Source organism: Zingiber officinale, chromosome 4B (genome assembly GCF_018446385.1).
Source record: "Zingiber officinale cultivar Zhangliang chromosome 4B, Zo_v1.1, whole genome shotgun sequence".
NCBI classification, from domain to species: Eukaryota; Viridiplantae; Streptophyta; class Magnoliopsida; order Zingiberales; family Zingiberaceae; genus Zingiber; species Zingiber officinale.
Window position 1 is genome coordinate 115,107,370 of NC_055993.1, and position 72,089 is coordinate 115,179,458.

Consider the following 72,089-nt stretch of genomic DNA (forward strand, 5'->3'; position numbering starts at 1 on the left):
AGGCAAGAGGCAATGAGAAAGTTAATGATAGCCACCATGTCAGGGGGGACATCCGTAAGGGATCATATCCTCAAGATGATGGCTTATCTGTACGAAATACAGATCCTTGGAGGTGAAATCGATGGGGAAACCCAGGTCGATATTATTCTCCAAACACTACCCAGAAATTTTGAGTAGTTCCGCCTGAACTATAACATGAACAAAAGGGAGTATACGTTGGCAGAACTTCTGACAGAACTACAGGCAGCAGAAAGTATATTTTGTCACAGTTCTCAGATTCACTATGCTGAAAATGGTTCTACTTCTAAGTTGAAAGGCAAGAAGAAGAAGAAACAAGCTATCTCAGCAAAGAAGGTGAATAAACCTCTAGGTACAAGACCAAAAACTGGAATGAAGAAGCCGAAGGGCAAGTGCTTCATCTGCAAGCAGTCAGGACATTGGAAGGCGAACTATCCTCGTAGGAAAGAGAACAATAAAGGTATATCTCATTCTCTAGTAGTTGAAACATGTTTAGCGGTGTTATCTACCAGCACCTGGTGTGTAGATACGGGAGCCACTGATCATGTCTGCAATACTTTGCAGAGGTTCCAAGAAACTCGTCGACTATATGAAGGAGAGATAACCATCTACATGGGCAATGCTACAAAGGTGCCGGTTGTTGCAGTGGGAGATGCCTACTTATTTTTTGATTTGAATAGAAGTTTGATTTTAAGAAATTGTCTTTATGTACCCAATTTCAGAAAGAATTTAATTTTAGTTTCTAAACTGTATTTGGATGGATATTCTGTTTCTCTTAATAACAATGTGGTTATAAAGAGAAATAGGGTTATTATCTGTTCTGGTGCATTGGTTGGTAATTTACATACCTTAAATCTAATTTCTCCCACAAAAAAAACAAATGGAAATTAATAACACATCTTTTAATTCCAATAAGAGAAAGGAACCTTCAGAGATGAACCAAATATATCTTTGGCATCTAAGGCTTGGTCATATTAACTTAAGTATGATTCAAAGGCTTATAGCTGATGGACTCTTGGGTTCATTAGTGTTGGAAAATTTTCTAACATGTGAATCCTGCTTGGAAGGTAAAATGACCAAGAGACCTTTTAAGGTCAAGGGGTATAGAGCCAAAGATGTGTTAGAACTGGTTCATTCTGATTTATGTGGTCCTATGTCTATCCAGGCAAGAGGTGGTTATGAATATTTTATCTCTTTCATAGACGATTATTCAAGATACGGATACATTTACTTGATGCGCCGCAAGTCTGAATGCTTTGATAAGTTCAAAGAATATAGGGCTGATGTGGAGAAACGTCTTGGTAAAAGTATCAAGACACTACGGTCTGACCGTGGTGGCGAATACCTCTTTGGAGAGTTTAGGAATTACTTATCAGAAGTCGGGATCCAATCCTAATTGTCTGCACCTGGTACACCCCAACAGAATGGTGTGGCAGAAAGAAGGAATAGGACTCTTATGGAAATGGTTAGATCAATGATGAGTTATTCAGAATTACCAAATTCGTTTTGGGGATATACTTTGGAAACAGCAGTATACATTCTGAATATGGTACCTTCTAAAACAGTTCCTTCTACTCCTATGGAATTATGGAATGGGCGTAAGCCTATTCTGAGTCATATCTGGATATAGGGTAGTCCATCACATGTGATGAAGGGAGATACTGACAAGTTGGATCACGTATAGAAGTTTGTCTGTTTGTGGGATATCCTAAGGGAATGAAAGGTGGTTTGTTTTATAATCCTAAAAATCAGAAAATCATTGTTAGCACCAATGCTCGATTTCTAGAAGAAGATTATGTAATGAACCATAAGCCCATAAGTGAAATTGTTCTAGAAGAAATTAGAGAGGACGCGTCTACTTTAGTACTAACAATACAAGATGAAGTACCACAAGAAACTGCAACATGTGTCACAAATGATGTACAATTACAAACAGTGCCTCGTCGTAGTGGGAGGGTTGTAAAGCAACCTGAGAGATTCATGTTTTTGGGAGAGTCTTCGGACTTAATCCCGGGTAAACATGAACCTGATCCCCGGACATATGACGAAGCAGTCCAAGATAAAGATGCAGTATCTTGACAAAAGACGATGAATTCTGAAATAGAATCTATGTATTCTAATAAGGTCTGGGAGCTTGTAGAACCACCAAATGGTGTAAAAGCCGTTGGATGCAAATGGATCTACAAAAGGAAAAGAGGGATAGACGGGAAGGTAGAAACCTTTAAAGCAAGGCTTGTTGAGAAAGGGTATACTCAGAAAGAGGGAATCGATTATGAGGAGATTTTTTCGCCGGTAGCTATGTTTAAGTCTATCCGAATACTCTTATCCATTGTCGCTTATATGGATTATGAGGTTTGACAAATGGATGTTAAAACAGCTTTCCTTAACGGAAGTCTTGAAGAAAACATTCATATGAAACAACCAGAGGGGTTCATTGAAAAAAGCAAAGAGCATCTAGTGTGCAAGCTCAATTGGTCCATTTATAGACTAAAGCAAGCTTCAAGATCTTGGAACATCTGGTTTAATGAAGTAATCCAGTCATATGGATTTATTTAGTGTCCGGATGAGTCTTGTGTATACAAGAAGTGTAACGGAAACGTGGTGGTATTTCTTGTACTATACATAGATGACATTTTGTTAATTGGCAACAATGTCAAGGTATTATCGGACGTAAGGGTATGGTTGTCCAAACAATTCGATATGAAGGACTTAGGAGAATGTGCACACATTCTTGGGATCAAAGTCATAAGGATCGCAAGAAAAGGATGTTGTGTCTATCTCAAGCTTCATATATAGATACAATCTTTGCTTGTTTTAGCATGCAAAACTCTAAGAAAGGTTTCTTACCTTTTAGGCATGGAGTAGATTTATCTAAAGAGATGTCTCTGAAGACATCAAAGGAGATAGAGGACATGAAGGCAATTCCTTATGCTTCGGCTGTGGGAAGCCTAATGTATGCAATGTTGTGCATGAGACCGGATATCTGTTTTGCCGTGGACATGGTTAGCAGATATCAAAGTAACCCTGGACAAGGACATTGGACTGCTGTAAAGCATATATTGAAGTACCTGAGAAGGACTAGAGATTATATGCTAGTTTACCAAGCAGATGATATGCTCCCTGTGTAACACCCCACCCTCCTCACTACTGGTCTGTGAGGGCGGAGCGCTACTGGACTACTAACTTTACTTAACTATCCTTGTTCACATGTTGATAATAATTCCTAAAACTCTCGGAGAACTCAAAACATACAATTAACTAGCAGCGGAAGACTAAATGGCTCATCTAATACATTCTTAATAAATGACACTCTTAATAAATTCTTATGCTAAATCCCAAGGCTTCTATAGTCCAGGCATCACACATCCATCCGCACCTCCTTGTCGCCTTCCTTTGCTATAGCTTTTCCTTTCCTTTATCTGCAGTAAGAGGAAAATGCATCTATAAGCAAAATTGCTTAGTAAGCGCTATCTAAGTCACAAAACTCGAATATGCATGTGAATAAAATAAATCTAAAACTAAATGCTTTAAAGGAAATACTACACATGCTCATCTAATAGCAAAAGAAACAAGACATGTTGAAATGCTAAACATGTAAATCTTATTTCACTTGTTCAAAACTTATACTTTTATACCTCAGAATAATAAGTTTAAGTGAACTGATACATAAGTTGAGCTAAACTGATGCTAGGCTAATGCTGAATCTGAACTGTATTCACGTAACTGATTTGTGAAGTTTTGAAAACTATTTTCATAATAGATAAAAATAATAATCAATCTACTGATGGGCCCGGCAACTGCACTTGCTATGCGCGCATCCCTAACTAGACCCGAGGTAGCTAGTCCCGAATCTAGTAGGGTTTACTAGGTTATCTAAACCTAGGGACGACTATGGGAGCCCAACCCAAGGACAACTAAGAGTCGAGTACAGTGCCACTGATAAAAGTAAAATACTGATTCATAAGCTGATTTATCTTAATTACTTCTTCTTTAAATGCCTTGGCATTTTAACAAACACCTTGTGTGCCAAAATCCCTAAAGTCTTGACTTTGAGATCTACTTAAGGCCTTGGCCTTTTTCTTTTTTTTTTTCTTTTATCTTTCTTATACTTGTTAATACCTCTAATAAAAGAATGCTTCTTTAAAAATTGAAATGTTTAAACAAATTCTAACTTTGAAATGCATAAACAAAAATCTACATACTATACTAATCAAAATTCTGCATACTATACTAATCAAGATTCTGCATTCTATGCTACACTATTTCTCTATACTATGCAAATATAAATTTTGCACTATAATACTTAACCAACTGCACTATAATCTTTTTTTTAAAAAAAACTGCACTATAAGTTCCACCAAAAATCTGCACTACAAGTTCCACAAAAAATCTGCATTATAAACTTAATTAAAATCTGCACTATAAGCTTAATTAAAATCTGCACTGTAAGCTTACATCAAAATCTGCACTATAAGCTTAATTAAAATCTGCACTATAGGCTTAATTTTTAATAAACCTTAAATAAACTATAAATAAATAACGCACTCTTAAAATTAGTAGTAGTAGTAAGAAGGTGTCGTTACAATTAAAATCTACACTATAGGCTTAATTAAAATCTGCACTATAAATTCCACCAAAAATCTGCACTACAAGTTCCACCAAAAATTTGCACTATAAACTTAATCAAAATCTGCACTATAAGCTTAATTAAAATCTGCACTATAAGCTTACATAAAAATCTGCACTATAAGCTTAATTAAAATCTGCACTACAAGCTTAATTAAAATCTGCACTATAAGCTTACATAAAAATCTACATTATAAGCTTAATTAAAATCTGCACTATAAGCTTAATTAAAATCTGCACTATAAGCCTACATAAAAATATGCAATATAAGCTTAATTAAAATCTGCACTATAGGCTTAATTAAAAATCTGTACTATAAGCTCACATAAAAATCCGAATTTCTAATTACAAGGGAAAAACAAATCTTAGATCTACTCTAAATTCCCAAGCAACCACAATCCTTTACAGCATATTCCGAAAACTAAAAGAAACACTAAATCAAAGCTCGAAACTACCCTTACCGCAGGTGAGTAGCACTTACCTTGGTTTCTTGGTCTTACAATCCGAATTAGGCTTCTAGGGTTTTCGGAGAGCTTGAGATTTTGGCTCTTCTTCGTGCCCACGGTTCTCTTCAACGAGAGGATCTTAAGGAGGTGAAGAACTCTCGGGATTTGCCCTTTGCCGGCCGCCGGAGAGAAGCCTAGCTCCGGCTTGTTTCCGCCCGAGAAATCGTCGTCGCCGCGCACAGAAGAAAGGAGAGGAGGAAGGTTTCTAGGTCACGGGAAATAAAACCCTCTCCTAACTTATCCCTTTTATAATCTCCAATATTCTATTAACTTCTTAAATAAATTTTGCTACCTTTTCTAAACAGAACCGCTCGCTTGGGCACTTGGTCAGCCGGATTCGCTTAAGGTTCGGTTCGGATCGGAGGTCGCGGGTTCGAATCTCGGCCGCAACCCTTTTATTCCAATTTATTTTCTGTTTATTAACTACCACTTAAATAATTTTCACTCCTCCTTTAATCAACAACGCCCGCTTGAACACTTGGCTAGCCGCGTTTCGCCGAAACCTCTGACCGGGTCAGAGGCCGTGGGTTCGATTCCTCATCCGAACCTTTTATTCCCATTTATTTTCTATTTCCTAACTACTGCTTAAATAAATTTTATTCTCCTTTTAATCAACAATGCCCGCTTGGGCACTTGGTCAGCCGGATTCGCTTAAGAGTTGGCTCGGCCGGAGGTCTCCGGTTCGAATCTCGGCTTGGACATTATTTTTGTCTAAGCTTCTTTCGTTTAGTAAAAATACCAAACGAACTCCAAAAATTGCATAAAAATACTCTAAAAATCTCTAGAATATTTCTAAAGCATTTCTAAATATTTTTAAATGCTATTAGGACTTGGAATGAGGAAATTTGGATTTTTTCTTGATGTAAACAGACTAAAGTAGCAAACACTGAATCATGACATCAAGAAAAAGTCGAAAGTTATAAGGGCACAAGAAATCCCACCTAGAGGATTTTAGATCTCACACAGTGAGACTCGGGAATATAAAGTTATTATCTCTTATAATATGGCTCCCACTATCTCAGTCGTCATATCACACGTGATATAAAACACGTGCCACAATGTTAATCCTCCATCTCTTAAAAGGGCATATGTCAGTTTTCTCTAACATTATGCAAGTATGGGACTTAGTCTACACATAAGACTCTACCCATAGATCTCTGAAAGAGTACCTCAAAGACATCACAATTTGCATGTGATATCTAAAATCTCAAACTTGGCTTCTTACAGGCAATATGGATGTGACTACGCCCATATCAGTCATGTCACAAATAACCTCATCCTGAACACATATCAGGGTGATTTAAGTTCTAGCAGGACTACTCTCAAAACCTCTTATAGCTAGAAATTGTCTTATCCCCACTCTTGGAGGTAGTTACTCGTGTGATAGAGTCGACCTAGCCTGCCTAACATATCTATTATATCATAGAACATATATATAACAAGTGCATTACAAAAACAGTATATATATAAGTGTGACCAATCAATGCACAAGAAGTTATATATACCATTAAGCATCATTATAGTCAAGTTAATACAAACTAAGACATGTTATAAAGAACACAAACTCAATGACTCTCTATGTCCCATAAAAGAATCTCTACTAATAGGTTTGGTTAAAGGGTCAGCAACCATACTATGTGTTGAAATGTACTCGATAGTCACTTGTTTGGTTCTACTACGAAACTTAGGGTCTCGTGTGTAAGCGATAGCATCCTGATTATCACAATAAATCATTACTAGCCTCCCACTATTCACTACAATCCCCAAGTCATTTAATAGTCTTCGAAGCCAAACACTCTCTTCAACTACTAATGAGCAAGCCACGAGGAACTACTAATGAGCAAGCCACGAACTCAGCCTCCATCATAGATAGAGCAACACATGTTTGCTTCTTACTACTCCAACAAATGGCTCCGCCATTGAGCAAGAAAGCAAAACTTGATGTAGATTTGCGTTTATCCAAATCGCCTCCCCAATCGGCATCTGAGTATCCCATAAGTCGCAAATCACCTCCTCCATAACATAGAGAGTAGTTTGCAATTCCTTTTAGATATCAAAAAAATCCTTTTCACTGCTCTCCAGTGAGCCCTTCCAGGATTTGCTTGATATTTACATACTAAACCGGCTATATAATATATATCCGATCGTGTACATTGCGTACATTAGACTTCCTACTTCACTGGAATAAGGTACTTTACTCATTTCCCTTATGTCTACTTGAGTTTTAGGACACATATCCAAGCTCAAGCCTTTACCTTTAGCGATTGGAGTATCAATGGGATTACTATCACTCATTCCAAAGCGCTTAAGAATTTTCTTAATGTAGATCTCTTGTGAAAGAGCCAATACTCTTCTCGAGCGATCCCTCTGAATCTTTACTCCAAGGATGAATTCAGCTTCACCCATGTCTTTCATGTCAAAGCTAGATGACAACTATGTTTTAATAGTTATAAGATACTCAATGTTGTTCCCAACCAATATTATATCATCCACACATAATAACAGAATCACAAATCATCTAGCCTTTTTAAATAGACACAATGATCCTTCTCGACCATTGTAAAACTATAAGATATTACCTCCTCATGAAATCTTAGGTACCACTGCCTGGATGATTACTTTAGGCCATATATCAACTTTTGAAGTCGACAAACCTTATCTTCTTGACCTATTAAAACGAACCCAAAGGGTTGTTCCATGTAAATCCCCTTATCCAAACTTTCATTAAGGAAAGCGGTCTTAACGTACATCTGGTATAACTCTAGATCTAAACTGGCGACAATCACAAAAAGTAAACAGATTGATGTAAACTTGACTACTGGGGAGAAAGTCTCCTCGTAGTCAATGCCCTTTATTTGTGTGTAGCCCTTGGCTACTAGACGAGCTTTATATCTCTCAATCGATCCATCGGTCTTCCTCTTGATTTTGAGAACCCACTTATTCCCAATGGTCTTTCTACCCTCAGGTAAGTCAACTACGTCCCAAACCTTGTTGACTTTCATTGATTCTATTTCTTCCTGCATAGCCATTAACCATTAGACTTTTTCAGAACCCTCGAGAGTCTCTCCAAAGGTCCTTGGTTCATCATCATCCTCTGGAGTCATAATGAGAATCTCATTTTCAATCAGGAAATGACAACGAGGTATATTTTCCCGACCACTCCTACAAGGAGAGAGAGCCTCCCCATCTTCAGATGGACCACTCCCATTAGAACCAAGATCCTTAACTAGGTCTTGAATCTCGCTACTGGGCTCGACTGTACCACTGGGCTCGACTGTACCACTAGGCTCATCCATTTCATAGAAGGTGTAGTCTTGGTAGATTTCTCCTCTCTTAGGAAATCATTCTCAAGAAGTACATGACATCACGAGATTCAATTTCAATTATTATGTCATCTATATGTTCTCCTAGAAACACATATCCTTTGGCGTGTTATAGAAGGTGTAGTCTTGATAGATTTCTCCTCTCTTAGGAAAATCATTCTCAAGAAACATGGTATCACGAGATTCAATTTCAATTATTATGTCGTCCATATGTTCTCCTAGAAACACTTATCCTTTGGCGTGTTCAGAGTATCTGATGAAGCTACACTTCTTTCCTCATGAGCCTAACTTGTCGTACTTGTGCGAGGAATATCTAACATACGCAGCACAACCCCGTGGCCTAAGATAGCTAAGAACAGGCTACCTCCCTGCCCAAAGTTTGTATGGGGTGCTAACCATGGACTTTGTTGGAACACAATTAAGGACATAGACTGCAGTCAATAACGCATCCCCCCAATGAAAGATTGGTAAATTGGCCTGTGCCATCATGGACCTCACCATTTCCAATTGAGTCTTATTCCTTTTCTCAGTAACTCCATTCTGTTGAGGAGTAGCAGGAATAGTCAGTTGTCTTGTAATGTCTTTTTCAAAACAGAGCTCTCTAAACTGTTCAAACAGATACTCGTGCCCCCCCCCCCGATCGGTTCTGAGAGTTTTCACTCTCATGTCTAGCTGATTTTCTACCCTGCTAATAAACCTTCTGAAGCACTCTAGTGCCTCAGACTTGTGTGAGATTAGGTAGACATAACCAAAACACGTGAAATCGTCTATAAAGATAATAAAGTATGTGGCTCCATTTCGAGCTCTCACATTCATGAGTTCACAAATGTTAGAATAAACTAACTGCAATGGAGTCCTAGCCCTTATTGCTTTTCCAAATGATTTTCTTGTACTTTTGCCTTCTAGACAAAACTCACATAAGGGTAACTCGACCTTGGTTAGCTGGCCTAACACGTCATATACTGCTAACTGACCCATCCTCTCTTGCCCTATACGACCAAACATTAACATCATCCACTACACTATCAAATGTAAAGGCAATGGTAGATGTAGGATAAAACTCATGAAAAGAAATCAATTTTAATGCATATAGTCTCTCATGTACTAAATTGGAACATATCAAAGTATTGCCACACTAGATGGAAACCTTAGAGTTTTCAATTACAACACAATATCCTAACTGGTCTAGACTACGAACAGAAACTAGATTCCTCTTTGTTTCTGGAGCATATAACATGTCATGGAGATTTAGGATTTGATTATTTTGAAGCAACAACTTGCAAGTGTCAATCCCTCTCACCTCCACAAATACCTCATTTCCCACATATAGTCTTCTTGCATGTAGGCTTAAATGGTGAAATTCCACATATGCACTCCTATCACGAGCTACATGGTTTGTGGTTCTTGAGTCTACAATCCATAAAGGAGATGAGTTAGCGAACATCGCACTAGATGACACATAACTCATATCATGTAAAGAAGAAGAATATACATTTCGCTCGCTACACTCACGTGTGAAATGCTCAGGCTTACCACATACGTAGCATCGGACATTGCTCTTTACAAGCTCCTTTTTCTTGCCTTTCTGTCTCTGTCCTTTTTCATCAATCTTTACAAATGACTTCTTCTTGCCATGACCTTTGGTCTTCCTCTCATGTTTGCGCCACTTGCGCTTTGTATCTCGGAACCCCTTACTTGACTCCGCAAAGTGAGCATAACCTGAAGCAGACTTGGTCACCTCCTGGTGCTCTTCCTCGAGTTCATAATGCCTACTCACATCCATGAAAGTATGAATACTTTCAGTGTGTGTGAGATAGGTCTTAACAGTATCCCAGAAGTCAGGCAAGGACTGTATCACTCCTAATACTTGAAGCTCATTTGATATAGGCTCCCCCATATTCTTTAGAGAGGCAATCATGCTTGACATATGCATTAAATGCTGCTTCATAGTATGAACAGACTGCTTCTTATAATTTATGAATTTATAGGTCAGCATCCTCAACTTAGGAGCTGACGGGGTGCCATAATACTCTTTATGAGCATTCCAGACCGACACAGCTATAGTATACTGCTCATAAATTGAGATTAGTTCATCATGCATGCTACTAAGAAGAATTACCCTACCTTGGTCATCCTTCTTTTTCCAAGCACGATATACCTCCTGAGCCCATCTTGTCTGTGTTGTGGTACCTTCCCCGGGGTCCTGTTGGTTGCTACTCGGAAAACCTAGAGGTTCCACTGTACAAAAATTTTGTACAAAGGTCTGAACCTTTTCCTAGCTACCATGTGTTCTTTTAAATTAAATTTTGGATCGCCTGTGGAACTTAACACGTTTGATCCAAAACTTAATCTATTCGTTCTTTTAGGTTTTGACTTGGGTCTCCTGCGGAACTTAACACGTTCGACCCAAATCACCTTAAGTTATTAATTCCATTAAATATTAATTTCCATAATTGGTTCCCAGTACTGACGTGGCGAGGCACACGACCTTCTTGGATATGAGAGCAACCACCACCGACTAGACAAAACCTTTTATGGAAAGCTAATATTTAATTTCCTAAAATAACTTTAGGTTAACCGAAAAGAACAATCAAATCACAAGGATAAATAAAACAAAAGAACATAACATCGAAAAACATATTCGAAATACTAGAATTGTAAGCCTCTTGTATTTGGTATTATTTCCATAAATAACTAGTATGATGCGGAAAGGAAAAATTACTAGTTATACCTTCAAGAAAGACCTCTTGATCTTCTACCGTATTCCTCTTCTAACCTCGGACGTTGTGTGGGCAACGATCTTCCGAGATGAGAAAACACCAACCACCTTCTTCTCCTCCTAGCTAGGTTCGGCCACAATAAGGAAGCTTTACCAAGGATGAAGAACAAAACACCAACCAAGCTCCAAGAGATACAAGCTTTCTCTCCTTCTTCTTCTTCTTCTCCAAGTAGTATCTAGCCACCACAAGAGCTCCAAGGGAGATGAAGGATTCGGCCACCACAAGAGGAAGAGAGGGAGAGGATGATGGCCGGCCACAACACCAAGGAAAAGAGGAAGAGAACAATAGAAGTTGTAACCCATGAAGGCACCCCTACCCCTTCTTTTATATTCCTTGGCTTTGGCAAATAAGGAAATTTATTTATAATAAAATTTCCTTAACTTTCCTTGACAACAATTAATTAAGAAAAAATTAAATAAATTTTCCTAATTAATTGTATGTGGCCGGCCACCTCATGTAGAGCAAATAGGATAATTTTAATCAACAATTAAAACTTCCTTATTTGTCTTTGGAAATTTTTTAAAAAATAAAATTTCCTTTTAAAATCCCTTCATGGTTGATAAAAAGAAATTTTTATAATTTTAATTTTCAACATGTGAATAATTTTTCAAAGAGAAAAAATAAAATATCTTTCCAATCTATAAATAAGGAAAGAGATAATCTCTTTCTTTTAATCTTTTGTAGATCTTTTAAAGAGAGATATTTTAATTTTAATTCTCTGTAATAAATTATATCTTCCACATAATAAAAATTAAAATTAAAATTCTTTTTAATTTAATGGGGGCCGGCCACCTAAGCTTGGGTTCAAGCTAGGGCCGGCCACCCACTTGGCCGGCCCTAGCTTGAACCACAAGCTAGCTTGGCCGGCCCCCTTCTCATGGGTATGAAGGTGGGTATAAGTGGGTATAATACTCTATAAATAAGAGGCTACGATAGGGACCGAGAGGAGGAATTGGTTTTGGTCTCCCGATAAAATTAAGCATCCCGTGTTCGCCTCCGAACACACAACTTAATTTTATCAATAATAATTCATTCCACTAGAGAACTATTATTGAACTACCGCACCAATCCCAAATTATATTTTTGGGCTCCTTCTTATTATGAGTGTATTAGTCTCCCTGTGTTTAAGATGTCGAATGTCCACTAATTAAGTGAGTTACTGACAACTCATTTAATCAATATCTTAATCCAAGAATAGTACCACTCAACCTTATCGTCATGTCGGACTAAGTCCACCTGCAGGGTTTAACATGACAATCTTTATGAGCTCATCTTGAGGACATTATCAACCTAGATTACTAGGACACAATTTCCTTCTATAATCAACAACACACACTATAAGTAATATCATTTCCCAACTTATCGAGCTTATTGATTTATCGAACTAAATCTCACCCATTGATAAATTAAAGAAATAAATATCAAATATATGTGCTTGTTATTATATTAGGATTAAGAGCATACACTTCCATAATAACTGAGGTCTTTGTTCCTTTATAAAGCCAGTATAAAAGAAACGACCTCTAATGGTCCTACTCAATACACTCTAAGTGTAATAGTGTAATTATATAGTTAAGATAAACTAATACCTAATTACACTACGACCTTCCAATGGTTTGTTCCTTTCCATCTTGGTCGTGAGCTACTGTTTATAATTTATAAGGTACTGATAACAAGATCTTCTGTGTGTGACACCACACACCATGTTATCTACAATATAAATTAATTGAACAACTACATTTATCATAAATGTAGACATTTGACCAATGTGATTCTTATTTCTAAATAAATGTTTATACCAAAAGCTAGGCTTTTAGTATACATCCTAACAATCTCCCACTTATACTAAAAGACTAAGCTGCCACATCTGTTGCCATACACCTGATTCCCAACCCTTCAACATGCCTATCAAAAGCTCTTGCCTTAAGGGCCTTAGTGAAAAGATCTATAGGTCATCATCTGATGTAATCTAGGTAGCAACAACTTCTCCTCGTTTATAGGATTTCTCGTATTGGGTGGTACTTGCGCTCTATTATGTTTACTTGCCTTATAGACTCATGGTTTCTTCAAGTTTGCTACTGCACCACTATTATTACAATAAATTGTAATAATCTTTGGACAAACCAGAAATCATATCTAAGTCTATCTTGAGGTTATTGAGTCATTCAGCTTTTATGGCTACCTCAGAGGCTTGTCATATACTCAGCTTCTATGGAGGAGTCCAGATAAACACCTATGTTTATCACTCTTCCATAGTTATGACTTTACCTCCTAAAGTAAACACAAAACCCCGAGGTTGACTTACTATTGTCCCTATCCGATTGGAAATCAAAATCCGTGCAACCCACAGGGACCAAATTAACTGACTTGTAAGCTAGCATATAATCTTATGTGCCTCTAAGGTACTTCAATATATGCTTTACTGCAGTCCAATGTCCTTGTCCAGGGTTACTTTGATATCTGCTAACTATGCCCTTAGCAAAACAGATTTATGATCTCGTGCATAGCATACATTAGGCTTCCGATAGCCGAAGTATAAAGATCTGCCTTCATTTCCTCTATCTCCTTTGATGTCTTCGAAGACATCTCTTTAGATAAAGCTACTCTAAGCCCAAAAGGTAAGAAACCTTTCTTTGGAGTTCTGCATGCTTAAAACGAGCAAGGATTTTTTTTCAATATATGAAGCTTGGGATAATTAAAATATTCTTTTCTTGCGATCTCTTATTACTTTGATCTCAAGAATATATTCATTCTCCCAAGTCCTTCATATCGAATTGCTTGGACAACTATACCCTTACTTCTGACAACATTTTGATATTGTTTCCAACTACCAAAAATGTTATCTACGTATAGTACAAGAAATACCACCACGTTTCCATCACACTTTTTTTATACACAAGACTTATCCGGTTACTAAATAAATCCATAGGTCTGGATTCCTTTGATAAACCGGATGTTCCAAGACCTTGAAGCTTTGCCTCAGTCCATAGACTGATTGAGCTTGCACACGAAATGCTCTTTGCCCTTTGCAATGAACCCTTCTGGTTGCTTTGTATGGATGCTTTTTTCAAGACTTCCATTAAGGAATGCTGTCTTGACATCCACTTGCTAAATAGATAAAAGAATCCGGATAGACTTAATCATGACTACCAGTGAAAAAGTTTCCTTTTTCATCAAGCCTTGCTTTGAAAGTTTCCACCTTCCTGTCTATTCATCTTTTCCTATCGTAGACATATTTTCACCCAATGGCTTTTACACCATCTGGTGGTTCTACAAGCTTCCAGATTTGATTAGAATACATATATTCTAATTCTGTATTCATTGCTCTTTGCCAAGATGTTGCATCTTTATTTTGGAGTGTTTCATCATATTTCCGGGATCAGATTCATGTTCATTTGGGATCAAGTCCAAAAACTCTCCCAAAACATGAATCCTTTTGGTTGTTTGACAACCCTCCCACTACGATGATATACTGTCTATAATTGTGTATCAATTGTGATACGTGTTGCAGTTTCTTGTGATATTTTATCTTGTACAGTTGGTACTAGATTAGACATGTCCTTTATAATTTCTTTAAGAACAAATTTACTTATGGGCTTGTGGTTTATTACATAGTCCTTTTCTAAAAATCGATCATTGATGCTAACAATGACCTTCTGATTTTTAAGACTATAAACCTACTTTCATTTCTCTAGGATAACTTACAAACAAGTGAATTCCTGTCCAACTTATCATTGTCTCTCTTCAGCATATGTGCTGGACTACCCGAATCCGAATATGCTTCAAAATAGGCTCCAAAATAGGATTGTATCACTCCTAATACTTGAAGCTCATTTGATATGGGCTCCCCCATATTCTTTAGAGAGGCAATCATGCTTGACATATGCATTAAATGCTGCTTCATAGTATGAACAGACTGCTTCTTATAATTTATGAATTTATAGGTCAGCATCCTCAACTTAGGAGCTGACGGGGTGTCATAATACTCTTTATGAGCATTCCAGACCGACACAGCTGTAGTATACTGCTCATAAATTGAGATTAGTTCATCATGCATGCTACTAAGAAGAATTACCCTAGCTTGGTCATCCTTCTTTTTCCAAGCACGATATACCTCTTGAGAGTTGAGCCCATCTTGTCTGTGTTGTGGTACCTTCCCCGGGGTCCACCATCTCATGCTTAAGAACCTCCTCGAGTTCTTGTTCCTTGAAAATAAACTGAACCTTTCGATGCCATATTTTATAGTTATCACCATTCATCTTGTCTCCCTTCACGAGATCCAGTATGACATTCTTTGTTGCAGCCATATCTTTGTTACATAGAATAGAGAGACTTTAGTGACATTTGATGCTTAATATATTAACTTTGTGTACCCTACAAATCATCTTAATTCAAATGACTCGAATACAAATTTCAAGACGAGAGTATGAGTCAACAGACGCCATACACCACAATCTGAAATTGCCTCTCACCATTCGGGTTAAGATGTTGTACACAAGTAGTCACTTTATACTCTCAAGATAAACCTACTTGCCGTTGTGAGACCACACACCGCCAAATTCCAACAGCGTTATGTTACACTTCTCAGAGTTGAACCTCTTCATCTTACCCTGTGATATTTGGTTCAAGACAAGGTTAAGTGGTTGTCTCCCACTCTAAGTTATAAACTGAGTGTAATTTGGACAAGTGTCAAGCAATGCGTATGCTGCATAGCACTTTGTGCTGAGTACCTCTACATGCCGAGCACTACGGACCTCTGTTCCTAAGAACCGCACTTGTGTGTCGAGAACCATAGCACCACAGTTCTACCCGAGTTCTTCCCGAGCACCATGGCTCAGTCGCGTTCTCGAGCACCTGTGTTGAGAGCGCGGATGAGAAGTTTTGTGTGTGGCTGAACACACATGCCGATCATTTCTTCTCGGGCTTCCTGAACATCTCTGTGTGCCCGAACATCCTGAGAAAACTCTGCGTGCGCGATATTCAACCGGGTTCACGAATTTCTCACTCGTAGATTTGTTGATCAGTTGATGAACGAAGTGCATCAAACCAACCTGGCTCTGATACCAATGTTGGATGTGTATAAAAGTAAAACATATAATTTACTTCTACTTTACAGTAATTAAATCTTATACCTTGGTTGGTGATGCACCAATTGCCAACACTGCAAATCTTTGAAATTGTTGTGAACTCTAGCGACGGACTGCTCAAACTCGAGATGATAGTCACATATCTCGAACTATCAACGTTATGTCACAACACTTCAACCCTTAACCTAATGATGTGTGATGACACCCTTCTTTTGTTCTTCTCAACAAGATAGACTACCACTCTCTTCTTGCTTAGACTCCTCTCCTTTTCTTTCTTTTTTTTTCTCACTCACCTACTTCACACAAGAAGTATGTATTTATAGGATAAGATAAGAATAGGGGTTACTAACATTAGGGAGTTACTAACCTTCATGTAGTAATGCCTCTTAGTGGACATAGGTTACATATAGTAATGCTCCTTAGTGGACATAGGTTACATGTAGTAATGTCCCTTACTAGGTATAGGTTACTTACATGTAGTAATGCTCCTTACTGGACATAGGTTGCATGTATTAATGCCTCTTAGTGGGCATAGGTTACTAACATATAGTAATGTCCCTTAGTGGATATAGGTTACATGTAGTAATGTCCCTTAGTGGGCATAGGTTACTAACATGTAGTAATGCCCCTTAATGGACATAGGTTACATATATTAATGTCCCTTAGTGGGCATAAGTTACTTACACATAAAAAAAGGAGTCCCATATTTAATAAGTGTTTAATGGGTACCTCTTTTTTAAAAATCATCAAATGAGTACTCGGTATATTTTTTATCCCAATAATACTTTTACTTTCAACATTATTCTAACTGTTACAATGTATAACAATTACAATTAGCTACTACAACATATAACAATTATTCTGTAGTTATTATAACTTGATAAAATATAACGTTTCACTCTAATTACTATATATAAAATATTATTATATCAAAATAATTTTTATCAACTTATTTACAATTACTTAAACTATATTAAAATCATTTTAACTTGATCAAATTCACTTTAAAATTTATATACCAGCTACTTAATAGCTACTATAACAATTAATATAATGTTATAGCAGATATCTAGCTAGTCACTACAATTATGTAGCAACTAAAGTAGATGATACAACTGCTATAATAGTTAATACAACTATCAAATAGCTGAAGATGCTTTAATAATTTTATTGGGTCAACACTTCAAATTTTCATTTATTATTATTTTAAATTGATGATGCTTTGATAAATTTATATATCTTTATTTCTTTAACTATTAAATGACTATTGATTTTTTTAAAAAAATTATAGAGTTTTTAAGTAGGGTATTTAGTGAATCTAATTTTTAATAATAAATAGATGGCTTTTTTCTTAGTTCGCCTCTTCTTAATTAATCAATTTAGAATATTTGCATACTCTAAATCTTTGGAATATTTATTTTTAATAAAATTTGAATCTTAATTTTTTTTAAAAATTGTTATTATTTGAATATTTTACTCAATGAATGTTTTGCTAAGTCTTGTAATTGTCAGACTGTTGATAAATCAATGTCAGTTCAAATCTATAAGAATTAAGGGATTAGTGAATCTCGGATTGCGTAATTGTTATCCATAGAAATATTTATTTTAAGAGTATCCTTATCTATTTTTTATTTAAAAATTTTATTTTAAATTTTAGATAGAGTAGTTAAAATTTTTTTACATCAGCTATCTTATTTATTTCTTAAATTATGTATATATATTTTATTCATTTCTTAAATTATGTATGTATGAACAGTACTTCAAAACTTAAGAAGCGAATTTCATTCTCTAAATATTATAGAAGAGAGAGAAGAATAGGAAAATTGATATATGGTATATTGAAAAATAAATATTTAAATATAATAAAATAAATTTTTTATTTTAAATTATATATTTTAGACTGAGAAATTGATATGATATTTTTATATTTTAAAATTAATTTTATAAAATATCACGTCAAATATCTAATTTTGTCCGTAATAAAGATAAGATAAAACACTAATCGTGATTTATTATCGTGGGATGGATAACCGCTTGAGATGATATCATCTTTACTTAAAAAGGATTAGTGGGCCACCACGCAAAAAGGCTAGCAGGGCAGTCGGCAGATATCGACCCTCTGGCGACGCATACGGTCAACCATCGCCTACATATTGCCACGCATCAACGGAATCATTAATAACACGAAAGAGAAGCCGTGGAGAAAATAAGAGAAGCGGTGCAGGATACCTCAGGTGACGGGATCCGATCCTGTGAATCGGTGGAGCCCAGGCGAGGAGCTCTTCTGTAATAAATCTCGCTCTCTTCTCTTCCCTCTCTGTATCTGTGGCGGTGAGGTAGACGGCGACATGGCGGAGTACGGCGAGGACAAGGAGAGATCCAACGGCGTTATCGATGGCGACGAGGAAGGCGTGCGAGGCTCGATCGAGATCGAGCTCGACCCTGTCACCCCTGGCGGAGGCGAGACGCTCTACTCCGTCCTCCGCGACTTCTTTGCCGGCGTCGTTTCGCCGCCGCCGCCCGGCATCCTTCATCGGATCAAGTCATCCGCCTCTGAATCCGCACCCCGCCTTCAGGAAGCTTCTCGAAACTCGGCGAGGAACCTCTGCCTATGGACCCGCCGCGGCGGCCCAATCCGCGCCCTCTTCGTCATCTCGGTATGTCGCGCTTGTAGAGTTTGGATGCCATTAGATGGTTCACTTCGCTTTTCTTTCAGTTCTACTCTATAGAAATTTGGACGGTGTTATCTTTGATGCTTTGATAAAGCCAGAGTATTTGGTGAAAGATGAATGCTACTAAAATTCTTTGAGATTCCTTAAGCCTTTTTTCAGTAAGTATCCGAATCAAGTGTGATTATGCTTTTCAACTTTGTTCCTTCTGCATCCATGAGCAAAGGTTATGTCTAGGATGATTGCACGGAATTTAAAAATTACGCAATCTCGCTTACACCATTAGAATCCCTCTTTCTTGCAAAAATTCATTTATAAAATAAATAATTCTATAAATTTTACTTTAAAAAAGTGCTTCCATATTTGGAGTTCATTTTAACTTTTGCTGTCTGACAGTTCTCAATATACCGGGGATAAATCAACTATGGCTTTTTAGTGAAATGATGTGGCACGACATAGAAACCCTTGACATGCATAAAGCTGAACAAATAGTATACTAAAAACATTGAATTTGATCAAATCTAGTCTGCTCTCTTTGGTAAAATTGATTGAGATACAAATTTTGCACTTGATTAGCTTACTTCCAAGTATTGTACCAATGATTGACATCACCTAAATATTAGATAATCGCAGAAAGATAGACTGATATAGGAACATAAGTTTAGTATCATGAAATGTTAGGTAGCCAAAGAAAACTTCATGCTGACATTGGAAAAGTGAGGTAACAGAACATTTTCAGCTAGATTCAATTTCTAACATTAGTCAAGTATCATGAAGCTTAAAGCAATTGAAGAAAGCTTCATCCGGATATTTGAAAAAGTAAAATTAACAAATCATTTTCAGTAAGATTCAATTTCTAAACAATGAATGGGCATGCTATGCATAAAATTTAGTGAACTATAGATTATAAAGTGATGCTATGGTAACAGATCTTGTTTTACTCATAAATATTCTTTTCATCCTCTGAACAATGTTATAAATTTTGGGCATCTAGGTCAGATAATTCCTCTATGAATTAAAAAATGCTTCCTTAAATGTGTCTACAAGTGCTTCAAGAAAAATGGTTATCATGCTGTGCTTTTGAGTCATGTAAGGCACAGAAATCCTGCCAGTTGTGCAATTTCATATTCTCACTGAACTCAATCTATATCTAATTGTGAGTTCAGAGCAGCAATGCTTAAATAAACGTTGCAACAAGTTTGAAGGCTGATCTGTACCTGGTGTTAAGCTTCAGTTGGCAGAAACTAGGTTTGATGTTTAGCTGTTTTGTGAACTGTTTTTCAATTAGATTCTGGTATGTGCCCTTGTGTAAATGATGTGAAATTGGAACTTATCCAATATCCTTTCTGGTTGGGAGGTTTCTGCAATTAGCTGCAGAAATGGAGCTTGATACTGTAGCTGATATCTGCTTGAGCTAATACTTACCTGATACATGATATCTGATACTTAACTGAGCTGGAATGTTCGGCTGAATCTGTATACCTGCCATGCGAGCCATGCTTGGTCTTTTTCTTACTTCTCTTTGGCTTTTTGCTCGGCCCGAAGGCTTATTGTTGTCTTCTTGATAGATGGAGAGGTTTTATCTTGCTATGTTAAAAAAAAACTCCATAACAAATGTGCTTCCTCACATGGTTCATTACTATTTCATGGATTAAAATGTACTTTTGATTGTCAAGGGAGAACCACACCTCCACTTCTTTCAGCCCGTCATGGATGCTGCATTTATCACTTCAAACAGTACACCTAGGACCTCAAAAAGGTGTACCAGAATTTTTTTTGTCATGTCCTAGTATTCAAAATCAATTTTGTATACATCTTCATCTTGCCATGAACGATTCCATAATTTGAATTTCTACCAGTTTCTTCCATCTGTGAACCACCATCCTACTCATTCATGTTCTGCAGTTTGATAATTGTGGGCATTCAGGATGCTACCGTAGAGAAGGAAGCATAAAGTTAAAGCCTATTATTAGTTTTTGTTGTGAATTATGATATATAATGTATAAATTAAAAAAATGAAATCAAAATCAAAACCTGATTTATAAATTCAATTTCTAAGTAATGTAAATTGAAGTTTTTCTATAGATCATATACTTAATGGTTATGCATGCAAGTTACATGAAAATGTTCTCTTCTGAATTTCTAAGTTTTCATATCTTCTTATTCTAGTATTTACAACCCTTAATCTGCAATCTATGAAGTACTATAGTGATTACAATTACAATAATGCAACACCAGAAGTATCTGGTTTATGCAAATTAAAGATTTTTCATGCTTCACTCCCTTATGACAATCTTGATACTTGAGTTTCTCTATCTCTTACATAAGCAGTTTCTAATGGAAAATTGTTTTAATTGTTTTTCGTTACTCCAACCGTTTCAATAATTTTCAAATTTGCTTTGTTGATTCATTTTGTTTTGATACTCAGGACCATAAGTGAAATATACTTAATTCTGTCACATTGGTGATCTGATTATCTGAGTCTGTCGCCATAACAATTAATATGCTTAGTTCTCACATTTGCACATTGAAAACCACTTACCAACTCTTTTGTGTATGGCAGGTTGGAACAATCACTCTTTTGGCTTTAACAGGGTTGTTGATATTTTTTTGTTTCTTGGTCACTGCAACACTAAATGCTATTATTATCTCGTTACTGCTGTCCTTGGCGGCTGCTGGTGGTTTTTTGGCTATCTTCTTTGCATGCTTAACAGCGATATATATTGGAGCATTATCCTTTGCAGTTTTCATAATCTCCACAACAACCATCTCAGCCATCATAGCAGTCTTTGTAGCTACTGGTATGCAATAAATTCCTCTTAGCCTTGACTGTAAGTGTAATTTTAAAATCCTATAGGATAAACCAAACTCTTTCCACCATCACCAAATAATGTGAATTGAATAGCAAGAAAAATAGTACTGATAATTATGGAGGTTTACTTAAATGTTTTATAAATATTCTGAGGTAACTCATGCAGGAATGCTTAATAATTTTTAACTTAATTTTTTTATTCTGCAAGTCTTGGAATATTTTATAAAAAAAATAAAGTGAGGAGGGTAATGATGAGAAATTTAACAAGGGTTTTTTGAGAGTTGTTCTCCTTCTAAAGAGGACTAGACTAACCATAAAAATTCATTGATTGTAAGTTTTAAGCCACATTTTGGATTTTGATATTGTAGTGTGACACTAGTTATTGACTTTTTTTTATTGTTATATTATATTATAATATGTTATTTTGCAATGAATGTCATGTGTTTATTTACATCTTAATGTGTTTATTTACATCTTACTTCGATGGACATATATTGTTATTTACTAATGTGTTTTATTGTATTATGTATTTTCTTGAAATACGAAATTTTGTCTTGTTATTTGGTTACTTATGAGTTATCACTTATTTACTTGTGATTGTAAACTTATTAGTATTCATTAATCTATTTTATTATATTATGTTAGTCATTTTGGATGTCAATATTGACCTATTTTATTATAATATTATTTTCAAGTCTACTGCCTATGTGCTATGTAGTGGACCTACCATCTCAAATCTCTTTTAAGATATTGCATCATCAATATTCTCTTTTTTTGTGTGTGTGTGTACGCTCTATCCTAAGAATCCTAAACCCAAGAGGAATATAAGAAGAGCACAGAATTTTTAAAGTTTTTTTTTCTGTATTTCGATGATCCATTCTTTATTCTATTAGCTAGATCTTACTAATTTTGTTGTTTACTTCCGAACTTTGTTTAATTTTTTTCATTATTTTGTTTAATCTAACGTTTTTGCTTGGTTAACTAGGATGTATTTAACTTGGGTTTTTTGGTTTTTTGGTTCGTAGTCATTAAAATGGTTCTATGGATTGTTGAATCTGAAATTTGGTCAGCATTTAATAAGTTATTCAGTGGACACATTGTTTAGTTCACTGAATAGAGTTGAACACTGGCTAGAATCATTGTACTTTTGTCTCATTTCTGTGTTTGATATGTAGGAAATGTGCAACAAGCAGGAGATGTTAGCTTCAAAAGATTTTTTTGAAAAATAATATAGTTGAGTGAAGCATGATTATTTTTCTGGAACTTTTTTACTTTCTAATTACAAAATATAAAACCTATTTGTTAGCTTATGTTTCTGCCACTGGATTTTTATTCTACTCGCAATTCCGATATATAGACACTCCATGGTATAAATTGTGGCAGGATGGATTGCGTTCTTCTGGCTTGTGTGGCTTGCTGTTAAAAAAAGTTTGGACCTCACCAAGAAATCTGTGAGTATGACGAGCTCTGCTATTTCTGCATACTCAACTGCTTGGCAGGCAAAACGGGATTTAGCATCGAAAAGAGATTAACTGAAAACTGAACTTGTAAACATCCCTATCCTAGCTATGACTCTCCTTGGTTTATGCATAAAAGCTTGTAAGATAAGCACCACTTTGGTGAACTGTTTTCATACCTGCCTGTGGTGTTGCAGGTATTGCACCCAAGTTGATTGGTTGAATTTAGTAGTCACACGGTAAGAACTCTTTGTTGAGCCAAACGGTTATTGTGAATATCATAAGATGGTTGTTTTTGTATTTTGTATTCTATTGCAGTGTTAGCAGCAAAAATCTATTAATACCACTGTTAAAATACACTCCGATGTCCTCGGAGAATTCTAGGTCTTCCAAATATTTTAGAAAGCCACAGAAGGAAACAACTGACTGAAGCTGGAGCTTAAAAATTGTGGCTGTGTTATTGCATTAGAATACACTCGGGATTTATTTTTAAAATGTGAGATCACCTTCACTTCACCGGTAGATATTAACAATATAGCTAATTCAATCGATAATGTTAACAATCATCACCATATATGTATGCATAAGCAAATGTTAACAAATGGAGAGCTAAACAAATATATCTTTTTGGCTAATGTTTGTGGTCTTGGATTTGAAATTTTATTTTATTTGAAGAGTTTGATGTTGTCATGAGGAACTTATTTACCAACTAGATTTACAACAGGAGGAAGGCCGAATGGTTTTATAGATCTGTTTGATATGAACACTTTGTTGACGTTCTTATCAAGAAATTGTTGATGTTAATTGGCAAATACGAGAGTTGATTTATGGATTTCTATATCAAATTTGAGCTGATGCTCAAGTGGGGTAGACAAGATTCCAAACATAAAAATGTTGTCCACGCGGTTCAAGTTGCTAAACATAAAAAGATTCTGCTGATTTATTGACATTGATGTAGATATTGATCCTTTCTGTGCAATGATGGCTTTGATATTTGGAGAAATAATTTAAGTTAAATTGTCTTGTGATTATGTATTTGAGTATGTAAAGACTTGCATAAATACACATGAGGCTTCGGGAGCTCATGTTCAATAAGGCCGAGTGATATTATGGATGATGATTTAACATAACCAAGATGACACACTCATTGGTTTGGAGGTCCATGGAGTTTGGAGAAGGATGAGATGGAATATCCGAGGGATTGTAGGATAAGAAGTATCAAGGTAGCAAAGATGACAATTGATGGAGGTGCCCTATATAGGTAAAGACATGAAAGATGACATGTGGAGATGAACCGAGAGCTTGTGTACATCTATGGGACCGAGTAACCAAACGAGAAATGATTGAGGAGCAAAGTCAAGATGCAAAGGTAGAACTCAACTTAAAATAGCTTAATCGATAGGATGTAACTGAAAACCCTAAACATTATTCGAGGTACATTATTCGAGGTTTGTGGTTTGGATCAACTTATGTTTTTTTCCCCAATCAACTAGTGGGGAATGCAGTAAATCAATGCTAAGTCAATTAGAGAGTCGACTTAGGTTGAGGAGCAAACAAACAAAAACATTCTATTAGCAATTGATTGGGTAATCAACTTAGGTTGAGAAGTCAATTATCAGAAATATTTTATTCATGAGAGCAGATGTAGGATCCATTTGACTAATACTATGATTGAAAGCAAGAAAGATTTGTTACCGCTCAATAATGATCAATTACCAATGATTATTGTACATCGGTCGATTAATGTGTTCAAATAAGTTAGAATGATCAATGGTGGACAGTAAGGCGTATCGAAGGATCATAAAAAGAGGAGTTTGTGGGGGCTTCAATGCTGATAATCCTAGATTGTCAAAATCTATTTAAATCTTGTATTCTTATGTTTTATTCTTTATTGTAATATTTACTTGCACGAGATTTTTTTCACCTTTCGTAGTAATTGATTTAGAATGAAAAAGTTATAGCCGTTTTATAGGATAGATCCATCAATGGATCAGTGAGAATTCAAGAAAATACCAAACAACGTGTTAGTAATTATGTAATATTAATTTACATTTGTATTCCATTGTACTAATCTTGTGTGACGTTGCTAGATCAATAGCAAGTGTATTGGTAGATATTTGATTGTTGTTCACCCTTCTCTCTAATGTATCTGTCTCTATATCATACATTATAGTAAAAAGATGATTATATTTATCCTAGACATCCCTCATAGTCCGTCCTCAAGTTATATGAAGGGAGGTAAATCATGGAGTCAATTAATAGTCAACCGCCAAGTTAATTAGAGGGGGGGGGGGGATTTTTTTTCATGAGGACATGCGCCCATCAAGAATTGATATATCATACATGCTAGATTAGAGGGTTGGGGGGGGGGGGGGGGGGGGGGGTTTTTTTTCATGAGGACATGCGCCCATCAAGAATTAATATATCATACATGCTATAACAAGTGGTATCAAGTATAAAAGATGGATAAGATTAATTATGAGATTTCAATGTATGAACTTTAAATTTTGGAAAGAATTGGCGGAGCATTGGCACATGCTTACCCATGGAAGGAATCTCACCATATTTTGGGGGTATCAAAGACCTATAGATAAAGAAGAAAGAAAAATCAAAAGAAAGAATTGGATGAAAAGACAAAATACAATATATACAGAGAATAACAAGATTTTTGAATTTTTTATTGTATCTAAGGGAACTTTGGATGAGATAGAAGAGTGTGAAGATGCAAGGAGTCTTTAGAGAAAGATCTTGATCCCAAGGACAAGGAGGTTCAAATCCAAGAAGTGGAAAATGAAGAAGTTGTCAAGGTGAAGAAATTCTAAGGCCAACCATTGAGAATGTTAACGAGAACACAGCCTTCTACATTGGGACATTGGATGGGTTTAGAGTGGAGAAGCATCCCATTCCTAAAAGGATGAAGAAAAGTCCAAGATGATTGAAGAGGAGATTTTGGAAGTTCAAGCCTCAAGTACCTCCACTCAAGTCAAGATTAAAGTACACATCATATGTTTCGGGTATAATCAAAAGAGGCATTATACGAATAGGTGTTTAATTGCCATGGAGGCGAGAAAGGTAAAGGACATAAAACTCTCTCAACTTGGTGAGTTATGCTTTGTCTATTAATCCAAGTTGTAGGAAGAAAGTGAAAGCAAAGAAAAAGGAAGAATCATATCATTTACTTCACTTGCCAAGATAGAGGACACTAGCACACCAAATACCAAAAGTAAAATGTAGGGAAGAAGGAAAAGCCAAAGAGGGAATGGAAGAGAAATGGTGGTTCATGCCAAGGGAGAGCTATAAAAGTAAAGAAGAAGGTATACTCTCCTAAGATAAATTTGAATTCGAATTTAACTTCCATGTGTAGAACAATACATACTTTTTTATGCACCTACAAAAAAGTTTGGTTTCAAATATCATGATAGATTTAGGGTTAATATGCACGATATCTTTCATAGAACATTTCATAATATATATACCTTGTCTAATGTTAGGAAGGTAGAGAAAAACTTAAAAGGGAAACCCAACAAGGGTAAGCACATGACTAGGTCTAGGAATGTCCAAGGGCAATATAACAATTATAGGATAAAAAAACTAGAATTCAAAAATTAAGCTTTGAGAGAAAAGTTTGAGGACTCAAAGAAGAAGGCTTTATGTATGGGTCCAAGAAACTTAGAAACCATTCTAAGTAGGTAAAGGCCAAAGCATGATTGATCAAATTTTATAATTATGGTAGCGTTAGCCATTTAGAGTGAACAATGCCAAGGTGGCATGTGGACTTAGGAAGGTAACTAATAATGGAAGCTATAGGGAGAACTCTATGAGCCATTTGGGATCCATAGTCTTTGGATCCCAAGAAAGAAATGCTTGGGATATTAAAATGGTTCATAGGATACCCCAATATGGTTAAGAATATGTAGAAGACTCAATCCTAGGCAAAGCATGGAAATGAATTATAATTGTATGCAATGCTAAATAAATTGATGCAATGAATGTATTTTAGTTTGGAGTTGACAAATACAATGGGCTGAAATTAAAATTAGGACTTTAGGATCAAAGTTCATAGAATCATTTAGTTAACTTTGAGGAAATAATCTAAGTTGCAAATTTTTCTTTTTTACAAGTATATATGTATTGAAAAAATATCTTTGCAAAATTTAATTTTTTTTTTCAAAGGTTTGTGAAAATTTTGATGAATTTTAAAATTAACATGTTTGACAATTTCAAGAGTGCGATCAACTATTTTAGAAACAATTAATTAGGTTATCTTCAGTCGTCACTGACATAGATAGGAGTCAACTGACGCTAAGTTTAGTTAATATGGTTGGAGTCAATTGTGTAGGATCATTGGAGATGCTAGATGGGGATGAATAGACTCGTTCATAATGCATTCAGAAAACCAATAGAAAAACACACTTTGAACAAAAAAGTAATCCAATGATGCATGGTGATTTAATATGGTCTCAAGGTCCTCCCAAGGACCCCTTCTCCCTACTATAATCCTTAAGGTAGATCACTTCTCGAGAACACTTGTAATTTCCTTCTTCTCAGTAATCGAAGGTAGATAAACCTCTTACAATATCTTTTTAAAAGTAGAAAGTTTTAGTACAAAAGAGAGAGATATGAAAACACAATGAAAGCTTTTTACAATGAGTATTGGAGAGCAGAAGTGAGTTTTCAGTAGTCTTCCCATGTCTCCAACACCTTGTATATATAACCTTCTTCGTAAACTCCAAACTAGTGATCGTTCTATTTCACTCTAGAATATGAAACACTCAAGAAGCCTCTCTAATATTCAATGATAACCAATCATGGAGTGCCTCCGTCCTCAAGTACCCACCAACTAAAGATATAACAATATCTTAATTCCTTAGGGACGATTGTGAATGTGGAACAACTCCAAGAGACTGGAGTCTGTGTGTCGAACAAAGAGATCATTAAAGTTCAATCATTTACTTGCCAAACGAAGGAAGCCACCTCTCATAAACTCGCCTACATGCTACTTAGGAAAATCACAGAATGCTCAATGAAGGATAATTGGCATTCCTAATTATCACAAGTTTATACTTAAACAAAGCCAAAATACATATATCATTTTGACATACATGGAAATAAAATTGTATACATCTTTTGAATATCAAGTTTAATTGTGTTTAAGGAGTGTTCCCAGCTGAATCACAATTTTAAATGTCGTAACATATTTTAGGCCAAATAACTTTCACACGTTTTGCAGACTGACTCAGAAATCAACTAGGTGTGAGGGCCTAAAAGTGCAAGGAGAAAAGTCCGATAATGACCTGATGTCTCTGAATGTATGGCATCATGAAGGGGTTTCTTGTACTTCTTATGGTACTCGGCCTTTATGTATTGCATGTCCAATTCAGTTCTGGTAACCACAACCCTCACAAGTGTTTTGTCATCTGTACCTAAACCCTTCATTGCCTGGCGCAATACCTGAAAAATACCAATTCTAGATCAGCATCGCCATTCAAGAGACAGATTTCATTGTCATCAAAGAATAGATGGAGAGTAAAATATTGTCTTCAAAGAATCGATGATGGGTAAAATACCAAGATTGGTGATTCATCTATCTTCATTAAGTCACTTATAATTCCAACAAATGAAGTAATGTAACACATCCCAGTAACTTCAAAGTAAAGTTCAATTCAAACTAGTTCTACTCGGCAAAGTTGCATGTAGAAATTCTAATCGTAGCATCATCAAACACTGATGATACTAATCACCGTGCCTGATTCTAAAGTTATTTTCATTGTTCCACATGAACCAAGTTATTTTCATTGTTCCACTGGTTCATGTAATAAGATACAACAAAATGTCGAGACACTTCATGTCTAAATAATGGTAATGTTGGGTTTTGCAACCTATTGGGTCTAATAGGTCTAGCCAAGAATGTCGAGACTCCTCAAATTGGAAGCATAGTTGATATATAAACAATGCCTTAACCGCTAAGAAGGCATTCAAAAGTAGTTAGTCCGTAGGCAGGGACAAATATAGATGATATAGATAATGTGTATTAGGAACGACAAATTCCATTAGATCACTCCGGAGATATTTGTTGAGATCAGATCCAACAACAAGATTAGAATTACCTTCTCCGAGGTGCCCCCTAACTACCCACTACAAACTAGTCAATATATTACAAAGCGAATTAGATTATCTTATTTTCTTAATAAAATTAAGTTTTTCTTAGTGGGAGAGAATAATACAATGGAACATATTTTAGGGTTGTAAATATTTTGAGTTTTAAAATTTTCCAAGTTTGTTATACTTTACTTTCTATTAGAAACTAGTCGATCGGTCATTGCCTTTAGGAGTAGTTTATTCATTCTATAAAAGAGCATCTCCACCCTTCATGTAATTATGGTTTTAGTTGTCATAAAGTTTTCTCGCTTTATGAGAATTTTTAAATTTGTTTCCAGTGTCACATCGATAAATCTTAGTTTGATCCATTGAATAACAATTTCAACCTATTATTCATAACGTTAGGATTCACAAAAAAGGATCGAGGAAAATAACAATTCTATCAAAAGTAGTATTCTAGGTTCATCTTGTGACCAAATGTAGGAATGATTTTACCATTCATTAGACATGGACCAAGTGTTCTTGTGAATCAAACATAAACATGTTGTAAAAATTCTAGAATTATTTCAAAAACCTCAAATCACTCAAATGCACCAATTTCTCCATCAAAAATAAGACTAAACTCACTATATCCACCAAAACCTAATGGTAATTGTATATGAATCCCTTTCCTCTGAGTTTTCATTTCCAGTAAGTAGAATCAAGCTTGATGCCACACAGAAGTACCAATCCTTTATGGATGGTTTAAATGTGCTTTTGACAAGTTCACTAGAATTAGCACGAAAAACAAACTCCTAAAAGGTTACTTACTAGATTCATATTCAATCAATCCATGCATACCATGCAAGAATTGCACACTTCACAAACTATGAGAGGTGGGATCTTACTGATATCATGCTTTACAAGACCAAATTGAGAAAATCCGTACCTTGGCAAAATACTTAGCAGGATTCTCTGCACACCTGAGAATTGTCAGAAGAGCAAATTCAAAAGGTCCAGATGTTTCACTCTTCACGGCCTATATTTTAGAAAAGTTTTCTCAATAGCCCAATACGAAGAACATTAATAGAGAAAATGGGGTCAAAGCCAATGAAAAAAAAATGACAAACCTTCTTCAGCTTGTTCTTGTAGGTATGATCATAGCAAGCAGCAACAGCTGCCAATTGCGCCCTGCTGCGTTCACTAAAAATGCGGATGAAGGTCTTTTCATCTGTTCCCAACCGTTTCTCCCCAGCTTTGTATAGATCCTTTGCATCTTCTGATACCATATGAGGATCAACTTCATGTCCTTCATAGCGTACTTGTCCAACATATGCCAGCAGTAGCTACAGACAGAATAGCATTTTGAATTCAAAAGGACATGAAAGAAAAGTTCTATGTTTCTGCATTCTAGTTAAATACGAATCACTGAACATGATGATTAAAGTATAAAAGTATAATTCAATTTCGAGTTACAATATCGACAGCTAAAGAAAACATCTAAGAATAAGATTGTATTAGATATCATCCAAGTTTGTAGATGGAACTAGGAGAAACAACATAGCAAACATTGTTCTGGTTTTTGCAAGAACAGCTATGGTTAACATAGAGAAAGCATTTCTCTTTTGCAACAAAGTGTTTGTTCTTTTTCCCACAGTAAATGATCGAGGTCAGATTCTTTTCAAGAGATTTGAATGATAAAGTGAGGTGTGGAGAAAATCCATTCCATGGGAATTTTTTATTTATTTAAAAATGACATTTTTTAAAAAAAAATGCAATTGATTAGGTTTCTGAATTTCATTTGAAGGCGCACTCAAGGTTTGGTATTTACCAAAGGTTGCACCACGAGTTGGAATTACCAAAGGTCACACCTCAGTCCCAAAATAACTTGCATTTTAATTAAAAGAGAGCACCTCATATTTTAATGCAAATTTTAAAAATATTTTCATATCATTTTAATAGTCAAAATCACTGTGATTCTTGACAGTATGATGAATCAAATGGAGGTCTAAGTCATTTTGGCCATCAAGGTATTTGGGCAAAATACCTTGATGGTGTTTTGATGGTCAACATTAAAAAGCAAAGGTATGAATGCACCCTTGAAAGCATCATGCAATGGTATCCTATGGTCAAAATTAAAAAGTAGACTCCTGGAAGCTGCTGATATTGTCATCTAGACCATTGAAAGACTATCGAATTATTTTGTCCAAAACATTTTGATGCTTTCTGGCAATCAAAAACAAAAAGTAAGGGCGTGATTGAACTCTTGAGAGCATCATGAATGCAATGATGGTCTATGTTATCATTTGACTACTGAAAGACCATCAAGGTGTTTTGACCACAACAGCTTAATGACCATTTTAGTGGTCAAATCAAAGAGTATAAATAGATTCACAAGAGAACTATAAATGTAATGATGGTCCTATATCAGTATTTTCACAATTACAAAATTGTTAATGCATTCTTGTATAGACAAGTCACCAAGGTATTTTGACCAAGCCCCTCAAAAACCTTTCCAAGGTCAAGATGACAATATAAGAACTTCGAATGATGCTCACAAGAGTCGATTTGTAGATTTGGTTTTTGATTTTGACCACTAGAGCATCATCAAGATGTTTTGGCAAAAATAATTTTATACTTTAGTAGCTTTTGTTAAAATTTTCAAAGGACTTGTTTGTGATTTTTAGAAATGTTTGGATTTTTTGCAAAATTACAATTAAATAACCCAATCCCCATTTCTCTTCTCCCATGCATGAATTATTTCATTTTCTAGCAAACTCTAAATTCCTCTCGTCACACCACCACTATCATCACATGCTGCCATTACCCTCACACACCAATGTTGTTGCTACTGTCACACACTGTGCCGTTGCTCACATTGTTCCTTGCTACGCCATACCTCGACAATTCAGCCTTCCTTCACCATTTGGCATGTGTTGTTCCTTCTACGAGGCCTTCAAGGCCATCATCTCTTCAAGCTCTCCTCCATCCTCAAATGCATTATCCATGGGTTTAGTTGGCTATCACTGCCCAATTGTTATGGTGTGCTATGTTTCAACCAATTAACCAGCAAAGGGGTCACATGAGGAAGATTCCATGAGTAGAAGCACTTCTAATCTCCATTTTGGCTCTTGATTCGACTTCCTTCTTGATCTCCTTAGAAAAGATCATTAATCTCCATGTCAAATTCATCATTGGAACAGGTGCATTACTGTTATGGTTTGTCTCTATGATTGGGTTGCACAAAATTTCCTACATGTATAATATTGCAATTGCAACCAGTATCCCTTGGTGGCAAAGGAAGTTAGAGGTCTTGCCCGTTTTGATTGTTCACTACATGTTATTTGTTCATGGCTTGTCTTTGGACAGTTATTTTTGGTGTGCACGGAGAAAATTGAGGGCAATGTGATTGTAGACAAGGAAACTAGGAAATCCAAAGGATATGGGATCATTACTTACAAGCATATGGAATCCACTATAAGAGCATTGTAGAAAATGGCCGATATAACTAAATGGTGGCTTAGATTTTGGTTGGTTTATTCTTACACTACAAGTATCAGTCCAGCCAACATACATGGACCCATCTGATTCTATTGGAGGTATTTTTGAAGTTTGCCTTCATTGTAGCAAACATATTCGAGGGTATATTATGATCTACCAATAAAAGGAGAGTAGAGTTTCCTAAGGCGAACTGGTGTGATTTAAGTCTTTTGATCTAATGGGTTTCTTGCTTGTTTCATTTTATTTACGTTGTGCATGATTAGGTTTATGAAAGTAGATATAATTATAAAGTTGTTGGAAACAAAGTTATTTATGATCACATCCCTACTCTTATTACATGATAGCTTCTCCTATATTGCCTAATTTTTTATATTCTAGTTATTTTGTTTATTCCATATTGATACTCTCAGATTGGATTTCTGAGAAATAACTACAAACTAAAAGTGTGACAGAATAAGGTACAATGAATTAATAAAATAACGAATGCATTACTTGTATCAAAGAGCTTTGGCTCCACCCTCTGAAAGAGCTACTTGTCTAATTATAGTATAGAACTTCGGCTTTGCGCTTTGAAAGTATTACGCAACTACTTGTGGTATAGAACTTCGGTTCCATCCTCTAAGAGAGTTGTGTGACTACCTGTATAGCACTTTAGCTCTAGTACGTAGAAGTTGCCTGACCACCTATTTGAGTTACTAAAATAAATAAATTATTTATATTATAGAGTCATTGCTCTATGCTTAAGGACCCTTGGTCTTTTTGTGTGTTTGTAAGCTTTGACCATTTTACATAAGATATCTATCTCACCCCACCGGGTAGATTGCAAGTCATTCACCCCTTTCGATACATCTCTAGGTTCACCCTATATACACACACACGATACATTTATGTATTGAGTGGATTGCGAATCGTTCACACTAAGTATATTCGATACATCTTTATCGGATGCAGGTCATTCACCTTATAAATTCATATATGATTATGATGCATTTCGTTCTTGATAGATTGCAGGTCGTTCATCCATATATACAATGCATCTTTCATTAGACAGATTGAGGGTCTTCTACCCTATATATATATGTTTGATTCCCTAATAAATTAAAAAATAAATACTTGTAAGAGTGTAAAATAGAAAACATAAAAAATGATAAAATCATCTAAGAGGAACATAAAAGAGAAATTTGTGCTAAAAGATTAACGAGGTTTAATTGGTGGAAAATGATAATCTTGATTATTTTATTCATTAGATTTTTTTAAGAGATATTCTACATCATGCACTTGAAGGGGAGTCTTGTTCAACGGTAAACTTATTGCTATGTGACCTTATAGTCACAAGTTTGAGTTGTGGAAACAACCTCTTGTAATGTAGGATAATGTTGTATACAATAGACCCAATGTAGTCCAATCCTTTTCCGGGACTTTTCATTGGCAGGAGCTTCGCTGGGCTATCTTTTTTATACTACTTCATGCACTTCTTTCTTATACCCACTTTGTATGTTTATGCTCACTTATGGAGTTTTTGACCTCCAAATTATATCGTTGTGAAGAGTGTATAGCACTAGTAGAGTTTCTTCAGAAGTATACATATAGTAAGTTTTTGTCTATATTTTGCTTTGACACTCTTGCAGTTTACGTGCAACAATCAAAGTTAGTTTTACGACAAGCCTAACTCGTGCGAGACGTGACAACTTTTCCAATGGTCAAACTGACAATATGAAATCACCATTGTATTTGCACTGATTCCAAGAGTCCATTCATACCCTCACTAATGATTTTCATATGAATCCATCAAGGTGTTTTGGTCAAAGCACCATGATGGTCTTTCAATGATCAAAATGATAATACAAAACCATCATTGCAGTCTGATGGTCAAGGGCTCATTCATGCCCTAATTTTTTTTATTTTAACATTAGAAGATGACGAAGATATTTTGTGGCCAAACCACATTGATTGCCTTCTAGTGGTCAAAATGATTCATTAAGCTTTAAGCAATTGATTTGTGTTCTTATTAATTTTGACCATTGAAAAGTCATCAAAGTATTTTGAAAGTTGTCAGAAAATATGAAGGACACCCTTTTAATTAAAATGTTAGGCTATTTTGAGAGGTGCACCATTTGGTAAATATCAAACGTTGAGTGTGCCCTTTGCTAAAATGTCAGTTAAAAAAAAAAATGCTTCAAAAATTAGTATCTTACTTTCCCTTCATCTAATATCTGTCACCACCATCCTTCATTGTCTATGGCATCTCATAAAATAAAAGAACACGATGAAATAGGAAACTGATGCTTAAGTTTAATTAAATAGCTTACTTTTAACACAGCACAACATAAAATAAATCCAGTATATCCAGAGAGTAAAAGGATATCATCATTTCAGTATTACAATGTACAAAAGAAAAGGAAAACTTAATCATGAGATCAAGAAATACCTTTTGGTGATCGCCAGAGGTGCAATAATGAATATCATGTTCTAGATAAACACCAAATTTGGCATAGTATATCTGTCTGATTGTTTGTATCTGCGAAGGTGTTCGAGAACATATTATTTCAGTGGCTGCATTTAGATCTACCATATCCCCACTGAGAACTTGCTTCAGAGCAGTTGCATCCCTTCCAGCTGGATCAAGAATCCAAAGAAGCATTGCTTTCTGAAATGGAAGACATTAATCATTGCTAGATGTTGACAAACTACTCCTATACATGCCAAATCTATCTACGTTGAGTAATTTCACTTCACCAAGGGACAAAATAAAGTAGAGCCTTTTGTAGTAGTTGCCAACTTAGCCCACGTAGAGAGACACTCTACAATAAGAGATTTATGAAATAAAGTGGAGTTGTAACGTGTAGAAACAATTTCAACATTGGTTTTGACCAGCATAAAATTGTGTTTATGTAGGAGTATATATTTTTGGCACATGGAGAATAATTTGAGAGAGAATACCAGCACAAGAGAAATATGAAAGTAGTATAAATCTGGAGTAGGTTGTCATATATAAAAGAGATAAAAGAGAATTACCAGAATTGACCGGATCAAATCATCAAATCAAATCAAATTAGTTTTAGGATTACTCTAATAATTCTGTTATAATTATTAGAATAATTCTCAAAATAATTTTTAGAATTATTCTGTTATTTATTAATTGGTTAATTGACCGAGTACTTGTTTAAACCCTATATATTGTATTGTCTTGAGGGCAAATATCAAAAAAAATAATAAGATTAATTATTACTCTCCTATTTTATCTTCTTTCTATTCTTCTTTTAACATGGTATCAGAGCCATGATCCTTCGTTCCTTCTCTTTCTCTTAATTCTCCCTCACAAATCCTCTTCCCTTCCTTTTTCTGCCACCGCCCAAGACAAAAGAGGAGTTTCTTTTTTTGAAACCGCAAAACAAGACGACAAAAAGGGCTTCTCCTTTTGGGCTACCGCCGCTGTCCACCGAACACCGACCAAACCTCGACGTCAACAACAAGTGGTTGCTCCAGCCAAGACTTCTATTTCCTCCAAGGGGAGTTTCTCCAGGCAAAAGGCCCCCTTTCCGGCGATCCAGTCTCTCTACAAGATAAGTTATTTTACTTTAGATGTCAAATACTCAACACTATCAAGGAGGCCAAAAACAAAATTCAGTCCGATGTCAAATTTGTCGCATCATTGGCCATACTGGAAATCTATGCCCTAAAAGATTTGATTACTCTCGGGTAAAATGTCAAATTTGTCACATCATTGGTCATCCTGGAAATCTATGCCCTCAAAGATTTGCCTCAAATTTCATTGGTGGTTCTACAGTCTCAAGACAACCGTCTATTTCACAAGCATATCCTAAAGCTCTCTCATCTGTGCCTACTTGCGGTAAAACCCCAGAGTTTTCATCTACTGATTAGTATATTGACACTGGAGCAACTCATCATGTCACATCGGATTATAATATCCTTACAGACGTAATGTCATATTATGGCTCAGAAACGGTTCAAGTAGGCGATGGCTCAGGTTTGCAAATTGCTAATCTTGGAAACACATATATTCATTTATCTAATCGAACTTTTCACATGCGCAATATCTTTCATGTTCCATCTATCACTAAAAATTTACTTTCTACCCGTCAGTTTTGTCTTGATAACAATGTCATTTTTGAGTTTCATCATAATCATTATCTTATAAAAGATAAAGGAACAAATGCTATTGTGTTTCATGGGAGAATCAAAAATGGCCTCTACTATCTTCAAAGTTTTTCAATCAAAGCTTTTGTTGGTGAACGCACAAATAAACCAGCTTGGCATGCTCGATTTGGTCATCCTTCTCTTCATATTGTCTAGTCAATCATCAATAGGTATGGTTTACCTACTTCCATTACCTCCTCTCCATCTCATTCATGTAGGGCATGCATGAAATCTAAAAGTCATAAGCTACATTTCTATTCATCCAATTATGTTTCTAATTTCCCACTTGAATTAATTCATTCTGATGTTTGGGGCCCTGCACCTGTTTTATCTAACCAAGGTTTCCAATATTATGTTACCTTTATTGATCATTTTAGTAAATATACTTGGCTTTATCCTATGAAAAGAAAATCTGATTTATTGGATATATTCTGTAAATTTCAAAATCAAGTTGAACGATATTTTAATCGTAAAATACTTCTTTTCATTATGATTGGGGAGGTGAATATCAAGCTCTCCATCGTCATCTTGTCTCTTGTGGAATTGTTCATCGAGTCTCTTGTCCTCACACTCCAGAACAAAATGGCTCTGCTGAGAGAAAACATAGACATATAGTCGAAACTGCCTTAGCTCTTCTTCATCATGCATCAGTTCCACGTAAATTTTGGGATGAAGCTGTTACCACTGCTGTATATCTCATAAATCGACTCCCTACTCCATTGCTCAATCATAAATGTCCTTTTGAAACACTTTATAATCAAACTCCTAATTACACTTTCCTTCGAATTTTTGGTTGCGCATGTTATCCATGGTTACGCCCCTACTCTAAACACAAACTTGACTCTCGTTCACTACAATGTGTTTTCCTTGGTTATAGTAATTTGCACCATGGTTATCGTTGCTTACATATACCAACAGGTCGAATTTATATTTCACGACATGTTACTTTTGATGAGACTCTATTTCCTTTTTCAGTATCTTCTTCGATCTCTCCTCCAGATACAGGTGGCACCTTCTTAATACCACCTAATATTGTCAGAAATGATGGCATCCTAGGTCCTGCTCCGCTCTCTAATAACTCCCCTATACTATCAGAATCACCTCAGGATGCTGCTCCAATCTTGGAAGCCTCGTCGGTCGAAGATAATATGCTCTCTAGTTCTGAATCCTCGGATAATGCAAGTCCGTCATCTACATCACCATGTCAGCCTACTTCCTCATCACCATCAACAAGTGATTCAGATGATAATGCTCCTCGTCGCATGCTTCCCATTAATGACATTTATGAACGTTGCCCACCAAATGCGACTCGATATCCTCTTCCACAGGCTCTAATGGTTTCTTCAAAATCTATTGAACCAACTTGTTTTATGTAGGAAGTCAAGGATCTAATTTGGCGTGGTGTAATGGCTACATAATTTGATGCACTTCTTCGCAATGGAACATGGAGTCTAGTTCCACGCACTTCCTCGATGAATGTTGTGGGCTCTAAATGGGTATTCCATCTTAAGTATCGGTGATGGCTCTCTTGAACGATCAAAGCTCGACTTGTAGCCAAAGGTTTTATTCAACAACCGGTATTGACTTGAATGACACTTTTAGTCCGGTCATCAAGATTACATCGTCGACTATTATTATCGATAACTGTTAGTTCCAATTGGCTGTCGCCAATTGGACATCTCAAATGCGTTTCTCCATGGTCATCTTGAGGAAACTGTATTTATGGAGCAACCACCTGGTTCATTCATCCACAATTTCCATCTCATGTTTGCCAACTTAAGAAATCCTTATATGGTCTTCGACAAGCTCCTCGTGCATGGTTTCATCGACTATCCAATTGGTTGCAATCTCAAGGATTTTCTGGATCAAAGACTGACTCGTCTCTATTTCACAAATATAATGATGGGTCTATGATATTTTTTCTTATTTATGTGGATGACATCCTGATAACTGGTAATGATCACAAGGGCATCATAACTTTATTAAGTCTTCTCAATCAAGATTTCCTACCCGAGATTTGGGCATTGCTCTTTTTTTTCTTGGTATTGAGCTTATTCCACATGAGGATGGCTATCTTCTCTCTCAGAGCAAATACATTACTGGACTTCTTCAAAGAGCCAAAATGGATGGAGCACGTCCGGTCTCTACACCAATTGCTATAAACAACTCTCCATCTTCATCCTCTCCTGCTCTGTCCGATCCACAGATTTATCGAAGCATTGTTGGAGCCTTACAATATGTCACTATCACACGCCCTGATATTACTTTTGCAGTAAATCGTGCTTGTCAATTCATGCATGCTCCAACTGAACAAAATTGGGATAATGTAAAAAGAATACTTCGCTATCTCAAAGGTACTATTCTACATGGTTTTCTTTTATATCGTCAATCGTCTCGAGATTTACATGCCTATAGTGATGCGGATTGGGCAAGTTCTCCTGAAGATAGACGCTCTACTAGTGGATATGCAATATTTCTTGGACGAAATCTTATCTCATGGAATTCGAAGAAGCAACCTACGGTATCTCGTTCAAGTACTGAGGCAGAATATAAAGCTATAGCAAATACAACGTCTGAAATTATTTGGCTTCAATCACTTCTCTCTGAACTTCATCTTGCATTAAATATTGCACCAAAAATTTGGTACGACAATATTGGAGCAACATATCTCACAGCAAATCCAATCTTTCATGCTCGTACAAAACATGTGGAGATTGATTTTCATTTTGCTCGTGAACGTGTGGCAACTCAACAATTATCCGTCTCTTATATCTCTGCTGAGGATCAAATTGCTGATATCTTTACTAAGCCAGTATCCAGACAACGTTTCAACAAGTTAGCAAGGAAACTCAACGTCAAAGATCTCCCGTTAAGTTTGTCGGGGGGTAAAATAGATAAAAGAGAATTACCAGAATTGACCGGATCAAATCATCAAATCAAATCAAATTAGTTTTAGGATTACTCTAATAATTCTGTTATAATTATTAGAATAATTCTCAGAATAATTTTTAGAATTATTCTGTTATTTATTAATTGGTTAATTGACCGAGTACTTGTTTAAACCCTATATATTGTATTGTCTTGAGGGCAAATATCAAAAAAAATAATAAGATTAATTATTACTCTCCTATTTTATCTTCTTTCTATTCTTCTTTTAACAATATATTCATTACAGAGTGGATGAAAATAGTGAGGAGAGTAATTTGAGAGGGAATACCAATAGACATGAGAAAAATATTGAAATAGAGTATAAAGTTGGAGTAGGCTGCTGAAAGAGTGGATGGAAATAGGTAAGGAACAAGATGAGGAAGCATAGAATAGAAGCTTGATATTACAAATATTGTATAATAAGATGATTTTGCATGTGATTGGATGGGCAGGAACCTAAAGGCAATATAAGCATTAACAACACCGTATGAGGAGGGTTGGAGTGATCCTCAAGGCAGAGAATTCAGACAAGGTGCGACTCCTAGCAGCCTTCTAAAACGCAAGGGGCAAAAATGAATCAAAATACATACTTTAAGTAGGAAAAGTGTATCTAATCTACGGGTGTAACTTGTCTTAGATGAATTAAATATGCACTCTCAATGATGGGCATCTTTTGGAGAAATTGGCTAGATTCGTCATTAAAGTTTTTAACTAAGTTTGCCTACTGAGAAGAAATTTCAAGATGGATGACCTCTCATGAAGCTCCTCACCTTGGAGGGATATTCCATCGTGGGACAAATCTACAAGGCAGAAAATGTGGGATGTTGGTTGAAACAACAATATTTATATGTTGCCAAACATGGTATGGTGTGTTACACAAGCAAAATCCATTTTAAATTCCGAAGCTTAGCAACTCTGCAAAATTATCATCTTGAATTTCCTCGCATTCATAAAACATATGTTCAATAAGAATATTGTTACATGCCTTAAAGTGCCCGCTGAGTTCTGATGATAACCGATTAGTAAGCTCATCAGAATACATGATTCTGTACTCCTGCTGAATAAGTGCACGCTGGGTTGCATCACGATGAGCAAGAATATTTATAACAGCAGCAGAATCACAACCAAATCCTGTATGATCATTAAGGCATACACTCAAGTAAGTATAATGCACAAAACTGTACGACAGAACTAAAGTCAGAAATGCTTGGGCTTTCCATTCAGATAATGTTGGAACGTTTGGTATAATAAAAAAAATCTCAAGCACTTAAAATAAGGATTACAAACAGGAAATAATTTTACTTAAATGTAATTTATTGACCTTCAATTCAAAAGCAAAAGGAACCAAAGAGGCTAGCTAACTATGGCAATAAAAAAAACATAATCCTCAAACTTTCCCATTGCATTCAAGGGATTAAATCAATTATTAAATCATCGAAGTAGCAGCCACCTGCTTATTAATGTATAACTAACAAAAATATACATATCAATAAGCACATAGGGATGCATAAAAGAAATTGAAATTTTCTCTAAATTCTAAAAAATTAAAAAATAATAATTTCACAACTTGGCAATTGCAATTTTCAAAGGAGAAATTTACCCAGAAATAAAACATTATAAAAAGTATAGTTTCATTATAGATTATTGAAGCTAAGTCTCATGCACAGTTTGTGTTAGTTATTTGATGAAACAAATGGCACAAGGTTCTAAGCATATTATGATTAAGCCTTTATGTTCTCATTCACTTCTATAACAACATGTTGAAGTCTAAGTTTCAATCAGTAGATTTAATTTTATTGAAGTGAAATTCACTAAGGGCCTTTCAGAAAGAATTTCAGAGAGTTGGGGAAACCTATCAGGAAAGATGTGAATCATTGAGGGGTTACGTCAGCCCTTAGTGAAGATGCATAAAGGAGCAGTGATGATGAGGTCTTTAGCAAGATTATACTCAGTGATATTTCAATCTTCACTGAGGATAGCACTTCTGCCCAGTGAAGGTTTCCATCGCACTCTTTGCATCAACCACAGTCAAGTGTTAATTTTGATTCTCATTCTCATAAAATTAGGACAAGTAAAAAAACATTATTTTTTCTTAAGTCCTACAAGGACCAAAACACTCAATTACTCGCCATAATTTGGATGCCACTATCTGAGAACATGCTATTGGAGATTCAAGTCAGAGAAAAATGATGGCTAAGGATCAACTTTGCATCCTCATCGTGTCACGGACTCCCTCTGGCTCATTTTCATCTCGGGTGAAATTGATGGAGCAACACATAGTGACATTAGAAGACGAGTTGCCCACCAGTGACCACCTTATGAAAATCATTCGGAGAAGCATTAAGAGGCTTTTGAGGATCATCTTTCAAACTTCGAAGAAGAATAATGGAGGAATTAAATGAGGCATAAGTTTTGGAGCACCAGATGTATGCACCAAATGATTAGTTCATGCCAGCCATTTCCTTAGCATTTCGCATACTGATTATCTGAGCGACTAGTGGCATTCATCATACCACCCCTTGTTATACAAGTTTCGAGCATCCTCTAGTTCATACGACAGCCTATCTGTCGATCTCCAGTTTACATGCTAAATAAGCCTACCGTGCCACATTTGCAAAGCATTCGCTTGATTTGAACATTGTATGGCAAAAACAAAGGTAAGCACTGACCACCAGCAAAAAAAAAAAAATCACTCAAAAGATCGCATTTAAAGTAAGAACTCTACTGAAATGAAAAGGGAAGATCCGAACAAATGGCGTGGACGGGAGGAGACGATTGCAGGCATGAGAATATCAAAGTTAGGGCAAAACATGATAGGATTACCTTTGAAGGCTTTGTGGAGATCGATGGCGTCTCGGCGAGGGTCAGCGAGGAAGGGGGGAAGGGCCAGCGTCGACATGATCGCTTTTCCAGGTATCGCCTCTTCTTCGCGTCTCCGATGGGATGCGGAAGAAGGCAAGGACGAGACATTTTTAGGCGGTTGCTGATCACCAACCACACCAACCGGTCAATATTGAGGAAGGACGCGTCCAAATGGCAGGAGGCCCGGAGTCGTCGCCTGCTCAGTACTCCTCTTCCTCGTCCTCTTCCTCTTCCTCTTCCTCTTCCTCTTCATCCTCCTCGACGTCGACGAGTCAAATTCGAATTTTATTCGAACTTGCATGGTTAAAAAAAGAGATCGGAGAAGTGCTAGCTGAAGGATTCAACAGAATCTTCCAGTCCTTGATTTCCTCAAGAACAAAGATTGGATAAGCTGTTATTTTGGGGGCAAAAACCCCGAAGCAGGCGCACACTCTGAAACTCCGAAGCAGGCGCCTCGGCTTATGCTGCAATTTAAGCTCATTAAAAATATTTATTATTGATCAAATAAATATTATCGAATATTTTTTTAAAAAAAAATTAACAACCATTTGTTTCGCGTGTAATTGTTTAAAAATTTATTAGTGCTTTTTTGCACTTGAATATTATTTATCGACCATAGATTACCAACTAAAATAAGGGATTATCGGCTATTTATTTTGACCGATAATCATTCTTTTTTCTCTCTCATGGTGACATAAGTCGACCGCCAAATTCAAAATTTTAATAACCAGATAGCCACGTTTCAGAAAAGACATCAGAACATTTTTAATTAACAATAAGTCCACCTCCAACTCAGAAATCCAAAATAACAAGATGAATGATGCTGAATTAATTTGGCATATTTTCAGATACTTGGTCTCTCCATGTAGTTAGTTACTTGGGTTGTTTTGAATTGCTTCGAACAAATATAAGCCATTTTAGCTTTGAGGAATCTCTTTGGACAATTAAATGGTGATCTTTAGTCAAAGTTGTTGGAAAATTGGTTTTGAAATAAAACTGAGAATCAAATTAGTAAACAAATTAAAATAATTCAATGTGATGAAGGAGAAAAATATAATGGTCGATTTGATGAATTTTACGTGGAATGTAACATTATTCATCAAACTATAGCACCATATTCTTCTCAATCAAATAATATTATCGAGCGTAAGAACCAAGCTTTAAAAAAATGATTGATATGTTGATAAGTTTGAGTTTATTCCATGATTTTGTGGGAGAAATTATTCTATCAGCAAATCATATTCTTAATAAAATCCTAAACAAAAGGAAAGATAAAACTCATGAGTGGAAGAGTTATAAGTCTTTCTATAAATATTTTAAAATATGGAGGTGTTTAGCTAAAGTGGAAATACCTAAGTCAAAACAAAGCAAAGCAAGATAAAATTAGGGGTGTAAACGAGTCAAGTTGCTCGCGAGCTATTCAGGTCTCAATTTGAAAAAAAAAAAAAAATTTGTTCGAGTTCATTTGATTAAGCTAACGATCCAAGATCAAGTCTAATTTTGAGCTCAAAAACATTACCGAGTCGAGCTCGAGCTTAATAGTATTTGATTTATGAACTCACGAACATGTTCGTTTAGAAGCTTGCGAATGTATTCATTAAGAGACTCGCAAACATGTTCATTATGAGACTCGTTTATTTTAAACAAGCTCGTTTAACTTTTAAATAAGCTATTTTCGAATCGAACTCAAGTTGTTCGCAAACTATTTAATTTCATTATGAACTGAGCATGAACTTAAGAATTAAAGCTCAAATCAAATTCGAACCTAGCTCGAGCTTAGGGAAAAATGAACTGAGCTGAGCTCGAGCCTCTTACTATGCAGTTCAGGTCAATTCGATTACACCCCTAGATAAGACTAAAGATAATCGATTGCATTTTTATTAGATATACCAATAATAGTAGTGTATATCATTTTTTTAGTGAACCAACCAGTAATTCCTGATAAACATATTGGAACAAATCAAGGAATACTATATTTTTTGAAAATATCTTTTCTTACACAGAAAGAAAGAAGAAATTTAAAATAAAATAACTCATGAAATTCTGAATATGAATAATCTCAAAAATAATAAAGAACGGAGAGACAATAAGAAGGTAAAAATACTAAAATATTTTGATCTTGATTTTATGACTTATGTTTGAAAATGAATCAAGGATAATATAGGATATGACTAAAAGTGCTTGTAAAGAGTTGCAGCAAGAATAAGATCAAAACACGAAAACATAACATATGATTTTTACTTAGGTCACAACCTTCAACTACTACTCCAAAGTCTACAATCATGGATCGCTTACGAGTGGACAATTCATTAAATATCTCTTTTTCAAAAAAAAAAAAAAAACTTTTCAAAGGAGGAGATAGGCCTCTTACAAATGATAAGGTATAGTAACAAATTTACTGCTCCTTTTAGAATTTAAAGTACGAATGAAAACAAAGAACTAAATTTACCAACAACGTTGAGATCAAAATTATGTGTGGGTTGTCTCAGGCACAGTTTGTAGGGTCGTAATCCTACGTAAGATCAATTTGGAGTCTGAATTTGTTTGATCGGGATCAAATCGTAGAATAGTACGATCCCACCAAATCTTTAAAATTTAGTCTAGTATTTGATACGATGATCAAATTGATCGATTAAATCAATTTGATATTTGACTAAAATTAAACGAATAAATTAAGTCAAATTAATAAAATAATATTATTATTAATGATATTAATGGTAATAATAGGTTGAAAATATATATATAATAAATCAATTAATATTATATATATATATATATATATATATATATATATATATATATATATATATATGTATGTGAGAGAGAGAGAGAGAGAGAGAGAGATAATTTTAATAATTCCATTAGGGTTTGAACTATTTAAATTATCTTATTTAATTTAGGAGTTAATTGAATCAAATAATCAAAATTTCAATTAAAAAATCTAAAGTGATTATGCCGTTTCATCTCCTCTCACCACTGTGTTGTTTCCTCTCTTCTCACCTGTGTGAGGCTGAGGCACTCTCCTCTCACATATGCTCACCACATGCGCATTGTTGCTCCCCTTATGGCCTCACCCGTTTGCTCATGCATCCATGTCACTACTATTGCCAATCGTCGACCAACGCCTTCCCCTCTTCTTCCAAGCGCTCACCACCGTTGCTTCCCTCATGGCCTAACCGAGCGCTCGCACATCAATGTCACTGCCATTGTCAGTTGTAGACCGACGCCTTCCCCTCTTTGCTCTCCTCCACGATGTCGGCGTTGCCTCCTCGCGTCCCCTTCGTTGTAGCTGCCCGTCGAGATGCTAACGAGGACACTTGGTTGATTGGATATCAAGATCTTAGTTCAATAAGATAACAAAATTATGAAAGTTCGTATTGGATTAGTTCCCCTCTCATTCTTAGGATGAAAATGTGTTGCCTACAACATATAGTAAAGTTAAGTTAAAAACTTTTAATGACTCATATATTTGGAAAAGTGGAGTATCATCAATATAAGTGTGGAGATTAGATACTTCAATGAAAATACTTATGAATCCAAGATGTTTTTCATGTCCAAAATGAACATAACAGTAAAATTATAAAGATGTGAGAAAGGTTATTGTGTAGTAGGTACTATTGTCTTGATTTGCATAAATGGTTGAGTAATTCAAGATATCATATTCACTAAACAATCTAGTAAATCCAATGGTATTTTACTATGGAAGGTTCAAAGTCACAAGGATTCTCTCTTGATGCAATAATATAATCTTTCGATTGAACTCTCCATGTCATATATATGTATATATTAATTTTCATTTATGTGATTGATTGTTAGAAAATTAGTTTTGAACCAATATATTTCTGAAAATGGTTCAAGTGAGTTCCATATAAATCTAAAAATTGATTAGAAAATTAAAATCTACCATTTGAGCAGATAATTTTAGAATATTTAAATTCTCAAAACTAATTTTGAGCGAATTAGGAATTAATTATTTATTAAAGTAAGCTAGCTCATGATGGAAAGGGACACAAGATTGTTCCATGATAAAAAAAAAAAAAAAAACCTTCCTTATATTATATTTTCTCTTGTTGGAATTTAATGGGTTCAATCTAACCCATGCTTGGATCTTATGAGGGTGGTGCATAGAGAGCTTTAGGGTGCACTTTACACGTATGCATTATTGTGAGGAGCTTTAGGAGCCTTTCTTATTGCATAAATTGGCTCTCGAATTAGCTAGGTATGGATTGGTGACATGACATGATCTGGAAATTAGGTGGGCTCATTGTGGATCAGTGACCTGGCTAATCTGGATCATCATATGAAGATGGATGAATACAGCTCATCTAGATGAGAGGACATAAATGACCCTTCGGATGACCCAATCTGAGTTAATGAATTCAAAATATAAAACTCAAATGTATCTAGATGAAGGAACAAAGTGTTCCTTCAGACGGGACTCGATATGAGTCGGTAATTTTGAAATGAATAAATTAGATGAACTCAAGTGAAGGGACAATGTATTCTTTGAAAAGGGATACGATTTGGATCATCCAATTCAAGTTGGACAGATTATATCTGATTAAACCAAGAGATTCCTCTAATCCTTTACATAGTATAAATAAGACCCCTCTGCCAATTCATTCATTCTAATCAGAATAAAATCATAGCATTCTATACTTGCATTCTGGAAAATTTGAGAAGCTTGTTCAATTCAGAGGTCTTGTAATTTACAGTGTTGTTATTGCATGAGCACTATGTGTAAAGTAAATTTATTTTAAAGAGATAGAGTTCAACTCTAACTTCAACTTCACTTCAACTATCATTCTGTCCATTCTTAGATTGTACCACAATTCACCAACTCCAACAAATGTGACATATTCATGTTTATAAAGACCTTTCTTCCATTCTTTACCTTCTGTTTCCTCATTTGTTACTTACTCGATGGCATGCCTTTCCAAGTTCTTTGTGCCCTGAAGTGGACGGGCTTCATCCTTTAATATTTAGACAAATGGTTAGATTATATGTGTATTTGATATTTGCATTAAATATAATTGTGCAGAAAATTGACAGGACATTCATGAAGCTTATGACTCTATGACTGTGGAGAGTGGATTATGAGTTAGCATCTCCAAGATGAGAAACTCAATGGCTTGGAGATCTAATATATCTAAGAGAAAGATATATGAGACATCCGAGAGATCGCAAGATGAGAAGCTCATGGAGGTTCACTTGGCATAACCAAGTTTGTTGAGCTCAGGTCCATTGGAGATAAAAAAAAAAATTTGAGATGGAACATCTAAGAGATCGTAGAAAGAGAAATATCAAGGTACATTGTTGATAAAAAATATGACACCTAAAACGAGTGATGTTGACACCTAATGAATTTTAAATACTAATATTTTTATTAAAATCAAAATTTTAAATTATCAAAACTTTTGAAGACACCATGCAGTGATATTGAACGATGATTAGCTTTTTTAAATACTGAAATTGAATTATCTGATGGAAAATTTATAATAATCTCCCATTAGCTAGCTATATGGTTGTGTTGGTGAAATTTGACACTTAATTTCTCGTGTTATTATATTGATTGAGTTTTTAGATAATAATCGTATTGTTTCATAGAAACAAATTAAACACCCTTGAATATCATATACAAGTGTATAACATTATAATGTTTTTCTTAAAAAATAAATATATGGAAGTGTATAACAATAAATTAAATAGAGAGTAGCTAAACATAAACATAATTAAGGATATAGTAGCGGATCAATGATATAGAAGGATCTATATAACTTATTTTATTTAGTGGGATAAAGACTTAATTATTATTGTTGTTGTTATAATTACTTATATACAAGCTAAGTGTGCTAATGATATATTTAATTAAGACTAAGTAATTCTTTCTACATGGAGGATTGAAAACCACACTGTAGTCCTAACTAACACTAATTTCATTCATTTAAATTATTGCAAACATTTACATTAATCAAAACAGCCATAACACATATTGAAACCCTAACTAAAACTTATTTTGATTATAGATTTCCTTTTATATTTACAAATTAAACTGACTTTTATTTCCCTTTTTCATTTCCAAAGTTTTTATAGTGGAAATTTTGAAGGAAGCCAAATTGTGCTGAAAATATATCTTTTAGTTTTTTTTATATTTTTTAAATTATTATTTAAAAAAAAACAAAAGCTAATAAGAGAGATCTAGACAAGTTTCCTTGAATCGATCGCATGTAATGTAGAGCTAAATGGACTCAAGAAAAAAAATGATTCTTTGCTAGAAGCGTTTTATGTAGGCATTCACTAGATCTCTACATCTTTCAATATGGCTCGATGCATCTAGAGCTTCTTGAATTAATATGGATACATTTAAAAATAAAATTATTGTAACCTTATCAAAGGTCACCATCTAATCGTCTCTAATTTAAATAGTTGAGGTGAGACATTCTTTAATTTAAATACTTGTTGTATTTATTTTATGCAAAATTCTTACTTCAACTTAAAGGAACTAATAATTTTGAATGTTTTGAAAGCCTAAATCACACTCATAAATATTTAAATTTGTATAAATAAATATATAAAATGTGTATAAATGTTAAAAGTTTTAATGATATTAAAGTACTTTGTCATAAAATTGCAATGTTAAAGTGATGAGAGTTCATGTAAGTAGTTGTTGATGCTTAAGTGTCATAAATTCATGACGTACCCTAAGTATTACATATTGCTATTTCATGTCACTAATGTCATAAATTCATAACACTAAAGCGTAATTGATTTAACCATGCTAACGGAGTGCTTAAATTTATGATGCTTGTTAGGATACGTTTAAAGCTAGAGGGGAGGAGGGTTGAATAGCTTCGTTTGCTTCTTTAATGATGACTTGCAGCGAAAACAAGGGAAATTTTCACAATGTTAACAATTCGATTTACTTGATCTACACCTACTTGAGGTGATTAATCCAAGGATCCACACCGTGCACATAGCTCAACTATGAACACACTCATTCTCAAAAATTTTACAAAGACGGAGAAGTCTCATACAATCTCGAACACAAGAAATACAATAAGAATACAAGCAAAAATGAAAGTAACACTTTACAATGAAATCTTGCTTAGTTCGCGATCTTATTGCATAGAAATGTCTCTTGATCGGTTGGAAATGCAGTAACACTTCTTCCTCAACATCCCAAGAACTGGTGGCGAAAACTCTAGATGAACTCCCCTATATATGGGCATTATTCGAACTATTTTTCACCTCCTAATCGATTAAGTTTTCCCTTAATCGATTGTCATGTTAGATGACCCTTCCAACAACCTACAGAACGACTCTTTTTCAAACTCGTAATCAATTGGTGAGTCATACTAATCGATTCAACAATTTCTAATAGATTTCCCCAATCGATTCAAAAGCTTTCTATTCATGAGAAAAAAACAGCCTAATCAATTATCCAATGGATTTTCAAACTCTTTGTTCTCTCGCAACAAAGACCACTTCAATTGATTAGCCCAATAGATTGAGAAAGACTGAATCAATTTGCCTCAATCGATTAACCAATCCTCTAAATATCAGCCCAGTTCGCCACTAACCCTATCCAATTGATTGGACTAAACCCAATCGATTCAAGCCCTCACTATGTTTTCGCAAAAGACTCCCAATCAATTAGGTATTATGCCTAATGATTGGAGCAAGTTCCAATCGATTAGGCATTTTACCTAATCAATTGGCCTTGGGTTAATCGATTGAGTTAATAGATTACCCAATTCTAACTCACTTGATCCAAGTTTAGGGTTCCCTTGCTAACCTCCGATCAACAATGATCCGTTTGGACTTCTTGTTGTCTAGCATCCAATCAACCTTAAACTTGCCAAGACTTCTTCACCAATTATCTGGTCTCCTTAACCTACTTGGACTTTCCCTTACCAACTCTCATTGGACTTCTAATCACTAAGTATCCAGTCAACTTTTGACTCATTTGGACTTTCTTTTTGTGAACTTTCCATTGGACATTTGATCACCAAGTGCGGTCCTCCTTGACCCACTTGTCCATTTTCCTCTTGCCTAACCTCCAGTTAAGACTAGTAACTCGATAGACTTCCACCCTGCCAGATCTCAATTAGGATTTTCCCTTGGCTAACCTTAGTTAGGGCTTTTCTTTGCTACAGTATGATCCTCCTTGACCCACTTAAACTTTCCTTTGTCTAACTTTAGTTAGGACTAGTCACTCGGTAGACGTCCACCCTACCTAACTTCAGTTAATGCTTTCCCTTGCCTAACTGCAGTTAGGGATTTCTTTGCCAACGTGTGATTCTCCTTGACTTACTTGGAATTTCATCCTGCATAACCTCAGTTAGGACTTTCCTTTATCTAACCATTAGTTAGGACTTCTCATTATCTAACCTCCAGTTAGGACTTTCCTAGACAAGTATCCGGTCCTCCCTTACCTACTTGACTTCTTTCTCACATATTGTCAAATATCGAAACATAAGCTCGTGTCAACTCAATCTTAGTCAAACTAGTCAACCTTGACCTAAGGATGATTACATCAACAATCTCTCCCTTTTTAATGTTTGATAATATGTTTAAGTTATGCTAACTCATTAGCCCAACCTCCATCTTCATCCCATACCAAAGCATGAATGAAGATTTCTAACTTAAACCCTACATTCTCATCCTTTGACATACATCAAAAATCTTCTCCACAACATTCATCCTTTTCACATTCAAACTTCACAATGAAGGTTGTATACCCTTCTATTGTCTTCAATGCTCAACCTTGAGCATAAATCATTAAAAAAAAAATCTCAATCATGCCTTTAGAATGTAACTCCCCCTCAAGACATGCTCCAACTTCTATCATTACACCAACAATGATTAGGAGTTCCTAAACCTTTAAGAAATCCTAAAATTGAAGTTATGAAGTTAAAAGTTCAATCTTTAATCTAAACCTCATCCTTAACTCCAAGTTAGTTTTTTTAACCATTCCTTTCTCATTTTCATCAAGAAAAATTATCCTTAAATGCTTACCTAAGCAACTCAAAGGGTTAGAGATGGTTATCTTGACTAAATATGACTTAATGGACTAAAATCAGACCACTTAAGCCAAAGACAGTCCTGTTAATCGATTGGTTTCTGCTACCAATCAATTATAGCCTATCTGAATCGATTGGCGCCCATTTCCAATAGATTCCAGCATGTCCCAATCGATTGGAAACAATGTTTAATCGATTAAGATTTCTAATTTTCAAAATCAATTTTAGACTGAAATTCAAAAGCTCCTAAATAATTCTATGATTTTTTTTCAAAAATTCTGAAATTTCATGTAGATATTACTTATATAATATACTATCAGAAAAAAATAGTTTTCTATAAAAATATATCATATTTTCAAAGATTGATACAAAATTAGAAACTATTGAAAGCTTTAATGTTTCACTCTAACTTAGTATCTAACTAATTAATGGTAATTTCTATCACCAAATAAACTTCACCAAGATTTTTCAAAATAATTTTAAAATAAATTTCTAACCACGGTCTTTGCACTAAATGCACATGACTTACACATTAGCTTTTCTCATGATTAGACTTCAAAAAATCCAGGTATTTTGGTGAAACTAAAATAAAAAAAATATTAAATCAATATCTTGAGTTTTATTCATCCTTCTAATATCTCACCTATATCTAATATATCTCAATACACATACAAGTCAACTCTATATTTTTTTATGAGATTAAAAATAGGTTTTTCCTAAAATAAAGGGTCATGCATCTCTATCTAGGCATTTTAACTTTGATAATCCTACCTAGGATGTCAATTTTTGTCATTGTTCTTAATTATAAAAATTTAAAATAATGTGTGAAAATGATTATGACATACATCAAATGAGTAGTTTTTAAAATAAAAATTATCATATCTAAATGATGTATATATGACATGACACATATCATTTTCATAAGAATATAAATATAGTATATTATGTCATGGCATGTGATAAGACACACAAAAATATGACAATTATAGCTCATAAGAAAAACTATCTAGATTTTCTATCTAAGTATTTTCAACTAATCGTTAAGACAAAATAAGCCTAAGTTGCCCTTATCTCCTTAAGACACATGCCAAAGTCTCAACATGACATTTCTTTGAGTTATATCCTATTTGTGCCAATTTAATCAAGCTCAATACTTTAAAATTTTGATTGGCACACATTTTACTCTTCAAAAGTAAAAAAAAAAATCAACTCTCATTTTGAAGATATCACACTACCTTAAAAATTTTCTAAAGTATCAACTTCACCATGGTTGAGTTAACTTCACTTTCAATTAGAGTTGACACACTCTAAATCCATCTAAGGTGTACAGAACACACTATTAGGAACTTAATACCTATTGATGCTCCTTGAGTGTTCTAAGTATTTATTAGGGATAACTTCTCTTGATACATTCCTAATGACTTTCGTAGACTTCTTAGAAGCCTTAGTTATATTAGTCTCCTCAAAGTCAACTCTAGGGATAGCCTCCCTTGTAACCTTGACTTGACTTCTAGACCTAAGGTTAGTTTCATAGCTATATAGAACTCTATGATATGAGGACACCTTGTCCTTGGACTTGAACTTGGACCCCCAAACCCTTCTTGTCCATAGATGACCTTTGTTTTCCTAAACTTAGCTAGGTTTTGTTTCTTAGACCCTTTGACATTATTTGTCATTTTCTTAAGAGTCTTCTATAATTTATTAAGTCTTGACCTCAAAACTTGATTTTTCATTATTAAATCTTAAACTTTTGATTTTTCTTGATGGCCTTGGATATTTTTCCTTTTAGGCATATATCTAATTTTCTTAGAGTTCTTGCTTAATTGGTTTTCTACCTTCCTATACTTAGGTAAGGTAGTTCTAGCATGATGTGACTTGTAATTTTCCCTAGATTTTTCATGTTTTTCATTTTTCATGATAAATAGCACTAAAATGATAAAAGTTATTTCTAGCATGCATTTTATCATGATTTAAATAAGTACCATTAACTAATGGTACCTTAGTTTTGCCCTTGGAAGCTCTCCCTTGATTTAAGCTTCCTCCTTTATTCTTGATTGAGGACCTCCTCTTTGAACATTGATTTTGATAATATCCCTTGTGATTACACAAGAAACACATGATGTATTCGTTGCCCTTCCATACTAAGGTTTCAATCTCTGATTTTTTTTTTCTTGACCTTTGGTGCCACTTGAACCTTTTTCTTGGCCAATTTTGGATACTTACTCTTATAGTGTCCATTCTTCCTACACTCAAAGTCTATGATATAATTTTTATTTTTATAAATTGAAATTGTTGTACCTTCTTTACTTGTAGGGGTGACATATAATTCTTCCTCATTTGATCTGGACATCGAGACTTCTTCTCGTTCTGGTGTCAATAAGTTATGCTCCTCCTTAATCCTTGAGGTGGATGCCTCTTCAACTTCATGCTCAGATGTTGAGCATCTCTCAACCTTCGGAATCTATTATTCCTGATCCAATAAGTTTTCCTCTTTGGATTTGGCTTCATTTTGTATCGAAGTTGGATCTTCATAAAGTTTTCCCAACTTGTTCCATAGCTTCTTGTATAAGTACCCCGTGGTGATTTTGATATGATCAACCAAGTCTAGTTAGGTGTATCTAACCTTTGTGTCTAAGTGTGCAGGGACTTAGGAGCACAGGAAGTTGAGTGAAAGATGCAGCTAGCAAGAAGGATGGCACGGGAGAGAGCCAACGGGCTCGGTGCGTCCTGGGGACGAGGTGCTGCAGAAGAGTACGCTGGCTGATGAGAAGGAGGCGCGCAGTGTTTTCGAGGGACGAGAAACCAGAGTGGAAGACTGCTTGAAGGCCGAAAGTTGGGTTCAGCTGAGCCATATTCCGGGTGGCTGAGATCACCCAAGCGAATGGAGCCGGAGCAAGAACTCGGACCAAATAGTTAACATAAAGTTAACTTAGGTCCGAGCGCCCGGACCATGAATTTTATCCAGATTATGTTTAACACGATCGTTACTACAAGGATAAAGTTTTATCCCCCTAGAGGTGTCTGGAACCCTTCCAGGTACCCCGACCAAGGCTATAAATACAGCCCTGGTCGCAATGATTCATAACAACACTTGTGATTGATTCTTCTTTAGTTTTGTTCTGTAATCGAGTACTTTAATTGTTGTAAAGAGGCTTCTCCTCCTGAAAGAGAGTTTAGTGAGCTTTCAACTTCATTGGATTAACAATCTCCCCGATTGTAACCAAATAAACCCTTTCATGCCTCTTCCTTTTCAGTCTCGTATTTATTTTATGCAACTGTTAGTTTAATATAAAGTTATAAAGTTTAAGGAAGGTTCGTTTTCCTTTGAGGGTTATTCACCCCCTCTAGCCGGCCGACAAGGGTCCTACAAGGAGGACTAACTGCCGAACGAAGCACACGAGATGGTCGGACCAAGCATCTACCAACCCACGTTTGAGGGGGAGTTCTCATTCTGGAAATGAAAAATGGAGGTATTTTTTTTGAACTGATTTTGATATAATGTTTTCTATAAAATTTGGTTTTGATGTCCCCAAAAGAAAAGATGGAAAAGAACTCGAGGAGCATCTTTGTACTCAGATGCAACGCGACAAATTCATAGCAGATGGTAAGGCTGAGTTCCACCAATTGAGTGTTCTTTTTGCTCAAGAACTCGACAAAATCAGGAACTACCAATGTGCAAAAGAACTTTGGGAAAAGTTCTTAGACCTCTACGAAAAACCAAAAGAAATCAAATCCAACTCCTCAATGGACACCGAGTCATCGACGGAAGAATCCGAGATCGAGGAATTTGTCGGAACAACACTCATAGCTTAATATCTACTAGAAGATAACAAAAATACCTCGGAAAGAGCATCAATGAAAGGGAGACACTACAGAAGAAAACAACAATGAAGGGGGGGGCGTCGACCGATGAATATATGGTAAGTTAGGTAAGTAAACTTCCTCCAGAGTAATTATTTAAAATTATGCAAATGCTAAGTAAATCATTATATAAAAAGAGAACAAAGTATGTAAAATCAAAGAAAAAATATGCATGCTTAAAAGAAGAATTTTATAAATTAATAGATGAAAATGTAAAATTAAAAGATAAAATAGAAATGTTAGAAAAGGAAAACTTACATTCAAATTTTTTGCATGCTTCATAAAGAAATTACAAACATCATCAAAGATTTAATTGGTATTTTATGGGCAAAATTAGGAAAATATCATAAAAATACATTCCTAATAAATTTTTGATTAATCATGTTGGAAGGAACCTATTTGGGGTTCCAAAATCATATTTACATTAATTTTTTTGGCTTTCAGACATAAAGTTAAATATTTAATTTCTTTAAAAGACTCTGTCTAGAAAGTGGTTGTTGTTCCAATATCCAAGAAGGTCTAGTGTCTCACCACAGCTTGGAAGCCAATTATTGAAATAAGTATTTAATTGACTAACTGTTAAACAATTAGTTGTCATAAAAATGTTTTAAATTGTTTGTCAAAAATTTGGTTAGAAAGTATTTAAAAGTTAATTTTTCTGAGAACTTTATCACTTAACTGTAAGAAAATTTCAAATGTTAAAATTTTCTAAATGTTAATTTTTTTAGAAATTCCTTTTTAACGATAATCTCAACTTTATATGAATTTTTTTTACCTTAAATATGTTTAAAAAAAATTGAAGCTTAAACTTTAATATATATTTTTAATTATCCCTTAGACTTTTTATTGTTGTTAAGTAGAACTTTTTAATGTACCCTATTTTTAATGTGATCAAAAGGGGAAGTAGTAAAGATTAAGTCTTGGGGGAGGATAGTACAATTTTTTTATTTTTATACTTAATTTTTTGTACTTGCAAATATTTTATAACTATTATTTTTGTGGTTTACCCTAACTTAACTTGGGTTTGCTCACATCAAAAAGGGAGAAATTGTAAGTACCCTGTGGTGGTTTTGATGTGATCAACCAAATTATGTTAGGTCATGTTGGTATCTAACCCCTGTGTCTAAGTGTGCAGGAACTTAGGGGCACAGAAAGTCTAGCGAAAGATGCAGCTAGTGAGAAGGACGGCATGAGAAAGAGCTGATAGGCTCGGTGACTCCGAAGGAAGAGGTGCTGTGGAAGAGTACGCTAGCGAACGAAAAGGAGGTGCTCGGTGTTTCTGAGGGACGAGAAGCCGAAGCGTAAGACTGCTTGAAGGCCGGAAGTTGAGTTCAGGTGAGCCCTATTCTGGATAGCCAAGATCACCCAAACGAATGGAGTCAGAGCAAAAACTCAGACCAAATAGTTAACATAAAGTTAACTTAGGTCCGGGCGCCCAGACCATGAATTTTATTCGGATCACATTTGACACGATCCATTACAACGGGGATAAAATTTTATTCCCCTAGAGGCGCTTGGAACCCACTACAAGAAAAACGTCATTCAACAACACTCAAACGACAACGGTTTTATACCAAACCGTTGTCTTTTTGCCTTTTAACAACGGTTTTAATAAAAACTGTTGTCTTTTAATAATTTTTTTGGCCTATGACAACGGTTTTTAAAAACCGTTGTCTATTTATGTTTTTTTGGGATACAACAACGATTTTTAAAGGGTATGACAACAATTTTTTAAAACTGTTGTCTATGTGCGCTTTTTTGGGATTACGACAATAGTTTTTAAAAACCGTTGTCTATTAAGTGTTGTTAAATGCAATTGTTTTTTCTTTCGCCACTTTTTCTCCTTCGTCATTTGTCTGTTTTACGCCTTGTTTTTTTTCTGTCTCTTTCCCAAAACCCTACTCTTCGCCGACTCCTCCTCACCGCCCTCTTCGTCGCCTCCCTCCTCACCACCCTCTTCATCGCCTTCTTCGCCGCCTCCCTCCTCACCATAGCACCATCACTGCCTCCGACCTCCATCTGCTCCCAGTCTTCACGCTCGACGATCGCGTGGACTTCATACCCGAGGCTGACCTCCTGCCGCCCTCACAATTGTCTCCCATCAGCGCCAGGAGCTGGGGCCAGAAGGGATCACTCTCCCCTTCTCCTTCCTATTCATCCTCTTCATGCTTCCTCCCGACCCGAGCGACGGAGATGAATGGTGCTGGTCCTTTCGACCGGTGTGGGAAGAACCCCGAAGGCTTGAGTTGGATGATTTCGCCTGCCGACAAGAGTGGGGAATAAGATGCGGACCATGGCTCACTTGTAGATGGGGTGGTTGAGCCGGGAGCATTGATTATGCTTCTGTCACCACCGCCTAGGGATTTTCTGGGTCTGAGATGCAAGGACCTACGGTGCTAAATGGTAGCCTGGAGGTGGACACATGGGTTACTATTTTTGGATATGAAATCAATTTCTCTCTTTGCTAGCTCTGGATTTTACTTCTATTGAGTTTATTTTCCTTGCTATTTCATCATATGGCTAATTATGTCTTTTGCTCTACTTATCTTCAATTGCTAGATCTTATAATGAGCTTGCTTTTCACTCAATTAGATATTTATATGACTTTATTTGGTGGAGTTTCCTGACATGTCTATTTTACCAACAAAAAATCTGTTAAGATGAGTATTTTGGTGGTTGATTTCATATTAGGACTCGTCATGAATGTTTGTAGAAGATGGTTCTTTCACCTTTAACATTTTAAAGCGTAATTAATCATCTTGTATGGCATTCTATCAAAAATAGTACCAGTGCGTTTGTTTATCTGGTATAGTCGTATTGATTATTGTGTATAAGATTGGATTTTCATGCGACAAGTGGCCAATTTTGTCATAGATCTAAAACTATTAGAATTTTCCCTTCTTTTTTTTTTTGATTATCTATAGGCATGGTTGATGGTCTGGATGTAGATGATGAAAGCTTTGTACTGACAGATTAAACTGGTCCAACTTTATGGTATTTGATTAATTATATCTTGCTTCAGCATGAAATCTTTAGTATATGAATTTGGTTTTCAACCTATTTATGATAGTACGAATTTAGCTCAATGCATATGTATATTGTTTTTTGTTTTCTGTATATCCATGCTTCAAATTTTCTAAAAGCATCCTATGGCATGTCTTCTTTGTCTCAAAGATGGGCCACCACTGCAAGAGTTTTGTGGTAATATTTTGATATCAGCTCTCAATTTATCTATTTAGTATCTGAATGTTGCAATAGCATTCAAGTAATATTTTCTGATGGAAGTTCTGAAATGTTTGATTGTAAGCAGCTCAAAGCTTGCAAGTGCTGATGTTATTGGGATTGATTTAGGCACCACAAACTTATGTGTGTCTGTCATGGAGGGGAAGGTGCATTATGCTTCCTATTGTTTACAAAGCCTTTTTGATTTGTTTAGGTCTGGGTCTTTGTGTGGTACTATACTTTTCTAATGTTTCTACCTTGGTTGGTTGAATCAGACACTAAAGGTGATTGAGAATGCAGAAGGTATGAGGACTACTCCATCTGTTGTTTCCTTCAATCAGAAGGATGAGCTTTTGGTGGGTACTCCCGCGAAGCAACAAGTCGTGATGAATCCAACAAACACCTTATTTGGCACTAAATGACTGATTGAGAGAAGGTTTGATGAGTCCCCCATACTAAAAAAGAACTAAAGATGGTTCCCTATAAATTCTCAAGGCACCTAGTGGAGATGCATGGATGGAGATGAATGGTCTGCAATATTTGCCTAACCAGATTGGTGCATTTGTCCTCACCAAGATTGGTGCATTTGTCGTCATCATTGTACTTTTCTAATGTTCTATTATGTTCTTTGTTTCATCTTTTTTTGTTATTTTCCATCTTCAGGTTAAGGCTACCAATGGGGACACATTCCTTGGTGGTGAATACTTTGATAGTGCACTGCTAAACTATCTAGTCGATGACATTCAATTAATAGCATCGACAATCAATATCTGCCTTGCCATTCTATTATTACAACTAAGCATGTATATAGAACCAAATGTTATTTATGCATGTCAAGAAATACCAATTATTAATTCAATTATAGAACCCAATTATTAATTCATGTATATAGAACCCAGTTATTAATTCGTTCTACTGATGCAAAAATGTCAGCATGTGCATATGAGGTGTGTAAGCCTTTATGTAGAAGAATTGATTAGCAACTTTTATGATTACAGTTAGGTATGCTAAGTGATATGATATGTAGAAGAATTGATTAGCAACTTTTATGATTGCAATTAGGTATGCTGAGTGATATGACCAAAGTTCATTTCTATTGTCGGGAAATCAAAGCCTTCGCTCATACAAATAAATTTTTGCAATTCAAAATATTTTCCATTGATTAAAGGAGCACACATGATAAGTTTGGTTTCTTAATTACTTCTTTTAATACTACAAGAAATTATACAAATGATGTATGCCAGGTATAGAAACATGACATCTTCTTTTTGGAACTCATGATTTAGGTTTATTCTGGAAGCCTTCGCTGTGCTCATGCAATTCATCAGTGCTTGGAAGAGGAGAGGTATGTACTTGGCTTTCAACAACATTCAATATTAATTGATACTTTATCTACGTGTTGGTTCCTCTATTCATTGCCTGGAAAAATAATATATATATGGATTCATTTAGATTTTAGCAAATATTGGTGCAGTAAGAATCTTATATTTTCTTTCAGGCATATTTTTTACCTTATGTGTACCTTTTTTTGTCAACCTTTGATGTTTCTATGTGGTGCAGTAAAGTACCATGTCTATATATATTCCTAATGGCAAGTGAGGTCAACAATCTAATACTAAATCTAATATTAAATTCTACAACAATTTTTGCAGTGTGATTGGTCCAATTGTTTTTGGACACAACAAAAACAACTAATGATCAACTAATGCTCTTCACTCTTCAGTCCTTACTAAAATGATTAAGATATTCTAAAGTTAGATTTCAGCCTGATGAAGAATATTCTTTGTGACTGTACAATAGTGCAAGCAGAGCAATTAAATGTGCTAGTTGTTGTAAGATTTTTACTGAAAATGTGTGATAATACATATAGTTTGTCAGGAGTAGGTTTATTTGCTAAAATCACTCATTTTACAATTTAACAACATTTAGGAAGTGCATTTCTCGGTGCTCTAGCATTATGTTTAGGCAAACTTATGGAATTAATTTCTATTTTTTTATCTAACAGAAGTGTTAAGTAATTATCTTTACAACCTTTTATTCTTGGACTTTCGTTTACAAAGCCGGTTAGCAATAAAGCTTATCAAGTGTTTAATTCTTTTAGTATTTATTTCTTGATTGACCATAAGTTATGATGTAGATTATTGAGGACATGTCTATACAAGTCAATGTACCTGCTCTAGCAATGGAAGAGGTAAAAATATCTTTTGGAGTTGTCTTTTAGTTTATGGTAAAAACAGTTTCGAGTCACTGAAATACAATGGTTTTGCAGGTTGCTCCATTGGTCGTCTCAGATGCGGCTATGCTTGCCCCTGAGGAGATTTTTCATGGAAAAGGAAACATCAAAGAAGAGGCAAAGTTAACAAAAGAAGAGAGGAAAAGGAGACGGGCCAACCAGAAAAGAAGATTTCGAAGATTGAAAGGTATCCTTTATTCGCTTATATTTATGGTTCTGCTTATTTTCATGCTTGTCTACAATCTGTGCATAATGGTCAAAAAAATTAGTGGCGAACTTGTGACACACATGATCCACCACTTAGAATTACATAGTTCTTGTGCACAGGATTGTATAATTTCATTCTGCTCTTTTTAGGTGTCCTCAAGAGTATTGGGAAGAATGCCGACAAGCTAAAAAAATGAAGAGACTTTAACAAATTAAGGAGCACTAGGAGCTGCAATCCCTCCTCTTCACCGACATCTAAGTAGAAAATCTTGTGTTATATTGTTCTACCTTTGTTTTAATGGTGTTATCATTTTTTGGTTGCTTATGAAATTTTGTTGGTTGCTTATGAAATTTCTTCAGAATGTTATAAATATTATTTTTGAATGTTAGAAAATTGTATATTAAATTTTATTTTGAAATTTAGTATTTTGAATGATTTATAATATTGGAAAATTGTGTATTAATTTTTTTTATTTTTTTTCTAAAAAAGACAAAGGTTTTTCACCGTTGTCGTAGATAGTTTAAAACTGTTGTTGAAGACCTTGTTATTAAAGGTAGACGCTCAAAGACAACGGTGAAAAACTGTTGTCTTTGAAGGAAAAGACAACAGTTTTTCACCGTTGTAAAAAATGTTGTCTTTGCCTTCAAAGACAACGGTTAAAAACTGTTGTCTTTTGCCACCCCTTTTAACAACACGGCCTTTAACAACAGTTCAAAATGACCTACGACAACGGTGAAAAACCGTTGTTATTTGACTTTTTTCTTGTAGTGACCCTTCCAGACGCCCCGACCAGGGCTATAAATATAGCCCTGGTCGTAATGGTTCAGAACAATACTTGTGATTGATTCTTCTTTAGTTTTGTTCTGTAATCGAGTGCTTTAATTGCTGTAAAAAGGCTTCTCCGCCTGAAGGAGAGTTTAGTGAGCTTTCAACTTCCTTGGATTAACAATCTCTCCAGTTATAACCAAGTAAATCCTTTCGTGCCTCTTCTTTTTCAGTCTCGTATTTATTTTATGCAAGTATTAGTTTAATATAAAGCTATAAAGTTTGAGGAAGATTTGTTTTCCTTTATAGGGCTATTCACCCCCCTCTAGTCAGCCGACAAGGGTATCTACACCTTCGCATCTTGATATTCTTTAATTTTACATAAGATGATGTTTGGTAATAAATTAACTAACAATTTGGTTACTTACCATTAGTCTTGCATCTCTTGATTTGCTCCTCGTTTCATTTGCTTTTTGAATCTCTTAGAGCTTCAAAACCCTCCATCAGAGCAAACCATTGCTCTATGTATATCATCAAGAAGCTCTCCATTCTTGATTTCCTATGTCGAAACTTCCCATTTGGAATAATGGAGGTGCTCGAATGCCAAATCCAAACCCATCTCATAAATTCATTTCAAAGTTGAGCTCCTTTGACGATAAGTCCTTTGACTTGTTGAAATTTAGGGCTTCAAACTTCTAACTTCTTCTTCTTCCTCTAGCTCGTTGTTCTTTCCGATGACTAATCCAAAGAAGAGTGGCCTTACTCTGATACCACTTGTTAGGACATTTAGAGAGCTAAAGGGTGTGAATATCTTCATTCGCTTTTTCGATAATGACTTGCAGTGAAAACTTGAAGGGAAGAATCCACAATGCTAAGACCTCCAATTTACTTGGTCTCCACCTCCTTGAGGTGACTAATCCAAAGATCCACATCATGCACACAATTCCACTATGAACACACTCTTTCTCCGAGACTTTCCAAAGGCGGAGAAGTCTCGTATAATCTCGAACATGAGAAATACAACAAGAATACAAATAAAAATGAAAGCAAATAGTTTACAATGAGATCTTGCTTATCTTGCTATCTTGTTACATAGAAATGTCTCTTGATCGGTTGAAAATGCAACAACACTTCTTCCTCAACGTCCCAAGAACTGGCGGTAAAACCCCTAAATAACTCCCCTTTTTATGGGCGATGTTCGAACTACTTTTCGCCTCTTAATTACTTAAGTTTTCCCTTAATCGATTATCATGCCAGCCTACCATCCAACAACCTATAGAAAGGCTCTTTTTCAAGTCCGTAATCGATTGGTGAGTCATATCAATCGATTTGACAGCTTCTAATAGATTTAGAAGCTTTTGTCCTAAAGAGAAAGTAGTCTAATTGATTGCCCAATCGATTCCCAAGCTCTCTGTTCTTTCGTGACAAAGACCTCAATCGATTAGCCTAATTGATTGGGAAAGGCTGAATCAATTTACCTCAATCGATTCACCAAACCTCTATTCTCTCTCACAAATCTCAGCCTAGTTCATGAGAAACCATGTTTAATTGATTAACCCAATCGATTGGACTAAGTCCAATTGATTGTTCAATCGATTCCGACCCTAGCTGTGTTTTCAAAAAACTCCAATCAACCTTGGGCTAATCAATTGAGCAATCGATTACCCAACCCTAACTCACTTGATCCGAGTCTAGCGTTTTCTTGTCCATCATTTGGTCAACCATGACCTATTAGGACCTCCCGTTGCCTAGCATCTGGTTAACCTTGACCTACTAGGACTTTTTCACCAAGTGTCAGGTCCTCCATAACTCATTTGGACTTTCCCTTGCTAACTCTCATTGGACTTCTAATCACCAAGTGTCTGGTCAACCTTTAATTCACTTAGACTTTCTCTTTGACAATTTTCATTTGACTTCCAATCACCAAGTGTGGTCCTGCTTGACCCACTTGAGTTTTCCTCTTGCCTAACCTCCAATTAGGATTAGTCACTCAGTAGATTTCCACCCCGTCTAACCTTAGTTAGGGTTTTCTCTTGCCTAACTACACTTAGGGCTTTCCTTTGCCAACGTGCGATTTTCCTTGGCCCACTTGGATTTTCTTTTACCTAAACTCAGTCAGAAGTTAGGACTAATCACTTGGTAGATTTTCACCTTGCCTAATTATAGTTAGGGTTTTCCTTTATCAACAGTGATCCTTCTTGACCCACATCGACTTTCTTTTGTCTAATCTCAGTTAGAACTAGTCACTCGGTATACTTCCACCCTACCTAACCTCAGTTAGGATTTTTCTTTGTCTAACCGCTAGTTAGGACTTCTCATTGTCTAATATCCAGTTAGAACTTCTCATTGTCTAACCTCTAGTTAGTACTTCACTGGATAGGTACTCGATCCTCCCTTAACCTTCTCACATATTGTCAAATATTGAAACTTAAGCTCTTGCCAACTCGAGCTTAGTTAAACTGATCAACCTTGACCCGAGGACGATTACACCAACAATACTAAAGCATTGATAATTTGGTGATTATAAAACATTGCTAGTTTGACCATGCTAAAGGCTATTTAAAAGATGATGTTGTCTGAAGCATCATCGAAAACATAGTAATGTGTTACTAATTATACTTATCAAATGATTATTAAGAGTCAATAATAATGCTTGAAAAAATCATCAATAAAATTAGAAAAAGCATAAGCAAGTGATGTTTTCCCTATCGTATGTGTGAATTTAATTGGTATTGTAAATTTTGGTGTAAAAATAAATGATGAATTAGATAACATCGAATTTAAGATAATCGATTCGATTTCATGAATATTTTTTTATCGGTCGTCGGGTAAATCAGGAAGTACTCATGATATATAACCTAAAAGTTCGACATCCTATAATTTATATACCTATTTAGAGAAAAACTTTCAACTAATTTTAATGTTAAGTTTCTTGAGTTTGGGAGTTTTTCGATGGTATTAACATTATGTATTGAAAAATTCATATTGTGTCAAAGTTGTTGCCTTATACATTCCATGCATTTTAAAAATTCATTTTTAATTATATTATATTATTAAAGTTAACCTTTAAGGGAGGTTATTTAATAAAAACCTTTCAAATTTAAAAAGAAACACCTACCAAATTAAAAATGATTAATTCAAATCAAGGCATGGTTTTCCATTTTTCATTAAAAATGTCAATAAACAATTTCTTCAAATCGTGAAATAATAAATTTATTATATAAATATATAAATTACTGTAAAGTATTTATTTTAACCATGCTAACAAGTGCTTAAATTTACGATACTTGTTAGGACGAGTAGAAAGCTAGAGGGGAGGGATGCTGAATAACTTCGTTTGCTTTTTCAATGATGACTTATAGTGGAAATTTGAAGTGAAAACTCTATAATGTTAACATCTTTAATTTACTTGGTCTTCACTTCCTTAAAGTGACTAATCCAAGAATCCACATCGTGCACACAGCTCAACTATGAACACACTCCTTCTCGGAAACTTTTTAGAGGTGGAGAAGCCTCGTACAATCTCGAACATGAGAAATACAATAAGAATATAAGCGAAAATGAAAGTAACACTTTACAATGAGATTTTGCATAGCTTGCTATCTTGTTGCTTAAAAATGTCTCTTGATAGATTGGAAATGCAGTAGCACTTCTTCCTCAACATTCCAAGAACTAGCGATGAAAACTCTAGACTAACTCCCCCTTATATGGATGTTGTTCGAACTGTATTTCACCTCCTAATTGATTAAGCATTCTCTTAATCGATTGTCACATCAACTGATCATTTAACAACTTGTAGAATGACTCTTTTTCAAACTCATAAGCGATTGGTGAGTCATACATATCGATTCAACATCTTCTAATCGATTCAAAAGCTTTCTGTTCATGAGAGAAAGCAACCTAATCGATTTCCAAGTTCTCTGTTCTCTCGTGACAAAAACCACCCCAATCGATTGGGAAAGGCTGAATCAATTTACCTCAATTGATTTACCAAGCCTATGTTCTCTCTCATGAATCTCATCCCAGTTTGCCAAAACCCTATCCAATCAATTGACATAATCAACCCAATCAATTCTAGCCCTCACGCAAAACACTTCCAATCAATTAGGCATTATGCCTAATGATCGAAGTAGGTTCTGTTGGAGCAATCTGTGACCCTAGGTTTTGATGCTTGGGTAAAGATTTAAGTTAGGATTATTGTTATATTTGATATGCGTTGTAAATATGTAGGATGTAGGTACAACAAAGACAAAGTTCAAGTGTAATCTTAGCAAAGACAAAGTCCAAGTGGGATCTTGACAAAGGTGAAAGTCCAAGTGGAGTCTTGGCAGTGTAAGTCTAAGTATGTAGTCTTGGCAACATAAGTTCAAGTATGACTTGGAAAGGTTGAAGTCTTGGAGGTGAGGAGCTTCTTGGCAATGGAAGACCCGACAAAAAGGATAAGGCCGAAGGAAGCTCATGAAGATAAGGCGTGAAGGATGAGGAGACATCTAAGGAACGCGAGTGTAACGACCCGACCCCTCGGCTCCTTGGGCGGCCCATTTGACGGCCCCTTGGCGGTCCCTTGGGCGGCCCAACTGGCGGCCCAAACTGGTGACCCCTTATGTCGTCGACCGACGACCCTCGGCCGTGCCGTTACTCACTAGGTCTTACCACCCCTGGCCAGTGGATTTTTGCCTTCCCTAGGATTCGAACTCTAGACCTCCAGGCTAAGTACTAGAGTTTATGAATCCTGGTAGCCAAGTGAGTGTCACTCACTTGGCTACCAGGATTCATAAACTCTAGTACTTAGCTTGGAGGTCTAGAGTTCAAATCCTGGGGAAGGCAAAAATCCACTAGCCAGGGATGGGAATACCTAGTGAGTAACGACACGGCTGAGGATCGACGACATAAGGGGTCGCCAGTTGGGCCGCCCAAGGGGCCGAGGGGTCGGGTCGTTACAATAAAAAGGCGTCTTTTATTGTAACGACCCGGCCCCTCGGCCCCTTGGGCGGCCACACTAGTGGCCCAATTGGCGGCTCCGATGGTCCCTTGGGCGACCACAATGGCGGCCCAACTGGTGACCCCTTATGTCGTCATCCGACGACCCTTGACCGTGCCGTTACTCACAAGGACTTCCCACCCCTGGCTAGTGAATTTTTGCCTTCCCCAGGATTCGAACTCTAGACCTCCAGGTTAAATACTAGAGTTTATGAATCCTGAAATAAATTGTCACACCCCGGGGGAGTCCATGTCCGAAGAAATTTCGGCAGCATCTCCCCTGTACGGCTGACAATCTGAAACTTTATACATTGCCTCCAGGGCCACATATACATCGGCCAACACGGCCGGAACAATAATAATAATAAAATACAACACATAGACATCCACGCAGTTTAATAGATAACAAAACTAGAACAGTGATAAGAAGACTCAAAAACAACCCTACTCAACTACACCCATAAAGCATAAAACTGATGTCCTACTCCACTACGCTCATAAAGCTCAAATCCGACGATAAAATCAACTCACCTCTTCTGCCGTCTAGGCAGGCATGTAGTAAAATAAATCCAAATAAAACTCATCGACAATATCCATAAAGTAATACAAGTCCAGATAGTGCAATAAGAAACATAACAAAAGACCAAATAAATGTATCCTCTCTGGATCTTCAGGGGACTAGCGACTGGAACTCTTCGGACAACCTCAACCTGAAAATAGTAAATATCCACGGGGTGAGTCAACTCCTCAGCGGGTAACTACTGATATGCATAATAAAGAAAATAACAATCAGCACTAATCATGTGTACAGTCTTCTGATACAAGAAGGATAAATGCAACTGAAATAAGCAGAAGAAAACTGTACTAACCAGGACCAAGGTATAAGTATAACAGGGTCGTTAGACCGAGAGGTATCAAAATCATGTATGCATGTCAAACATATGCATCCATCCAAATGCAACATATAAGTGCAACAAACACAATCAGAAAATGCATAAATGCATATGATGCCAATGATGGGTCCTGGTCACCCCTGACGCCAGTCAGCCATCTCACACACGATGGTGAGACCGAGTGGGTAGGGCTGTGACAACCGTGCACTCTGCCATCACTGCTCCTGATGAGTGACCGAGTGGACGGGATACTGTCGGAGTACACCTATCCTCCTACCCCAAATCATAAATGGGGGAGCTCAATGCTCTCATCTCCCGGTACACAATGACGGGGAGGAATCTCTGCCGGCTACTACACTGCGTCACACTACCCATGAGCAGACCAACAGAGCCAAACAAAGTCCAACCGTCTGCCGGCTACCACGCTGCTACACTAAACCAGCGGAGCCTAACAGAGGAGAACCGTCTGCCGACTACCACGCTGAGTCACCAGACCAGCGGAGCCAAACAACAGAACTATCACACACCTGCCTGATATACCACTAACCCATGAGTAGTGGTGTGTGCAGATCCATGTAACTGGCGATGTTCTCAACAATAATGGAGCTGACTATCGCACAGCATGCAATCATGTGAGATGATGCATGACACTAAGCATGGCAATATCCTGAACCAATCCATATATATAATGTGTACCCTAGAATAAGTTGACCTAATCAATGGTCTAGGTACACAGGTCAGAAAAGGAATCAAAATCCTAGGTCCTGAACATAATAACAAAAACATGGTTGTGTCACTACCCCTATAAGCATGTATAATCAGGTAGGTACTAACATGAAGTGCATAACAAATAAACAAACAAGCATGTAACAGATCAGGTAGTGACCAACCGAAGCAGATAAGAAACGCAATCATTGCTATTTGTTAAAAACATTACTATGCATATCAAATGACATAAAGTCAAAGTACCTGCCTCCAATAGGAAGGATCGTATCCAGTCCAAATATGACGTCGAGATACTTGTCCGTGTCAAAGTCCTGTATCACCAACATAAATATATTTTATTTAGCTACAACTCAATGAACGGCTAAATAAAATCCTTAATCCTAAATTATTCCAAATTTCCATTTTTAGATGTAACTACAGCAAGAATAAAATTCCTCCTCTAGTCAAATCCAAATAGTTATCCCTTCTAAAACTCACCAAGATATAGGGATGCCTCGGTTAGTAAATGTCGAAGGTACACGCTGCGATACCACTGTCCAACACGGTTAAATGCCCGAAAATTAACAATCCATCACTGTATCACCTATTTTAGAGTCTAGGGTTAACGCTTACCTCAACTCACAGCCAAAGCTAGTTACTGTCGGAAGAAATAGCTGCTGGAAACCCTCCTTACTGCTCAGATCACAAAACTCCCAAATCAACACCACTCCAAGATCAAGTCCAACATCCACAACTAGGTATAGTACTTACCTCCAAAAATCGTCGACAGAAGTGAGGAGGAGAAGAGGGAAAAATCGCAGGTCAGCCAGGACTAGGGCTCAGCGTCGACTGTGATCGGAGGTCGGCGCGATAGAGAGTGGGTCGAGGAAGGCAGCGGCGCAAGAGGGCACAACGGCGATCAGCTATGGTGACAGCGCGAGAAGAGAAGACTAGGGCACAGTGAGGAGCGGCGCTGCTCCGTGCGACGCCGGCGGCTAGGGCACGCGAGGAAGGGAAAGAGGATTGTGAAGGGGATCAACGAGGGAGACGACGGTGACGAGATCTCATTTGGCCGGAGAAGTGGAGACGAATTGGGCAGAGAAGAGAAATCGGGCAGAAGCGAGAAAAGGAAGAATCAGCGGAGGCTTAAATCACGAGGCGTGCGGCAATCGTCGCGTGCGACACCGGTTAGGAAGAGGAGGAGACGACGCGAGCACTGTGGAAGGCTAGGGAACGCGGGGGAAGGAGGAAAAAAAAAAAGGAAAAGAAAATAAAATAAAAAGGAAATCAATATTTCCTCGTTTAAATGGGCAGCCTAAACAGGCTTTCCCAGGGCCCAGTTCTTATCCCCGTAAACTCGTCCATACGAGCTCCGAAAAATTCTCAGAAAATTACTAAAAATTCTGGAAAAATTTTCTTATCATTATTCGCCATTTTTCGGTATTTTACAGTGAGACTGACGGAGGAAGATAGAAGGCAAGGTCGAGGTTGTGTGGGCAAGGATGAGTGCATGAGAGAATACTCAGGGTAAAATCCTAAATTTAAGGTTTTACTAGTCGACTGCAACTGGACCAGTCGACTGAGCTAGGGCACAGAATATTTCTATGCCAACGGCTGTGAAAACCAGTCAAGCAGTACTGTAGCAGTCAACTGAAACTGTAGTAGTCAAACTGGCACTATAGCAGTATTGTAGAAGTTGGCTGGTGTTTTCATTAGTCGACTGGTGTTTTCATCGGTCGACTGGTATCGAATCTTTGGCATGTAACCAAGGGCTTTTCAACCTTTTTCATCAGTCAACAGTCGAATTCCATAGAGGACAGTCAACTAGTATAATTACCAATCGACTAGTAGGCGGGGTTTTCAACCCGTGACCTATATAACCAAGGGCTTTGGAACTTGGTTTGGGTTGACGAAATAAACTTGGTTAAAGTCTATTAGAAGTCTTCTAAGTGTTCCAAGCTCTCTTTGTGATCTAAGGGTTTTTGGATCAAGGTTGTGGTAAGGTTTCTCCACCGAGAAAGAGGTTTGAGCTAGCTAAGATTTTTTGGGAAGTCATCCATCGACGGATTAGAATTGTCCACCTTACGGACAAACCATGGAGTAGGAGTAAGTTATCTCCTAATTACATTATATAAATGTGTTAGGTTTGTGTGTTTTCTTCTTGCTCATTGTCTTATAGATTAACTTTCTTCTTGTTAGTGTTATTTGTATTTCCAATACATACTAACAAGTTGTAGAAAGCGATCAAAGTGGGTGATCAGCTATTCACCCCCTCTAGCCGGCATCAAGGTCTCAACAGATTCTAATTGATCAAGCACTCTGCCCAATGATTGGCCTTGGGCTAATTGATTGAACTAATCAATTACCTAACCCTAACTCACTTGATCCAAGTTTAGGGTTCCCATGGCCAACATCTGGTCAATCATGATCTATTAGGACTTTTCGTTGCTAAGCATTCGGTCAACCTTAACCTACTAGGACTTCTTCACCAAGTGTTCGATCCTCTGTGACCCACTTGGACTTTCCCTTACCAACTCTCGTTAAACTTCCAATCACCAAGTATCCCGTCAATACTTGCACTTTCTTTTATCAATTTTTCATTGGACTTCCGATCACCAAGTGCGGTCCTCCTTAACCCACTTGGATTTTTCTCTTGCCTAACCTCCAGTTAAGACTGGTCACTCAGTAGACTTCCACCCTATCTAACCTCAGTTAAGGTTTTCCCTTGTCTATTCACAGTTATGACTTTCCTTTACCAATGTGTGATCCTCCTTGACCCACTTAGAATTTCTTTTGCCTAATCTTAGTTAGGACTAGTCACTCGGTAGACTTCAACCCTACCTAATCTCAGTTAGTGTTTTCCCTTGCCTAACCACAGTTAGGGTTTTCATTTACCAACGTGCGATCCTTCTTGACCCACTTATACTTTCCTTTGCCTAACCTTAGTTAGGGCTAGTCACTCGGTGACTTCCACCCTGTCTAACCTTAGTTAGGATTTTCCTTTATCTAACCAATAGTTAGGACTTCTCATTATCTAACATTCAGTTAGAACTTTCCTAGACAAGTATTTGACCCTCCCTTTACCTACTTGATTTCTTTCTCTCATATTTTCAAGCATCGAAACTTAAGATCATGTCAACTCGAACTTAGTCAAACTAGTCAACTTTGACCTGAGGATAATTTTACTAACAATCTTCTCCTTTTAATGTTTGAAAATATATTTAAGTTAGACTAACCCATTAGCCCAACCTCCATCTTCATCCTATGTCAAAGCATTAATGAGAGTTTCCTAACTTAAACCCTACATTCTCCCCCTTTGACATACATCAAAAATGTTCTCCACAAGATTCATCCTTTTCACATTCAAACTTCACAACGAAGGTCTCATACCCTT

At 36.1% G+C, this 72,089-nt stretch overlaps 2 protein-coding genes across 2 annotated transcripts; one reads left to right on the forward strand and one right to left on the reverse strand.

Annotated features, from left to right (window-relative positions):
- Positions 1 to 18,568: 18,568 nt before the first annotated feature.
- On the forward strand, positions 18,569 to 23,578 carry LOC121976122. The gene is made up of 3 exons (XM_042528128.1): positions 18,569 to 18,997; positions 21,573 to 21,810; positions 23,205 to 23,578. The coding sequence occupies exons 1-3, from the start codon at positions 18,689 to 18,691 to the stop codon at positions 23,351 to 23,353; spliced, it is 696 nt and encodes a 231-aa protein (XP_042384062.1). The 5' UTR covers positions 18,569 to 18,688; the 3' UTR covers positions 23,354 to 23,578.
- A 4,778-nt stretch (positions 23,579 to 28,356) lies between these two features.
- Positions 28,357 to 43,251, reverse strand: LOC121976124 (annexin D5-like). Its single transcript, XM_042528129.1, has 6 exons — positions 42,767 to 43,251; positions 40,929 to 41,074; positions 35,286 to 35,504; positions 30,487 to 30,702; positions 30,306 to 30,395; positions 28,357 to 28,729 (listed from the first exon to the last, which is right to left on the reverse strand). The coding sequence occupies exons 1-6, from the start codon at positions 42,840 to 42,842 to the stop codon at positions 28,526 to 28,528; spliced, it is 951 nt and encodes a 316-aa protein (XP_042384063.1). The 5' UTR covers positions 42,843 to 43,251; the 3' UTR covers positions 28,357 to 28,525.
- Positions 43,252 to 72,089: the final 28,838 nt, after the last annotated feature.

Bases quoted from the DNA above. Each gene is read 5' to 3' on its own strand.
- LOC121976122 (XM_042528128.1), top strand. From the start codon at position 18,689: ATGGCGGAGTACGGCGAGGACAAGGAGAGATCCAACGGCGTTATCGAT. The intron at 18,998-21,572 runs GTATGTCGCGCT...TGTGTATGGCAG, and splicing joins GCGCCCTCTTCGTCATCTCG to GTTGGAACAATCACTCTTTT. The intron at 21,811-23,204 runs GTATGCAATAAA...AAATTGTGGCAG, and splicing joins AGCAGTCTTTGTAGCTACTG to GATGGATTGCGTTCTTCTGG.
- LOC121976124 (XM_042528129.1), bottom strand. From the start codon at position 42,842: ATGTCGACGCTGGCCCTTCCCCCCTTCCTCGCTGACCCTCGCCGAGAC. The intron at 35,505-40,928 runs GCATGTAACAAT...CTTCCATTTCAG, and splicing joins AACTCAGCGGGCACTTTAAG to AAAGCAATGCTTCTTTGGAT. The intron at 30,703-35,285 runs GTATTTCTTGAT...TTCTGTCTGTAG, and splicing joins CCTCTGGCGATCACCAAAAG to CTACTGCTGGCATATGTTGG.